Genomic DNA, 72,089 nt, shown 5'->3' with positions numbered 1-72,089 from the left:
TATCACAGGAATTATACGACAGTATTCCGAGAATTATACAATGTCAGAGAAATTATATGCCAGTATTCCGAGAATTATACAGCAATATCACAGGAATTATATGACAGTATTCCGAGAATTATACAGCAATATCACAGGAATTATACGACAGTATTCTGAGAATTATACAATGTCAGAGGAATTATATGCTAGTATTCCGAGAATTATACGGCAATATCACAGGAATTATACGCCAGTATTCCGAGAATTATACGGCAATGTCACAGGAATTATATGACAGTATTCCGAGAATTATACAGCAATATCACAGGAATTATACGACAATATCATAGGAATTATACGCCAGTATTCCGAGAATTATGTGGCAATATCATAGGAATTATACGCCAGTTTTCCGAGAATTATATGGCAATATCACAGGAATTATGTGCCAGTATTCCAAGAATTATTTGGCAATGTCACAGGAATTATACGCCAGTATTCCGAGAATTATACGGCAATGTCACAGGAATTATATGGCAATATTCTGAGAATTATATGGCAATATCACAAGAATTATACGTCAGTATTCCGAGAATTATACGGCAATGTCACAGGAATTATACGCCAGTACTCCGAGAATTATACGGCAATATCATAGGAATTATACGCCAGTTTTCCGAGAATTATATGGCAATATCACAGGAATTATATGCCAGTATTCCAGGAATTATATGGCAATGTCACAGGAATTATATGACAGTATTCCGAGAATTATACAGCAATATCACAGGAATTATACGGCAATATCATAGGAATTATACGCCAGTATTCTGAGAATTATGTGGCAATATCATAGGAATTATACGCCAGTTTTCCGAGAATTATATGACAATATCACAGGAATTATATGCCAGTATTCCGAGAATTATATGGCAATGTCACAGGAATTATACACCAGTAGTCCGAGAATTATCATGGCAATATCACAGGAATTATGTGCCAGTATTCCAAGAATTATTTGGCAATGTCACAGGAATTATACGCCAGTATTCCGAGAATTATATGGCAATATCACAGGAATTATGTGCCAGTATTCCAAGAATTATTTGGCAGTCACAGGAATTATACGCCAGTATTCCGAGAATTATACGGCAATGTCACAGGAATTATACGGCAATATTCTGAGAATTATATGGCAATATCACAAGAATTATACGCCAGTATTCCGAGAATTATATGGCAATATCACAGGAATTATACGTCAGTATTCCGAGAATTATACGGCAATGTCACAGGAATTATGCGCCAGTACTCCGAGAATTATACGGCAATATCATAGGAATTATACGACAGTTTTCCGAGAATTATATGGCAATATCACAGGAATTATATGCCAGTATTCCGGGAATTATATGGCAATGTCACAGGAATTATATGACAGTATTCCGAGAATTATACAGCAATATCACAGGAATTATACGGCAATATCATAGGAATTATACGTCAGTATTCTGAGAATTATACGGCAATATCACAGGAATTATACGCCAGTATTCCGAGAATTATACGGCAATGTCACAGGAATTATATGACAGTATTCCGAGAATTATACAGCAATATCACAGGAATTATACGACAATATTATAGGAATTATACACCAGTATTCCGAGAATTATGTGGCAATATCATAGGAATTATACGCCAGTTTTCCGAGAATTATATGGCAATATCACAGGAATTATACGCCAGTATTCCGAGAATTATACGGCAATATCAGAGGAATTATACGCCAGTATTCTGAGAATTATACTGTAATATCGCAGGAATTATACGCCAGTATTCCGAGAATTATACGGCAATGTTACAGGAATTATACGTCAGTATTCCGAGAATTATACGGCACTATTACAGGAATTATATGGCAGTATTCCGAGAATTATACGGCAATATCACAGGAATTACATGGCAATATTATAGGAATTATATGTCAGTATTCCGAGAATTATACGGCAATATCACAGGAATTATACGCCAGTATTCCAAGAATTATACGGCAATATCACAGGAATTATACGGCAATATCAAAGGAATTATACGCTAGAATTTCGAGAATTATATGGCAATCTCACAGGAATTATACACCAGTATTCCGAGAATTATACGGCAATGTCAAAGGAATTATACGCCAATATTCCGAGAATTATACGGCAATATCTCAGGAATCATACGCCAGTATTCAGAGAATTATACAGCAATGGGGGTAATTCCAAGTTGATCGCAGCAGGAAATTTTTTAGCAGTTGGGCAAAACCATGTGCAGTGCAGGGGAGGCAGATATAACATGTGCAGAGAGAGAGAGATTTGGGTGTGGTGAGTTAAATCTGCAGTGTAAAAGTAAAGCAGTGTAAAAGTAAAGCAGCCAGTATTTACGGGTGGTATTCATGTGACTGGCGGTCTGCTGACCGACAGTCACATGACCTCCTCCACCATCCCGCCGGCTCAGTATCCCGATGATCGGCATGCCGACCAACAGGGACTATTTCCACTCGTGGGTGTCCACGACACCCATAGAGTGGGAATAGAACCCGTGGCGACCGCAGTTCGCCACCGAGCCCGCAAGGGGCTTGCTGCACTCTCCCCTCCCCGCCGGGATCCCGGCGTCGGTAAACTGACCGGCGGTCAGGAGACCGCCGGTCAGCCATACTACACCCAGTATTTACCCTGCACAGAAACAAAATAACCCACCCAAATCTAACTCTCTCTGCAAATGTTATATCTGCCACACCTGCAGCGCACATGGTTTTGCCCAACTGCTAAAAAATTTCCTGCTGCGATCAACTTGGAACCCCAATGTCACAGGAATTATATGACAGTATTCCGACAATTATACGGCAATGTCACAGGAATTATACGCCAATATTCTGAGAATTATACGGCAATATCACAGGAATTATACGGCAATATCACAGGAATTATACGCCAATATCACAGGAATTATATGGCAATATCATAGGAATTATACGCCAGTATTCCGAGAATTATACGGCAATATCACAGGAATTATACGCCAGTATCACGGGAATTATATGGCAATATCACAGGAATTATATGCCAGCATCCAGAGAATTATATAACAATATCACTGTAATTATACGCCAGTATCACGGGTATTATACGGCAATATCACTAGTATAATACACCAGTAACACTGGATATATGGCAGCAGAGGACACCACCACTGTGTGGTCACTGGACTGATGCTGCACAAGAGAGACACTACCGCTGGTCTGATGCAAGACAACACAGCAAAACTGCAAGGGACTTATACAGCAGCACTGGGGACATATAGCAGCAGAGGACACCACCACTGTGACTGGTCACTGGACTGATGCTGCACAAGAGAGACACTACCCCTGGTCTGATGCAAGACAACACAGCAAAACTGCAAGGGACTTATACAGCAGCCAGCAGCACTGGGGACATATAGCAGCAGAGGACACCAACACTGTGACTGGCTGGACTGATGCAGCATAAGACACAGACTACACTGGACTGGGCCGCACAGGACAGCACTAGAATCGCCACTCCACTTTCCCGCCCCCACACAGACACTGAGGATGGAGACACGTCCTCTCACTACACTCTCTGAGACTGGAGTGAAAAAGGCTGCGACGCGCGGCTCCTTATATGGAATCCAAATCCCGCGAGAATCCAACCGCGGGATGATGACGTTTTGCCTCATTCTGGTTTCAGAGTCAGGCGGGATAACCCGAGCCTGACTCGGAACCGGACTCGAATGGTAAAGTCCGGTAGGGTTCGGTTCTCAGAGAACGGAACCCGCTCATCCCTACTAGAAACATCATATCGGTGTACAGCAAGTAAAAATTGTCAAACTGTTGGTAGCTTAGCTAGATAGCATAACGGAATAAACAATAACATTATATAGGACATTTAACCTATGCCATTACAAAATGAGGGATATCAATAAAAAATAAAAAAAATAGACAAAGTCGGGATAAACAAAAGTTGGGATGAACCGGATAAGTGAAATACGTTACGTGTGTAGGATTGTAGAAACTGAGGCAAGGGGAGTACGTCCAAAAGTGAGATAGTTTCATGCTGTGGAAAATTCCATAGCGGGAACTAATGGCCTGCTCTGGGTTACAATTGCTTCTTTTTGGAGGAGTTTACATAGTTCATTAATAATCTCAAACATTTGAAGCAGTTCGTATCCTTGGCGTGGTGATATGAGATACTCCATCTTTGGTGACAACAAGTTGGATCGGAAAGCTCCATCTGCATTTAATGGAGTGATTTCTGTTCTTTAGTAACGTTTACCAGATCCCGTCTCTTTTAAGTGTTGACTGAGATAAGTCTTGAAATAACTGTAGCTGGGTCCCCTCATAGATGACTGCAGATACATCTCTAACAGCCGACATGATATGCTCTTTAGAGCGGAAGTAATGGAAGCATAGAATTACGTCACTAGGAGGTTGCAAGGGAGAAGGTTTAGATCGGAGAGCTCTGTGTGCTCAATCTAAAAGGAGGGAGGCTTTAGGAATATTTGGGGCCAGATGTAGGAAGAGACCCTCCAAATATGCAGGAAATGCTTCCGCCGTCACTGTTTTGGGGATGTTCCGAATGCAGAGATTGTGCCTCCTTTTGCGATATTCCAGGATCTTCAGGTGATCTTTATAAGACTCCATCTCCACTTTAATGTCGGCTAGTTCTTGTTCCACCACATTTTGATACCGACACACCTCATACAATTTGTTCAAGAGCGTCAGTACGAGATCCCAATTCATCCAACTCAGATTTAAAGTCGGCTAGAACGGATCTAATTTCTGATTGTATGGTTTTGGTCACTATAGCAAGTATGTCTTTGGTGGATAGACTTGTGTCAAAAGCATTAGCGTCCTCTGAGTCAGAGATACGAACTGATGAGGGTGAGTGATTGGAGAAGGAGCCTGTTTTTTTGCCCCGAAGCCTTGCAGTTTTTCTGCAACATTGAGAACTTGTATTATAGGGCTCTAAGTGAGAGTCTATAGATGCGCCACTATCTGGCAGAATTAAAGGGGTACTTTGTGGTAGTGAGGAGCTGTGGGGTTACCCAGCCAAAGTTATGACATCAGTAACAGTGTATCATCATAAGGTGAAGGCGTATCTTCTCACTCCTGGGTACTAGATTGATTCAGGACATGGGGTGCATTTGTGATTACAATAGAGAGAAGGTTAAGTGAGCATCTTAGGGCCTTATTCAGTATGGGCGATGCGATCGCATACTAACCTAGTCATGCCTAGTGCGCACTTATGCGAACGCGCAGAGGCTTTCACAGGGCGTTCCATGGCATTCCGGGGGTGTCAACTCGGTGTTGCGGGGCATGCCGTTAGAAAGGGGGGGAGGAGTTTGGGGCGGCCGCTGCGACCCGAAAAATGCCCACTTTGCGCTTACCTTTGGAGCCAAGCTGCGGAGTCAGGGGGACAGCCACAATTCGGGATTCAATCCCTGTTGAATTGCAATTGCATCGCTACCAGGCATTTGCATGCTGGACGGCCTTGCCCTGTATACTTTTCTGCAAAGTCTCTCTCGATATAATTACAGAGCTATGGGGAGCTAGGATGCCAGTCAGGAAAGCTCTGTTTGCTGGTAAAAAGTGACTGGTTGGTAGGATTCCTAAACCTAGAGAGAGCAGGTGACTTTGCCATGGGTCTTAAGCAGATGTCAGATGTGCAGCTCAGATGGACAGAGACCCTTAGCTAGGATGGGTACTCTCTGAGGGGTAAGCGGAGCTTCATAGTGACAGCAGAGAGAAGCTACGGAAGCAGGCAGAAATCGATTGCTGGAGGGCTGGTATTCCGAAACTGGTGACAGCTTTGGTGAAGGCACCGTGTTAACCTGGGGGGGAAGGGGTCACTGGGCCGAGCCAGAGTAACTCTACTTCACAGAAGCCACCGTTCAATGGAGCTGTTGCTGCAGATCAGGGCTGTGCTGTAAGCTGCAAGATGGCGACCCCCTCCGATTCATTGCATAGAGTCCAGGAGGTATAAGGGTGAGTCTGGGAGCAGGGTCAACTTGGTTTGCTTCAGCAGTACCTCATAGAGGCAACAGTAGTTTCCGGTGGAGGCCATGGCGGTAATATCGCGAGCCATGCTGTTGGAGCTCCAAACTTCAGTTCTTGGAGTAGGCCGCAGCCGAATCGGACGTTCCGCACTACGGAGCCCAGACAGGGGGACAGGTATGGTGCAGTAGTGTACAGGGTCCCAGTTGAGCAGTGAGTGTAGGTGAGTTTATTATGCCCCAAAACAGCGTTCAGGGCAGGATCTGCAGGGAATCACGTGTGCTCATGAAAAATTATAGACATGCGTATGTCAGATACATTTTCAAAACTGAGTAATGCCACATTGAAGGTCTATTTGTAGACGCTCAAATTAGACTAGACAGTATACAATTCAAATTATGTCTGAATATTGCGCATGTGAGCAACCAGCACAAATTAACATAACGTTCACATAATATTCACCAGACAATACATACAACAGAAAAAATATGAGATCATCCTATAGGTGCTCAGAAATGAAAATAATATATGTCTCTATTATGTCAGTGATGAAAAAGTCTGAGTTTAATCCTCAGACTTTCAGTCATAATATTCCACAAGTTTACAGTGTATCCGGAAGGTATTCACAGCGCTTCACTTTTTACACATTTTGTTATGTTACGGTCTTATTCCAAAATGGAATAAATTAATTTTTTCCCTCAAAATTCTACACACAATACCTCATAATGACAACATGAAAAAAGTTTTTTTGAGATTTTTGCAAATTTATTAAAAATAAAAAACTAAGAAATCACATGTATGTAAGTATTCACAGCCTTTTCCATGAAGCTCAAAATTGAGCTCAGGTGCATCCTGTTTCTACTGACCATCCTTCGGGCTTTCCTATGGCTTAATTGGCGTCCACCTGTGGTAAATTCAGTTGATTGGACATGATTTGGAAAGGTACACACTTGTCTATATAAGGTCCCACCCTTCACAATGCATGTCTGAGCACATACCAAGCATGAAGACAAAGGAATTGTCTGTAGACCTCAAAGACAGGTTTGTCTCAAGGCACAAATCTGGGGAAGGGTACAGAAAAATATCTGCTGCTTTGAAGGTCCCAATGAGCACAGTGGCCTCCATTATCCGTAAATGGAAGTTCGGAACCACCAGGACTCTTCCTAGAGCTAGCCGGCCGTCTAAACTGAGCGATCGGGGGAGAAGGGCCCTAGTAAGGTAGGTGACTAAGAACCCGATGGTCACTCTGTCAGAGCTACAGCATTGCCCTGTGGAGAGAGGAGAACTTTCCAGAAGGACAACCACATCTGCAGCAATCCACCTATCAGTCCTGTATGGTAAAGTGGCCAGATGGAAGCCACTACTTAGTAGTAAAATTTGGATCTTTCTCTGAGTCCATCTGGGGGACGCTGTGCACTTACACTTGGGTTAGAGTGTGTGAGTATGGAGTTTGGCACAAGCTATGAAAAGAACTAACTCCTCCCCCTCTAACCCCTCCCATCAACCCCCTGTTCACAGGAAGTACTCCTTAGTTAAAGTTTAACAAAGCCAAGAGAGAGAAAACAAAACCAACAATCAATAACAAGACAAAAGGGAAGGGATCGCAGCATCCCCCAGATGGAGTCAGAGAAAGAGATTTTACGGTAAGTAAAAAATCCAAATTTCTCTATCATCCATCTGGGGGACGCTTTGCACTTACACTTGGGTGATATACCAAAGCAATCCAAAGGGGAAGGGGGGAGGAAACAGGTGGGAAACCTGCCACTAAGATCAGACGCCCAACAGAGGCATCCACCCATACCAAAAGTATGGAAACAATAGAATCCTGTGAAGGTTGCCGCTCTACACAGCTGCACAATAGAGGCACCTCCACGAACATCCCTGAAGACCCCAACAGCCTGAGTTGCACAATTCCGCAGAGGGTCAGGAACAGTAGAGGACACATAAGGCTGACGGGTAGCTGATGTGACCCAACGAGCCTTAGAGACCGGTCAACCTTACTGGGACGCACCACTAAGAACGAACAATGTGTCCGTACGGCGAACTTCAAATGTTTCGGTTGAAGATTTGTCTTGAACCCAGTTCTCAATATACACTGGTCTTTAGCATTAGTGTGCTGAGCCACAGCTCCTGTGTTGAAAAAAGGAGTTTTGTATGTAAAACCACTCTATCATAAAAGAAAAACCAACAAAGATGGACTGCAGCAAAGGGCTGCCAACTCAGAAACATGCCGAGCTGAGGCAATGGGCAAAAGAAAACAAAACCACCGTAAGAGGAAGGAACCGGCACCCAACAGAGTCCAGAGGCTGGAAAGGAGACACAGGAGCAACACAGCAAAACTGTATATGCAAAAAGCTGTGAAGGAAACACAGATTATCCGTAAGAATGTTGGTAACCATCTCTGGAAAAGAAAATCTAGAGCAAAACCCTGTGTCTGAAGATAAGAAGACAAAGTCGTTCTGACAACTGTTCTACAGAAAGGACAAGAGGCGAAAAAGACTAAGAACTTCAGCTGAGAGGCCTTTATATTCGCACCAAAAAATGAAAAGTTTTACTGGGCACTATGATTGGTTTGCGCGCCTGAAACATAGTCAGGGATACTGACTGAGGTAAACGTATTACTCTGATGATACTGTTCTCCACAATCACGCCGTCACAGGCATACGAGACAAATCCCGGTGATGACACTAAGTTTGAAAGTGAAGATCTGGCCGAAGAGATACTCTGTAAGGAGCCTTGGCCACCCTGGTCTGAAGCATTGCAGAGCAGTGTCGACAGGCAAATCCAGACCGATTTCATTAGACCAAAAGAGCCACTGGTCAAATGCGTTGAAGCACAAACTCGATCTTGCCAGAGGCAGAAACAAATATGCCAGATGAAAGTGACAAGGAGCTAATACGGCGCCGTGGATTGCCTGGAGATGGAAGTGACATCTCCACTGCGGAACTCAATGTTTTTTGAAAACCAGAGTTGAAACCAAAAACAGTAACGTCTGAGACTAGTGACTGTGATTATGACCTTCTATGTCAAGACAGAAAATGGAGTCTGTGACGACACAGCCGGTGCATCGTGTCGCACAGTCGTAAAATACATGCGGTTACTTTCCTAGCCCTGGTCCCACCCATGGACTCCACTAATTGGCGATATGCTATTAGTTATATGCTAGGCAATATTGTATTGCATTGTGTTTTTATTATATTGTACAGTTATGTTTTATCTGTTATATTAGGAATATGCAGTTTATTTGGTTATACTGTGTTCAATGTGTGTGATTGTTTGCCAGAGTGCTAGTAACATAGTTAAATCAGTTCATTGTAATGTAAGTCCCCTAGCTGTACAATCAGATGTGATTAGGATGAATAGGTTAAGTAGTAAACAGGTTATGTATGAGCCTGCAGGTACTCTGGTCCTATACACCCCATTGTGTACAGGAGCCCAGACACCTCGTCTCCACTACTCTTTGACCTCCTCACTGACCAGCTTGTGTGTTGAAAAGACAGGGGAGGGTATATCAAGAGCAGTGAGAGATCTGCACAGAAGGTCAGAGAGTGGATGTACCTCTTAAGTGCAGACACTGATTAGGCATTGCGGTGCCGTCAGTGGTGAGAATCCGTGGCACAGGACGCTGTGTGAGCTGGTATCCAGGCCAGGAGACACAGAACCATGACCAGTGTGCAACAGCAGGAGTAAGCAGGCATCTGTAATTCCAAACTGCTGTGGGGACTTAGTAAGTAAGATACCATCCTGGCTTGCAATTGTTAATGTTATTGTGTACTGTGTGTGTATATTTAAAATAAAGGGCAGTTGCCACTTTACTAAACTGTTTACCTGAGTGATCAGAGAATCGTATCTTCACAGAGTCCTATCGGTCAGATTCAGATTGTGTAGACACCAACGAAGATATTGTCATATTTGAAGTGACAGACTGAACTGTTGTTTATGTAAACTCAATTCTGCCTGGGATTAATAACACAGAATTTGAGATTGAAGAAGCCATGCATGAGACTGGGAGAATGGAGCCACCTGTAAAGTCGCCTCTATCTTGCAGAGGAAGTGTATGCCATGGATCACTGACCCCTGAGGAAACTGCAGAAAAGAGTGTATTTTGGTCTGGAAATCCTGCACTCAGCCAAAAGACTGAGATATCTGGGGTCAAAAAGAAGACCCCTGAACACCATCCTTCGCGAAGTAAGAAATCCGGAACCAAGGTCCACTGTAGAGGTGTATGACAAAAGGTGTATGAGACGGAGCTCTTTTTGCAACAATCGACCAAATATGGAAGTGATGGGAAAGTAACAGTAAAAACTCCAAGACCCTGTTGATGGGAAAGGGATTGGAGTGAATACTCCTGCATTGGATAGCGAACAGACTGCAAGAAATAGAGTCTGTCTCTTGGATGAAACGCAAATAAGAGGGGTAACAAAGAATCCTGCTTAGTACGTGTTCCCCAAGATTCAGAATATATGCTCATGATATAATTCGGTATATATAACGGACCAGTGGAATCTGAGAAAGTTGGTTTCCCCCCCCTGAGAACCAGACCACCCGACTCCATGAGCCCTGCAGAGGACATATCGGAAATCCGAGTTCTAGGTGGACAAATGCCTTCTAAAAGAATACATATTTAATTGATATTTATTTTAAATAACACATTTCTTAGCAGTCATACTCAGAATGAGAACCCATGACCTGTTATACTGAAGGCAGACACCTTACTGCTAGAGCTATTTGCTCCTGCCTGCAAGGCACGCTTTGATTTGGAAGAATTCCACAAATCGCAATCAAAATGGTCGTCATAGACAGCGCAGAGATGCAGGATTGAATAGAAATAGAATCCAAGAAACATTGACAGAGGATAGAGCTTCAGAGACTCAGTCTGTCAATGGATAATTTGAAAAGGATCATCTTATACAATAATGGACAACTTGCATTATGCAATCTGCAACCACTCTAAAGGTGGGTACACACTAACAGATATATCTGCAGATCAATTGGTCCCGCGATATATCGGCCGTTCAGGAGAACGGCCGATATATCGACCAGTGTGTACGGGCCTTAAGATCCATGCATTAGCCAGGATAGGGCATATGAATATTCCTGTCAGAATGAATACCAAATTAATAACCGCCTCACTGTTGTCAATCCATGGTGATTTAAGGTCACTGTACTTTATGAAAGACAGTCGTCTTAGGCCACCACATGATGGATGCGTCCACTAATTATTAGTGGAACCTCCATCAGGTCAGTGTCTTCATCAGTGAAAGTATAAAGAAACACTGTAAATGTGAGGCATCGGATCTGAAGCAACAATATTGTGTACTAGAGACAGACGCATTTCCCTGGAAACATGAACCGCTACATCGTCCCAACGTGAGGGAAGAGGTGGAAACCAATTAACTCAGTAGTCTATTTCTTATTCCTATCCTGAAGCATCTTCCCTGACAGGATTTATATTACTAATTTCCTGAGATAAAGCCTCAAAATGTGGATCAGAACCAGGGACGAAATAAATGGAGGCGCAGTACTCCGCCAATTGGCGGTACAGCCTGAGGACGCAATCATCCTGCTTAAGGTAGCCATCTCAGGCAGACACCAGGAAGTATAAAACTAAGACCTGCGACCATAACCATTAGGACGAATGATTGTCCTTCGAAGTAACTGAGCTATAGTCTCTGTCAAGGACCTGGCTCACTGCACAGTATAAGGAGTGTTTAGGTTGTGCATCCATTTTGGCAATTTATAGGTACATAGCACACAAAAAATAAATAAAAATAAAATAGTCTGTCTTGTGTCTTGACATAGAAATAACAAAAGGAAAACAGACTACCAACAATCACTGCTTTAGGTGAAAGTATTGACCACAGAGTATTTTACATTAACTCAGCCATTAACATTTTACCAAGGTTTGTGGGCTAAGTAGTAAACAGAGTGCCAGTCCCTTGTCATAATGCAAGCAAAGTCAGACTCTGACAATAGCGGTATTTGTGTACTGGTCCTGGACGCATTGCAATACCAGGTTAATGTATAGAGTGGACAGAGCAAGCTCCTCTTCTATCTTACTAAAATTCATGTGATATATGGTCCCTAAATAGGGAGCGTATCAGATATTAAATTGATAAAAACAGATATTACACCTGAACTTTGCTAAAAGGCTGAGATAATCAAATATCACTTGCATATTGGTTGCAGTTGGTGGGCTACGTAATAGAGGCAGTAAAAGTCCCACTGTACCAGCTATTGAATAAAGCTATACCACCAATTTGGTGGACTAAATGCTGAACACAGTAATAGCCACTATATTTACTGTAGTGCCCGTAATTTGTGAGGAGAAGGCATTGTTTGTGCATGACAACACAGGTAGGATATTCTAACAAGCAAATAACATGTGTATATTTGGCATAGTTGCTGGGCTAAGTACAGAAACCTGCAATAGTCCCAGAATACTTGCTATTGTGTATATTATACTATAGGCAGATCACTTGTAAAGTTACCACCCTGTGGGCTTGTTACTGATCATCACAGCAATAGTCCCACTATCTCAGTGCAAAGAATGACAGTGCTCCCCCCTCCCCGTCATGCTGACCTGCTGACATGTGATCAGAAGATTCCTGCAGTGCTGCTGGAGGCAGGGCCTAAAGGGGTGAGGCAGTTTAGACTGGTTTTGAGGCCGCCAAAACACCCAGCAACGCCATACAATAAAGATAATAACAACGTTTCTCTCCAGAGTTGGGCTAGAACTTAGGTCTCTACATATATTGGACTCTTGCACTAGTGTGCTGAGCAACAGCCTCATGGCTGAAGAAATACAGAGAGAGGGACTTAGTATGCAGCAAGAAGCTGCACAAAATGGCTCCTTCCCGGGACCTGAGACACTTTATAATACTGTCCTCAGTGTCCCCTGGCCACCGCTGGTCCCAGGAGTCAGCGCAGCCACCCCTCAGCCACATACAGTTCTTCATACAGCCCTTACAGTGACCCAGCCAGGGCACAGGAGACATACAGCCAGCAGACACACAGCATGGGAGACTCTCACTCTGAGGGACTGTCATATGCTAGTATGGGAAGGGTCACAGCCCAGCACTACCACAGTAGGCTGTTGCTGTTCCTACCTGACCCAGTGCCTCCTCGAATTCTGTGAGCCGGAAGGGAGAGACCCAGGGACCTCAGCGGTGTAGTGACTCCCCAAAGGCTGCAGAGTGAGAAATAGAGCTCACAGAAGCTCCTCTAACGTAACTATTCTCACTCTGGATGTGTTTGTCGCCAACATTAGGGACTAAACACCAAAGAAAACAATTAGAAATAAAACCTAACGAAAAGCTAGGAGCAAAAGAAAAGTGTGCCTTCACTCCAAGGCACAAAACTAAAAACTGAGGAGTACTTCCTGTGAACAGGGGGTTGATGGGAGGGGTTAGAGGGGGAGGAGTTAGTTCTTTTCATAGCTTGTGCCAAACTCCATACTCTAATCCAAGTGTAAGTGCGCAGCATCCCCCAGATGGATGATAGAGAAAAGCAAATGGCAGTCCGCCTGGAGTTTGCCAAAATGCACCTAAAGGACTCTCAGACCATGAGAAACAAAATTCTCTGGTCTAATGAGACAAAGATTGAACTCTTTGGTGTGAATGGCAGGCGTCATGTTTGGAGGAAACCAGGCACCGCTCATCACCAGGCCAATGCCATCTCTACAGTGAAGCATGGTGGTGGCAGCATCATGTTACGGGGATGTTTTGCAGTGGGAGGAACTGGGAGACTTGTCAAGATTGAGGGAAAGATGAATGAAGCAATGTACAGATACATCCTGGATGAAAACCTGCTCCAGAGCGCTCTTGGCCTCAGACTGGGGAGACGGTTCATCTTTCAGCAGGACAACGACCCTAAGCACACAGCCAAGATATCAAATGAGTGGCTTCAGGACAACTCTGTGAATGTCCTTGAGTGGCCCAGCCATGAATCCGATTGAACATCTCTGGAGAAATCTGAAAATGGCTGTGCACCAATGCTTCCCATCCAACCTGATGGAGCTTTAGAGGTGCTGCAAAGAGGAATGGGTGTAACTGCCCAAAGATAGGTATGCCAAGCTTGTGGCATCATATTCAAAAATACTTTAGGCTGTAATTGCTGCCAAAGGTGCATCAACAAAGTATTTATCAAAGTCTGTAAATACTTACAGTGGGGATCGAAAGTTTGGGCACCCCAGGCAAAAATTCATTTTAATGTGCAAAAAGAAGCCAAGGAAAGATGGAAAAATCTCCAAAAGGCATCAAATTACAGATTAGACATTCTTATAACATGTCAAAAAAAGTTTGATTTTATTTTCATCATTTACACTATCAAAAGAACAGAAAACAAAAAATGGCGTCTGCAAAAGTTTGGGCACCCTGCAGAGTTAATACCTTGTACTGCCCCCTTTGGACAGCTGAGACCTGGCAGTGTCATGGATTGTTCTCAATCATCGTCTGGAAAGACCAGGTGATGTCAATCTCAAAGGTTTTAAAAGCCCAGACTCATCTGACCTTGCTCCAACAATCAGCACCATGGGTTCCTCTAAGCAGTTGTGTAGAACACTGAAACTGAGAATAGTTGATGCTCACAAAGCAGGAGAAGGCTATAAGAAGATAGCAAAGCGTTATCAGATGCCCATATCCTCTGTTCGGAGTGTAATTAAGAAATGGCAGTCATCAGGAACAGTGGAAGTTAAAGCAAGATCTGGAAGACCAAGAAAAATATCAGACAGAACAGCTCGCAGGATTGTGAGAAAAGCAAGTCAAAATCCACGTTTGACTGCACGATCCCTCCAGGAAGATCTGGCAGACACTGGAGTTGTGGTAAACTATTCCACTATAAAGAGATACTTGTACAAATATGGTCTTCATGGAAGAGTCATCAGAAGGAAACCTCTTCTCAGTCCTCACCACAAAAATCAGCGTTTGAAGTTTGCAAATGAACATATAGACAAGCCTGATACATTTTGGAATAAAGTTCTGTGGACCGATGAGGTTAAAATAGAACTTTTTGGCCGGAATGAGCAAAGGTACGTTTGGAGAAGGAAGGGCACAGAATTTAATGAAAAGAACCTCGATCCAGCTGTTAAGCACGGGGGTGGATCAATCATGCTTTGGGGTTGTATTGCAGCCAGTGGCACAGGGAACATTTCATGAGTAGAAGGATAAATGGATTCAATAAGATTCCAGCAAATTTTGGACACTAACTTGATGCCATCTGTGAAAATGCTGAAGTTAAAGAGAGGCTGGCTTCTACAAATGGATAATGATCCTAAACACACCTCAAAATCCACGGTGGATTACATCAAGAGGCATAAACTGAAGGTTTTGCCATGGCCTTCACAATCTCCTGACCTCAACAAAATTGAAAATCTATGGATAGACCTTAAAAGAGCAGTGCGTCACAGACAGCCCAGGAATCTCAAAGACTGGAAGACTTTTGTAAGGAAGACTGGGCGAAGATACCTCAAACAAGAATTGAAAGACTCTTGGCTGGCTACAAAAAGCGTTTACAAGCTGTGATACTTGCCAAAGGGGGCAGTACAAGGTATTAACTCTGCAGGGTGCCCAAACTTTTGCAGATGCCATTTTTTGTTTTCTGTTCTTTTGAAAGTGTAAATGATGGAAATAAAATCAAACTTTTTTTGACATGTTATAAGAATGTCTAATCTGTAACTTGATGCCTTTTGGAGATTTTTCCATCTTTCCTTGGCTTCTTTTTGCACATTAAAATGAATTTTTGCCTGGGGTGCCCAAACTTTCAATCTTCACTGTATGTGCACGTGATTTCTTAGTTTTTTTTATTTTTAATAAATTTGCAAAAATCGCAATTTTTTTGTCATGTTGTCATTATGGGGTATTGTGTGTAGAATTTTGAGGGAAAAATAAGATTTTACTTACCGGTAAATCTATTTCTCGTAGTCCGTAGTGGATGCTGGGGACTCCGTAAGGACCATGGGGAATAGGCGGGCTCCGCAGGAGACAGGGCACTTTAAGAAAGAATTAGGAATACTGGTGTGCACTGGCTCCTCCCTCTGTGTCCCTCCTCCAGACCTCAGTTAAGGAAACTGTGCCTGGAAGAGCTGACAGTACAAGGAAAGAATTTTGGAATCCAGGGTAAGACTCATACCAGCCACAACAATCACACCGTATAACTCGTGATAAACTTATCCAGTTAACAGTATGAACAACAACAGAGCATCAGATAAACCTGATGCAACCATAACATAACCCTTATTTAAGCAATAACTATATACAAGTATTGCAGAAGAAGTCCGCACTTGGGACGGGCGCCCAGCATCCACTACGGACTACGAGAAATAGATTTACCGGTAAGTAAAATCTTATTTTCTCTAACGTCCTAGTGGATGTTGGGGACTCCGTAAGGACCATAGGGATTATACCAAAGCTCCCAAACGGGCGGGAGAGCGCGGATGACTCTGCAGCACCGAATGAGCAAACACAAGGTCCTCCTCAGCCAGGGTATCAAACTTGTAGAACTTTGCAAAAGTGTTTGAACCCGACCAAGTAGCTGCTCGGCAAAGCTGTTTTGCCGAGACCCCTCGGGCAGCCGCCCAAGAAGAGCCCACCTTCCTTGTGGAATGGGCTTTTACTGATTTTAGAGGCGGCAATCCAGCCGCAGAATGAGCCTGCTGAATCGTGTTACAGATCCAGCGAGCAATAGTTTGCTTTGAAGCAGGAGCACCCAGCTTGTTGGATGCATACAGGATAAACAGCGACTCAGTTTTCCTGACTCCAGCCGTTCTGGCTACATAAACCTTCAAAGCCCTGACTACATCTAGTAACTTGAGATCCTCCAAGTCACGAGTAGCCGCAGGCACCACAATAGCTTGGTTCAAATGAAAAGATGACACCACTTTTGGCAGAAATTGCGGACGAGTCCGTAATTCTGCCCTGTCCATATGGAAAACCAGATAGGGGCTTTTAGGTGACAAAGCCGCCAATTCTGACACACGCCTAGCCGAAGCTAAGGCCAATAGCATGACCACCTTCCACGTGAGATATTTTAACTCCACGGTCTTAAGTGGCTCAAACCAGTGTGATTTCAGGAAACTCAACACCACGTTAAGATCCCAAGGTGCCACTGGTGGCACAAAAGGGGGCTGAATATGCAGCACTCCCTTTACAAACGTCTGAACTTCAGGAAGAGAAGCCAGTTCCTTTTGAAAGAAAATGGATAGGGCTGAAATCTGGACCTTAATGGACCCCAATTTTAAGCCCATAGTCACTCCCGACTGTAGGAAGTGAAGGAAACGGCCCAGCTGGAATTCCTCTGTAGGGGCATTCCTGGCCTCACACCAAGCAACATATTTTCGCCATATACGGTGATAATGTTTAGCCGTTACGTCCTTCCTAGCCTTTATTAGCATAGGAATAACCTCATCCGGAATGCCTTTTTCTGCTAGGATCCGGCGTTCAACCGCCATGCCGTCAAACGCAGCCGCGGTAAGTCTTGGAACAGACAGGGCCCCTGTTGCAACAGATCCTGTCTGAGAGGCAGAGGCCACGGGTCCTCTGTGAGTTTTCTTGCAGTTCCGGATACCAAGTCCTTCTTGGCCAATCCGGAACAATGAGTATTGTTCTCACTCCTCTTTTTCTTACGATTCTCAGCACTTTGGGTATGAGAGGAAGAGGAGGAAACACATAAACCGTCTGGAACACCCACGGTGTCACTAGTGCGTCCACAGCTATCGCCTGAGGGTCTCTTGACCTGGCGCAATACATTTGTAGCTTTTTGTTGAGGCGGGATGCCATCATGTCCACCTGTGGCAGTTCCCAACGACTTGTAATCTGTGTGAAGACTTCTTGATGAAGTCCCCACTCTCCCGGGTGGAGGTCGTGCCTGCTGAGGAAGTCTGCTTCCCAGTTGTCCACTCCCGGAATGAACACTGCTGACAGTGCTTGTACGTGATCCTCCGCCCAGCGAAGAATTCTGGTGGCTTCCGCCATCGCCACCCTACTCCTTGTGCCGCCTTGGCGGTTTACATGAGCCACTGCGGTGATGTTGTCTGACTGAATCAGCAGCGGTTGGTTGCGAAGCAGAGGCTCCGCTTGACTTAGGGCGTTGTATATGGCCCTTAGTTCCAGGATATTGATGTGCAGACAAGTCTCCTGACTTGACCACAGACCCTGGAAATTTCTTCCCTGTGTGACTGCCCCCCACCCTCGGAGGCTTGCATCCGTGGTTACCAGGACCCAGTCATGGATGCCGAACCTGCGACCCTCGAGAAGGTGAGCACTCTGCAGCCACCACAGAAGAGACACCCTAGCCCTGGGGGATAGGGTGATCAGCCGCTGCATCTGAAGATGCGATCCAGACCACTTGTCCAACAGATCCCACTGAAAGGTCCTCGCATGGAACCTGCCGAAGGGAATGGCTTCGTATGACGCCACCATCTTTCCCAGGACTCGCGTGCATTGATGCACCGACACCTGTTTTGGTTTTAAGAGGTCTCTGACCAGAGTCACGAGCTCCTGAGCCTTCTCCGCCGGGAGAAAAACCTTCTTCTGGTCTGTGTCCAGAATCATGCCCAGGAAGGGCAGACGCGTCGTAGGAATCAGCTGCGACTTTGGAATATTCAGAATCCAGCCGTGCTGTTGCAACACTTCCCGAGAGTGTGCTACGCTGATCAGCAACTTCTCTCTGGACCTCGCCTTTATGAGGAGATCGTCCAAGTATGGGATAATTGTAACTCCTTGCTTTCGCAGAAGCACCATCATTTCTGCCATTACCTTGGTAAATATTCTCGGTGCCGTGGACAGACCAAACGGCAACGTCTGGAATTGGTAATGACAGTCCTGTACCACAAATCTGAGGTACTCCTGATGAGGTGGATAAATGGGGACATGCAGGTAAGCATCCTTTATGTCCAGAGACACCATAAAATCCCCCTCTTCCAGGCTTGCAATGACCGCTCTGAGCGATTCCATCTTGAACTTGAACCTTTTCAGGTAAATGTTCAGGGATTTTAAATTCAATATGGGTCTGACCGAACCGTCCGGTTTCGGTACCACAAACATTGTGGAATAGTAACCCCTTCCCTGTTGAAGGAGGGGAACCTTTACCACCACCTGCTGGAGATATAATTTGTGAATTGCCGCTAACACTATTTCCCTCTCTATGGGGGAAGCTGGCAGGGCCGATTTGAGGTAACGGTGAGGGGGCATCACTTCGAATTCCAGCTTGTATCCCTGAGATACAATCTGTATAGCCCAGGGATCCACCCGTGAGCGAACCCACTGGTGGCTGAAATTTCGGAGACGCGCCCCCACCGATCCTGGCTCCACCTGTGGAGCCCCAGCGTCATGCGGTGGATTTAGTGGAAGCCGGGGAGGACTTCTGTTCTTGGGAACTAGCTGTATTGTGCAGCTTCTTTCCTCTACCCCTGCCTCTGGCAAGAAAGGACGCACCTCGGACTTTCTTGCCTCTTTGTGATCGAAAGGACTGCATTTGGTAATATGGTGCTTTCTTAGGTTGTGAGGGAATATATGGCAAAAAATTTGACTTCCCAGCCGTAGCTGTGGAAACTAGGTCCGAGAGACCGTCCCCAAACAATTCCTCACCCTTATAAGGTAAAACCTCCATGTGCCTTTTTGAGTCGGCATCACCTGTCCATTGCCGAGTCCACAGGACCCTTCTGGCAGAAATCGACATTGTATTTATTATAGAGCCCAGTAGGCTAATGTCTCTCTGGGCATCTCTCATATATAGGACAGCGTCTTTTATATGCCCCAGGGTCAGTAATATAGTATCCTTGTCCAAGGTATCAAGTTCCTTCAGATAAGGTATCTGTCCATGCTGCTACAGCACTACACATCCAGGCCGACGCAATTGCCGGCCTCAGTAGGGTACCTGAGTGTGTATAAACGGACTTCAGGATACCTTCCTGCTTTCTATCCGCAGGATCTTTTAAGGTGGCCATATCCTGTGATGGCAGGGCTACCTTCTTAGATAAGCATGTCAAAGCTTTGTCTACCCTAGGGGAGGATTCCCAGCGTAACCTGTCCGCTTGAGGGAAAGGATACGCCATAAGCAACCCTTTGGAAATCTGCATTTTTCTATCTGGAGATTCCCAAGCTTTTTCACATAACTCATTCAACTCATGTGAAGGGGGAAAGGTTACCTCATGCCTTTTTTCCCCAAACATATAAACCCTCTTGTCAGGGACTGGGTTTTCCTCTGAGATGTGCAATACATCCTTCATTGCTATAATCATGTAGCGGATGGCTTTAGCCATTTTAGGCTGCAACTTTGCATCATCGCCATCGACACTGGAGTCAGAATCCGTGTCGATATCTGTGTCAACAATTTGGGATAGTGGGCGTTTCTGAGACCCTGACGGCCTCTGCGCTGTAGGATCAGGCATGGGTTGAGACCCTGACTGTCCCAAGGCTTCAGCTTTATCCAACCTTTTATGCAAGGAAGTAACATTATCATTTAAAACCTTCCACATATCCATCCAATCGGGCGCCGGCGCCGTCGATCCCACATTCATTTGCACCTGCTCTGCTTCCACATAGCCTTCCTCTTCAAACATGCTGACACAAGCGTACCGACACACCACACACACAGGGGATGCTCTATTTGAGGACAGAACCCCCACAAGGCCTTTTGGAGAGACAGAGAGAGAGTATGCCAGCACACACCCCAGCGCTATATGACCCAGGAATTACACAGTAACTTAGTGTTTACCCAGTAGCTGCTGTATATACTGATTTTGCGCTAAATTTATGTGCCCCCCCCCTCTCTTTTTACCCTCTCTCTACCGTGAATCTGCAGGGGAGAGTCTGGGGAGCTTCCTCTCAGCGGAGCTGTGGAGAGAAAATGGCGCTGGTGAGTGCTGAGGAAGAAGCCCCGCCCCCTCAGCGGCGGGCTTCTGTCCCGCGAGTCTGTGTAAAATAATGGCGGGGGCTCATGCATATATACAGTGCCCAGCTGTATATATGCCACTTTGCCAAGAGGTCTCTAATTGCTGCCCAGGGCGCCCCCCCCTGCGCCCTGCAGTGACCGGAGTGTGTGGGTATAATGTGGGAGCAATGGCGCACAGCTGCAGTGCTGTGCGCTACCTCATATGAAGACTGGAGTCTTCTGCCGCCGCTTTTGAAGTCTTATTGCTTCTCACGCCGGCTTCTGGCTCTGCGAGGGGGACGGCGGCGCGGCTCCGGGATCGGACGACCAAGGGTGCATTCCTGTGTTCGATCCCTCTGGAGCTAATGGTGTCCAGTAGCCTAAGAAGCATGACCTATCCACAGTGAGTAGGGCTGCTTCTCTCCCCTCAGTCCCACGTAGCAGAGTCTGTTGCCAGCAGATCTCTCTGAAAATAAAAAAAAATCCTAACAAAATACTTTCTATTTAGCAAGCTTAGGAGAGCTCACTAAGGTGCACCCAGCTCGTCCGGGCACAGATTCAAACTGAGGTCTGGAGGAGGGACATAGAGGGAGGAGCCAGTGCACACCAGTATTCCTAATTCTTTCTTAAAGTGCCCTGTCTCCTGCGGAGCCCGCCTATTCCCCATGGTCCTTACGGAGTCCCCAGCATCCACTAGGACGTTAGAGAAATTAATTTATTCCATTTTGGAATAAGGCTGTAACATAGCAAGATGTGGAAAAAATTAAGCGCTGTGAATACTTTCCTGATGCACTGTATATTTATTATTACCAGTTATTTATATAGTGCACACATATTCCGCAATGCTTTACAGAGAATATTTGGCCATTCACATCAGTCCATGCCCTAGTGGAGCTTACAGTCAATATTCCCTACCAGATGCACACACTTACACACTAGGGTTAATTTTTGTGGGGAGCCAATTAACTTACTAATGTATTTTTGGATTGTGGGAGGAATCCAGAGTACCCAGAGGAAACAGGGATTTACCTACAACTGAAGTACTGACAACTACTTCACTGGCACTGTTATACCAGCCTGTTGTAAATTCATATGGTCAATATCCCGATACATACATACTACCGGCTGTTGAAATACCTATGGGGTGAGGGGTGCAGTCAGCGCCGATCTACTGGGCACATGTGAAAATAAGATTTTACTTACCGGTAAATCTATTTCTCGTAGTCCGTAGTGGATGCTGGGGACTCCGTAAGGACCATGGGGAATAGACGGGCTCCGCAGGAGACAGGGCACTTTAAGAAAGAATTAGGAATACTGGTGTGCACTGGCTCCTCCCTCTATGTCTCTCCTCCAGACCTCAGTTAAGGAAACTGTGCCCGGAAGAGCTGACAGTACAAGGAAAGGATTTTGGAATCCAGGGTAAGACTCATACCAGTCACACCAATCACACCATATAACTCGTGATAAACTTACCCAGTTAACAGTATGAACAACAACAGAGCATCAGACAAACCTGAAGCAACCATAACATAACCCTTATTTAAGCAATAACTATATACAAGTATTGCAGAAGAAGTCCGCACTTGGGACGGGCGCCCAGCATCCACTACGGACTACGAGAAATGGATTTACCGGTAAGTAAAATCTTATTTTCTCTAACGTCCTAGTGGATGCTGGGGACTCCGTAAGGACCATGGGGATTATACCAAAGCTCCCAAACGGGCGGGAGAGTGCGGATGACTCTGCAGCACCGAATGAGCAAACACAAGGTCCTCCTCAGCCAGGGTATCAAACTTGTAGAATTTTGCAAAAGTGTTTGAACCCGACCAAGTAGCTGCTCGACAAAGCTGTAATGCCGAGACTCCTCGGGCAGCCGCCCAAGAAGAACCCACCTTCCTTGTGGAATGGGCTTTTACCGATTTTGGAGGCGGCAATCCAGCCGCCGAATGAGCCTGCTGAATCGTGTTACAGATCCAGCGAGCAATAGTTTGCTTTGAAGCAGGAGCACCCAGCTTGTTGGATGCATACAGGATAAACAGCGACTCAGTTTTCCTGACTCCAGCCGTTCTGGCTACATAAATCTTCAAAGCCCTGACTACATCTAGTAACTTGGAATCCTCCAAGTCACGAGTAGCCGCAGGCACCACAATAGGTTGGTTCAAATGAAAAGATGACACCACCTTCGGCAGAAATTGCGGACGAGTCCGAAATTCTGCCCTGTCCATATGGAAAACCAGATAGGGGCTTTTACATGACAAAGCCGCCAATTCTGACACACGCCTAGCCGAAGCTAAGGCCAATAGCATGACCACCTTCCACGTGAGATATTTTAACTCCACGGTCTTAAGTGGCTCAAACCAGTGAGATTTCAGGAAACTCAACACCACGTTAAGATCCCAAGGTGCCACTGGTGGCACAAAAGGGGGCTGAATATGCAGCACTCCCTTTACAAACGTCTGAACTTCAGGAAGAGAAGCCAGTTCCTTTTGAAAGAAAATGGATAGGGCTGAAATCTGGACCTTAATGGACCCTAATTTTAAGCCCATAGTCACTCCCGACTGTAGGAAGTGAAGGAAACGGCCCAGCTGGAATTCCTCTGTAGGGGCCTTCCTGGCCTCACACCAAGCAACATATTTTCGCCATATACGGTGATAATGTTTTGCTGTCACGTCCTTCCTATCCTTTATCAGCGTAGGAATAACCTCCTCCGGAATGCCTTTCTCCACTAGGATCCGGCGTTCAACCGCCATGCCGTCAAACGCAGCCGCGGTAAGTCTTGGAACAGACAGGGCCCCTGTTGCAACAGATCCTGTCTGAGAGGCAGAGGCCATGGGTCCTCTGTGAGCATTTCTTGCAGTTCCGGATACCAAGTCCTTCTTGGCCAATCCGGAACAATGAGTATTGTTCTCACTCCTCTTTTTCTTACGATTCTCAGCACCTTGGGAATGAGAGGCAGAGGAGGAAACACATAAACCGACTGGAACACCCACGGTGTCACTAGTGCGTCCACAGCTATCGCCTGAGGGTCTCTTGACCTAGCGCAATACCTTTGCAGCTTTTTGTTGAGGCGGGATGCCATCATGTCCACCTGTGGCAGTTCCCATCGATTTGTAATCTGTGTGAAGACTTCTTGATGAAGTCCCCATTCTCCCGGGTGGAGGTCGTGCCTGCTGAGGAAGTCTGCTTCCCAGTTGTCCACTCCTGGAATGAACACTGCTGACAGTGCTTGTACGTGATTCTCCGCCCAGCGAAGAATCCTGGTGGCTTCTGCCATCGCCACCCTGCTTCTTGTGCCGCCCTGGCGGTTTACATGAGCCACTGCGGTGTTGTCTGACTGAATCAGCACAGGTTGGTTGCGAAGCAGAGGCTCCGCTTGACTCAGGGCGTTGTATATGGCCCTTAGTTCCAGGATATTGATGTGCAGACACACAACTTGACCACAGCCCCTGGAAATTTCTTCCCTGAGTGACTGCCCCCCACCCTCGGAGGCTTGCATCCGTGGTCACCAGGACCCAGTCCTGTATGCCGAACCTGCGGCCCTCCAGAAGGTGAGCACTCTGCAGCCACCACAGAAGAGACACCCTGGCCCTGGGGGATAGGGTGATCAGCCGATGCATCTGAAGATGCGATCCGGACCACTTGCCACTTGTCCAACAGATCCCACTGAAAGGTCCTCGCATGGAACCTGCCGAAGGGAATGGCTTCGTATGACGCCACCATCTTTCCCAGGACTCGCGTGCATTGATGCACCGACACCTGTTTTGGTTTTAAGAGGTCTCTGACCAGAGTCACGAGCTCCTGGGCCTTCTCCGCCGGGAGAAACACCTTCTTCTGGTCTGTGTCCAGAATCATGCCCAGGAAGGGCAGACGCGTCGTAGGAATCAGCTGCGACTTTGGAATATTCAGAATCCAGCCGTGCTGTTGCAACACCTCCCGAGAGTGTGCTACGCTGATCAGCAACTGCTCTCTGGACCTCGCCTTTATGAGGAGATCGTCCAAGTATGGGATAATTGTAACTCCTTGCTTTCGCAGAAGCACCATCATTTCTGCCTTTACCTTGGTAAATATTCTCGGTGCCGTGGACAGACCAAACGGCAACGTCTGGAATTGGTAATGACAGTCCTGTACCACAAATCTGAGGTACTCCTGATGAGGTGGATAAATGGGGACATGCAGGTAAGCATCCTTTATGTCCAGAGACACCATAAAATCCCCCTCTTCCAGGCTTGCAATGACCGCCCTGAGCGATTCCATCTTGAACTTGAACCTTTTCAGGTAACTGTTCAGGGATTTTAAATTCAATATGGGTCTGACCGAACCGTCCGGTTTCGGAACCACAAACATTGTGGAATAGTAACCCCTTCCCTGTTGAGGGAGGGGAACCTTTACCACCACCTGCTGGAGATATAATTTGTGAATTGTCGCTAACACTACTTCCCTCTCTATGGGGGAAGCTGGCAGGGCCGATTTGAGGTAACGGTGAGGGGGCATCACTTCGAATTCCAGCTTGTATCCCTGAGACACAATCTGTATAGCCCAGGGATCCACCCGTGAGCGAACCCACTGGTGGCTGAAATTTCGGAGACGCGCCCCCACCGCTCCTGGCTCCACCTGTGGAGCCCCAGCGTCATGCGGTGGATTTAGTGGAAGCCGGGGAGGACTTCTGTTCCTGGGAACTAGCTGTATTGTGCAGCTTCTTTCCTCTACCCCTGCCTCTGGCAAGAAAAGACGCACCTCGGACTTTCTTGCCTCTTTGTGATCGAAAGGACTGCATTTGGTAATACGGTGCTTTCTTAGGTTGTGAGGGAATATATGGCAAAAATTTTTACTTCCCAGCCGTAGCTGTGGAAACTAGGTCCGATAGACCGTCCCCAAACAATTCCTCACCCTTATAAGGTAAAACCTCCATGTGCTTTTTTGAGTCGGCATCACCTGTCCATTGCCGAGTCCACAGGACCCTTCTGGCAGAAATTGACATTGCGTTTATTCTAGAGCCCAGTAGGCAAATGTCTCTCTGGGCATCCCTCATATATAGGACAGCGTCTTTTATATGCCCCAGGGTCAGTAATATAGTATCCTTGTCCAAGGTATCAAGCTCCTCAGACAGAGTATCTGTCCATGCTGCTACAGCACTACACATCCAGGCCGACGCAATTGCCGGCCTCAGTAGGGTACCTGAATGTGTATAAACGGACTTAAGGATACCTTCCTGCTTTCTATCCGCAGGATCTTTTAGGGTGGCCGTATCCTGTGACGGCAGGGCTACCTTCTTAGACAAGCGTGTCAAAGCTTTGTCCACCCTAGGGGATGATTCCCAGCGTAACCTGTCCGTTGGTGGGAAAGGATACGCCATAAGTAACCGTTTGGAAATCTGCATTTTCCTATCAGGAGAATCCCAAGCTTTTTCACATAACTCATGTGAAGGGGGAAAAGTCACCTCTTGCCTTTTTTCCCCAAACATATAAACCCTCTTGTCAGGGACAGGGTTTTCCTCTGAGATGTGCAATACATCCTTCATTGCTATAATCATGTAGCGGATGGCTTTAGCCATTTTAGGCTGCAACTTTGCATCATCGCCATCGACACTGGAGTCAGAATCCGTGTCGATATCTGTGTCAACAATTTGGGATAGTGGGCGCTTCTGAGACCCTGACGGCCTCTGCGCTGTAGGATCAGGCATGGGTTGAGACCCTGACTGTCCCAAGGCTTCAGCTTTATCCAACCTTTTATGCAAGGAGTTTACATTATCATTTAACACCTTCCACATATCCATCCAATCAGGTGTCGGCGCCGACACCACATTCATCTGCACCTGCTCTGCTTCCACATAGCCTTCCTCGTCAAACATGTCGACACAAGCGTACCGACACACCACACACAGGGGATGCTCTATTTGAGGACAGAACCCCCACAAGGCCCTTTGGAGAGACAGAGAGAGAGTATGCCAGCACACACCCCAGCGCTATATGACCCAGGAATTACACAGTAACTTAGTGTTTACCCACTAGCTGCTGTATACACTGATTTTGCGCTAAATTTATGTGCCCCCCCCCCTCTCTTTTTACCCTCCTTCTACCGTGATTCTGCAGGGGACAGTCCGGGGAGCTTCCTCTCAGCGGAGCTGTGGAGAGAAAATGGCGCTGGTGAGTGCTGAGGAAGAAGCCCCGCCCCCTCAGCGGCGGGCTTCTGTCCCGCGATTTTGTGTAAAATAATGGCGGGGGCTCATGCATATATACAGTGCCCAACTGTATATATGCTCCTTTATGCCAAGAGGTACCTAATTGCTGCCCAGGGCGCCCCCCCCCCCCCCCTGCGCCCTACAGTGACCGGAGTGTGCGGGTTTAATGTGGGAGCAATGGCGCACAGCTGCAGTGCTGTGCGCTACCTCATATGAAGACTGGAGTCTTCTGCCGCTGCTTTCGACGTCTTCTTGCTTCTCACGCCGGCTTCTGGCTCTGCGAGGGGGACGGCGGCGCGGCTCCGGGATCGGACGACCAAGGGTGCGTTCCTGTGTTCGATCCCTCTGGAGCTAATGGTGTCCAGTAGCCTAAGAAGCACGACCTATCCGCAGTTAGTAGGTCTGCTTCTCTCCCCTCAGTCCCACGTAGCAGAGTCTGTTGCCAGCAGATCTCTCTGAAAATAAAAAATCCTAACAAAATACTTTCTTATTAGCAAGCTCAGGAGAGCTCACTAAAGTGCACCCAGCTCGTCCGGGCACAGATTCTAACTGAGGTCTGGAGAAGGGACATAGAGGGAGGAGCCAGTGCACACCAGTATTCCTAATTCTTTCTTAAAGTGCCCTGTCTCCTGCAGAGCCCGTCTATTCCCCATGGTCCTTACGGAGTCCACAGCATCCACTAAGACGTTAGAGAAATGGGGAGTAACAGGGCAGTGCTGCAGGATAGCTGGGTGAGGGGAATGAGAAATGATCGCGGAGCAGCAGTGTGACTATGAGGTGAGGGTGCAGTCTGCGCTGATTGGGAACATCGGCATGCTGAAATCATATTTAGATCATGTGTAAGGGGGCCTGTCGGGATTAATGATAATCTGTAATTTGACTGCTGGCATTTTCACCGTCGGTGCTGTATATATATCGGTATATTGTCATTCATTATTTGGTTGTGGGGATTCGGTCAATAGGTATTTCTTCTGTCAGGAACTTAAACTACTTACCCTTAATACTACAAAAAGTTTTCATGTTGCTGGAGATACATTTATTACATTTGCACCTGGACTTCTTTCCAGACAATTTGGGAGTTGTGAGTAGCAGATAGAACGATTGATTCATCAAGTAGTTTACATAATGGAGCAACAGTATCAAGAGAGACGGGATCATAAGCACAAGAAATAACTAAGTAGTGAAAAAGAGCTAAACAGAGCCTGAAAACACGTTGGCAAACCTGATTACCATTGGAGATGCCCAGTTTTTGCTCTGGAGCCCAGCAGTGTGTAAGATTCCAGATAACACCCTGCTATACTACCAGTGGCTTCACATCCACAAGTTGGGTAAGGAAACGCCAATATATCTGAACACTACTTGAACTAGGGTGATCACATTATCCCTTGTACCTGGGACGCTCATGGATTACACAGGTTCTGCGGCTGGCCAACTTCAAGCCTACATTTCAGCTGGTATTAATCAGCCACAGAACCTGTATAATCCATGAGTGTCGTCCCAGGTAAAAGGGATAATATGGTCACCCTACTTAAACACGATCTGGACTTGTTATCAATGACTTTTGTCTGCTACCAGGGAACACATGCCATCTTTTCTGGGTACATTTATCTGTACCACACATGACCTACCATACAATAGCATTTATGTAAGTATCAATTTTTTAAGCAAACACATGCCATTCTTTCACGCTAAATTTTAATAGCACACATACACACCCCATATTCACTGGATAAATAAAAATAGCAAATGCAGCATGGCCGCCGTTCACCCCACCGTCAGGCAATGATCGGCTAGTGTGTACTAGCCTTTAGTGTTTTACCACACTCAGTTATCCTCAATACACATTCAGGTCGCAGGGAAGACCTAAGGTATCATAGGGGTCATTCTGACTCAATCGCACGCCGCAGTTTATCGCAGTGGTGCGATCGGGTCAGAACTGCACATGCGTCGGTCTGCTACGATCGCCTCTGCCTGATTGACAGGCAGAGGCGGTCCCTGGGCAGGGGGGGATGGGGGGGGGGCACATTTTCCCGCCGTTTCGTGAGCACGGACCAAACGGGGGGTGGGCCGCAGCGGTAGCGTGACATCAAACGCAGCCGCTGCGGGCCAGGGAGCGATGAGTAGCTCCCGGCCAGCACTCGAAAGCTGCGCTGGTCGGGAGCTACTCTTGAAGTGCAAAGGCATCGCCACTGTGCGATGCCTTTCACTTCTGAGGGGGGGCGCCGGCACTGACAGTGTGAATGATCGTAGCTGTGCTAAAGTTAGCACAGCTATGATCATCTCGGAATGACCCCCCCATATGTCTAAGGGCTTAATTCAGATCGCAGTAGCAAATTTGTTAGCAAATGGACAAAACCATGGGGGTAATTCCAAGTTGATCGCAGCGAGAATTTTGTTAGCAGTTGGGCAAAACTATGTGCACTGCAGGGGAGGCAGATTTAACATGTGCAGAGAGTTAGATTTGGGTGGGGTGTGTTCAATCTGCAATCTAATTTGCAGTGGAAAAATAAAGCAGCCAGTATTTACCCTGCACAGAAACAAAATAACCCACCCAAACCTAACTCTTTCTGCACGTTATATCTGCCTCCCCTGCAGTGCACATGGTTTTGCCCAACTGCTAACAAAATTCCTGCTGCGATCAACTTGGAATTACCCCCCATGTGCACTGCAGGGGAGGGCAGATATAACGTGTGCAGTTAGATTTAGGTGTAGCGTATTGAAACTGAAATCTTAATTGTAGTGTAAAAATAAAGCAGCCAGTATTTACCCTGCACAGAAACAATATAACCCACCCAAATCTAACTGTCTCTGCACATGTTATATCCCCCCACCACCACTGCAGTGCACATGGTTATGCCCATTTGCTAACAAATTTGCTGCTGCGATCAGATCTGAATTAGGTCCTAAGTGCGCAGTTGAACCATATCAATAACCTATTCACAACTAAGTAGTGTTGTTTCTGAATTTATCCCACCTTTATGGGTATTTCTTTATATATAGATGTCTGAGTTTGTGCCTTAAACCTTGGTTTTGTTAACAAATTTGACTGTTTTGTAGTATTAGCTTACCCAACACCACAAGCTTACAAAATAGTAATGCGACACAGGGCCGGATCTAAGGAGGGGCAACAGGTGCAGTTGTCCAAACCCCCACACACTGTCCCCCATATCAAACCCCGGCACTATTAAAATCGTAGCATAGCATTTAGCTGTGTCTCAGTTACCCCTTATTCGGCCGCCAAGGAGCTACAGTGCAGTGATGCAGTCTTGCGGCGATACTGCTCATATGAGGAAGATCAGTGGTACCTGGACCCCTATACCCTGGAGCTTGCTGTTTTGCTGATTGCAACCGCTCAGTGCTGCTGAGGTAGGTCACTAACTGTCCTCCCCTTGAAGACAGAGAGCCTGCTAAGACTCACTAGTGAGTAGCAGTAGTGGGGAGACTGTGTGGCATAATAAGTAGACACTGTCCATCATACTATTGGGGGCACAATAAGGCACAACTACTTTTTTTTTTTTTTTTGGTAGGAGCACCCCCCCACCCCCACAATCCTTCATTCATTCCTGATGTAACGTGTTACAAACTTTTTACTGTCAAATTTGTGCTCAGCAAGTACAATGTAGTCAAAACGATCATGTTGTCGAAAACAAGTGTGAAGTGATTGACTGATCTGTAACATTGTCTCCAAATTCCAGTCATCAATGACCCCTAACAGTGCATGATTTCTAGATCTCATAATTGGTGCACAGGTGTACTCATTACTTGCGGACACATTTTAATAGAAACACAGGTGGAGTTAATTATTTCAATAGTGATCCATAGCATACATTACACAAGTGTAATGATCTATTTATATATTGATAGAAGCCAAAGCACAGGGGGGGGGGGGAAGGGAGCAGCCTCAGGGTAAGAGTTTAATGTAGAAAAACAAAAATTAGATGAGACATTAAACAATTGATTACAAGGTGAAGTGCTTTAAAGGCCAAGAGGTTCATGGAGGGAAGAAAACACATTACCCCCACCCGACCCTTATACAGTGGATGTGTTCCCATTAGACATCTTGATTGAAGACCCTTCAGCAGCTCTCCTGTAAATCCAAGTAACGGATACAAGAACACACATGCTGTCTGTTTCCTCGGCCTGCTCTTCTTTTGCCTTTGGAGTTGAGGCTTGGAAAATAGATCCCAAACAGTTGCTCAAATGAATTGTCCTAAAGAGAGTCTGGATGCTTCACTCAAGCACAACCTTTCCCCCAGCAGCTTCCAGTAAGGCCTTTATCTTCTCAGCTTCTTCCTTGGCAACATTCACCTTGATCTCTTGGGGAAGCGACTCTACCATCTTCTTGGCCTGTTCAAAATATTAGGAGAGAGAAATATTGGTCAAGATGGATTACTCTGTAGAAGGTGTCCCTGAACAATACACAACATAATCACTCTGCTGCTTGTATGCAAGAAATGGGGCATTCCTTTCTCAAAGGCTGTAGCTACAGACAGTGAGGTTATGCTCCTAATTTTACTGGCAGAGCATGGAAGAAACACTTCATGTCTGAGTTACAGTACTAATCCTTTTGTAGAGCAAACTTTGTATGAATGCGCACTGACCTAGTTGTACTGTCCATATCATATTCCTTAAAGCCAAAATGGTTGTAGCAATGCATTGCAGGATTCCCGATATAGTCTGATGTATTGACAGCACTCACCATCCCATTTCCCTTTGCGTACAAATAACGGAAACGTTACAGCATTCCCTCCCGCTAACTTGGCCATGCTCTGACGCTCTGCTTTCCAAATCTGAAATGGGCTTTGTTATTGTTGGCTAACAAGGTTACCTCTGCAGGGATTCTCACTAAAAGCCTTGCATGAGGGAGGACATTGATAAGTTAAATCATGACAATGTATAATTGTGCAGGATTTACTTTTGTTTTAAGCAAAAGGATCAGTAACGCACAGAAGATGATCAGAGGGAAGAAACCGTGTCGAGTTGTTGGAACAGGACTATGGTGCCAGGCAGGAGGCTGCAAAACCTAACACGATCGAGGAATACTTAAAAAGGAGATATATGCAGGTGACACAAATGTAGTTTACTACTGTTCAAGTTACTAGTTACCAACTTTTGGCACAAGTCTACTAATAGGTCACAGGAGCACTTAAGAGGGTCTAGGTCCTATTAATCCAGCAGAGAAGTTGAAAGAGTAGACAAACAATATTTTATAGTGTAAATAAAAATCACCAATAAAGCGAACTTAATTGGTTCAGGCCTGGACAAATGTCTCTAAAAGCTAGAGCACAGCAACTTTAGTTAGATACATAAGAAAGATTATATCATACCGAGCAGTGACCAGAAAAAATAAGATTTTACTTACCGATAAATCTATTTCTCATAGTCCGTAGTGGATGCTGGGGACTCCGTCAGGACCATGGGGAATAGCGGCTCCGCAGGAGACAGGGCACAAAAGCAAGCTTTTAGGATCACATGGTGTGTACTGGCTCCTCCCCCTATGACCCTCCTCCAAGCCTCAGTTATGGACTGTGCCCGGACGAGCGTACACAATAAGGAAGGATCTTGAATCCCGGGTAAGACTCATACCAGCCACACCAATCACACCGTACAACTTGTGATTTGAACCCAGTTAACAGTATGATAACAATGAAGTAGCCTCTAAAAAAGATGGCTCACAACAATAATAACCCGATTTTTTTGTAACAATAACTATGTACAAGTAATGCAGACAATCCGCACTTGGGATGGGCGCCCAGCATCCACTACGGACTATGAGAAATAGATTTATCGGTAAGTAAAATCTTATTTTCTCTAACGTCCTAGTGGATGCTGGGGACTCCGTCAGGACCATGGGGATTATACCAAAGCTCCCAAACGGGCGGGAGAGTGCGGATGACTCTGCAGCACCGAATGAGAGAACTCCAGGTCCTCCTCAGCCAGGGTATCAAATTTGTAGAATTTAGCAAACGTGTTTGCCCCTGACCAAGTAGCTGCTCGGCAAAGTTGTAAAGCCGAGACCCCTCGGGCAGCCGCCCAAGATGAGCCCACCTTCCTTGTGGAATGGGCATTTACAGATTTTGGCTGTGGCAGGCCTGCCACAGAATGTGCAAGCTGAATTGTACTACAAATCCAACGAGCAATAGTCTGCTTAGAAGCAGGAGCACCCAGCTTTTTGGGTGCCTACAATATAAACAGCAAGTCAGACTTTCTGACTCCAGCCGTCCTGGAATTATATATATATATATATATATATTTTCAGGGCCCTGACAACGTCTAGCAACTTGGAGTCCTCCAAGTCCCTAGTAGCCGCAGGCACCACAATAGGTTGTTTCAGGTGAAACGCTGACACCACCTTAGGAAGAAACTGGGGACGAGTCCGCAGTTCTGCCCTGTCCCGAATGGAAAATCAAATATGGGCTTTTGTAAGACAAAGCCGCCAATTTTGACAATCGCCTGGCCGAGGCCAGGGCCAACAGCATGGTCACTTTCCATGTGAGATATTTCCAATCCACAGATTTGAGTGGTTCAAACCAATATGATTTGAGGAATCCCAACACTACGTTGAGATCCCACGGTGCCACTGGAGGCACACAAGGGCTGTATATGCAATACTCCCTTGACAAACGTCTGGACTTCAGGAACTGAAGCCAATTCTTTCTGGAAGAAAATCTATAGGGCCGAAACTTGAACCTTAATGGACCCCAATTTGAGGCTCATAGACACTCCTGTTTGCAGGAAGTGCAGAAATCGACCTAGTTGAAATTTTTTCGTGGGGCCTTCCTGGCCTCACCCACGCAACATATTTTTACCACATGTGGTGATAACGTTGTGCGGTCACCTCCTTCCTGGCTTTGACCAGGGTAGGTATGACCTCTTCCGGAATGCCTTTTCCCTTAGGATCCGGCGTTCAAACCGCCATGCCGTCAAACGCAGTCGCGGTAAGTCTTGGAACAGACAAGGTCCCTGCTGGAGCAGGTCCTTTCTTAAAGGCCGATGCCACGGTTCCTCTTGGAACAGACATGGTACTTGCTGAAAGCAAATCCCTTCTTAGCTCCCGAGGCCATTAGTCCTCTGTGAGCATCTCTTGAAGTTCCGGTTACCAAGTCCCTCTTGGCCAATCCGGAGCCACGAGTATAGTTCTTACTCCTCTATTCTTATAATTCTCAATACCTTGGTTATGAGAAGCAGAGGAGGGAACACATACACCGACTGTTACACCCACGGTGTTACCAGGACGTCCACAGCTATCGCCTGAAGGTCTCGTGACCTGGCGCAATACCTGTCCCATTTTTTGTTCGGGCGGGACGCCATCATGTCCACCTTTGGTCTTTCCCAACGGTTCACAATCATGCGGAAAACTTCCCGATGAAGTTCCCACTCTCCCGGGTGGAGGTCGTGCCTGCTGAGGAAGTCTGCTTCCCAGTCGTCCACTCCCGGAATGAACACTGCTGACAGTGCTATCACATGATTTTCCGCCTAGCGAAAAATCCTTGCAGTTTTGCCACTGCCCTCCTGCTTCTTGTGCCGCCCTTTCTGTTTACGTGGGCGACTGCCGTGATGTTATCCCACTGGATCAATACCGGCTGACCTTGAAGCAGAGGTCTTGCTAAGCTTAGAGCATTATAAATTTGCTCTTAGCTCCAGTATATTTATGTGGAGAGAATTCTCCAGACTTGATCACACTCCTTGTGTGACTGCTCCCCAGCCTCTCAGGCTGGCCTCCGTGGTCACGAGCATCCAATCCTGAATGCCGAATCTGCGGCCCTCTAGAAGATGAGCACTCTGTAATCACCACAGGAGAGACACCCTTGTCCTTGGATATAGGGTTATCCGCTGATGCATCTGAAGATGCGATCCGGACCATTTGTCCAGCAGATCCCACTGAAGAGTTCTTGCGTGAAATCTGCCGAATGGAAGCGCTTCGTAATAAGCCACCATTTTTACCAGGACTCTTGTGCAATGATGCACTGACACTTTTCCTGGTTTTAGGAGGATCCCGATTAGCTCGGATAACTCCCTGGCTTTCTCCTCTGGGAGAAACACCTTTTCCTGGACTGTGTCCAGAATCATCCCTAGGACCAGCAGACGTGTCGTCGGAACAACTGCGGTTTTGGAATATTTAGAATCCACCCGTGCTGTCGTAGAACTACTTGAGATAGTGCTACTCCGACCTCCAACTGTTCTCTGGACCTTGTTCTTATCAGGAGGTCGTCCATTTTCTTTGAAGACGAATCCTCCTTTCGGTCATTACCTTGGTAAGGACCCGGGGTGCCTTGGACAATCCAACGGCATCGTCTTGAAACTGATAGTGACAGTTCTGTACCACGAACCTGAGGTACCCTTGGTGAGAAAAGGCAAATTTTGGGACATGGAGGTAAGCATCCCTGATGTCCCGGGACACCATATAGTCCCCTTGTTCTTTGCTATCACTGCTCTGAGTGACTCCATCTGGATTTGAACCCTTGTAAGTGTTCAAATTTTTCAGATTTAGAATAGGTCTCACCTAGCCTTCAGTACCACCATATAGTGTGGAGTAATACCCCTTTTCCTTGTTGTCGGAGGGGTAATTTTATTATCACCTGCTGGGAATACAGCTTGTGAATTGTTTTCAATACTGCCTCCCTGTCGGAGGGAGACATTGGTACAGCAGACTACAGGAACCTGCGAGGGGGGAAACCTCTCGACATTCCAATCTGTACCCCTTGGATACTACTTGTAGGATCCAGGGGTCCTGTACGGTCCCAGCGTCATGCTGAGAACTTGGTAGAAGCGGTGGAGGGCTTCTGTTCCTGGGAATGGGCTGCCTGCTGCAGTCTTCTTCCCTTTCCTCTATCCCTGGGCAGATAAGACTCTTATAGGGACGAAAGGACTGAGGCTGAAAAGACGGTGTCTTTTTCTGCAGAGATGTGACTTAGGGTAAAAAACGGTGGATTTTCCAGCAGTTGCCCTGGCCACCAGGTCCCATGGACCGACCCCAAATAACTCCTCCCCTTTATACGGCAATACATCTTTGTGCCGTTTGGAATCTGCATCACCTGACCACTGTCGTGTCCATAAACATCTTCTTGCAGATATGGACATCGCATTTACTCTTGATGCCAGAGTGCAAATATCCCTCTGCGCATCTCGCATATATAGAAATGCATCCTTTAAATGCTCTATAGTCAATAAAATACTGTCCCTGTCAAAGGTATCAATATTTTTAGTCAGGGAATCCGACCAAGCCACCTCAGCTCTGCACATCCAGGCTGAGGCGATCGCTGGTCGCAGTATAACACCAGCATGTGTGTGTATACTTTTTAGGATATTTTTCAGCCTCCTATCAGCTGGCTCCTTAAGTACGGCCCTATCCGTAGATGGTACCGCCACTTGTTCTGATAAGCGTGTGAGCGCCTTATCCACCCTGAGGGGTGTTTCCCACCGCGCCTTAACTTCTGGCGGGAAAAGGTATACCGCCAATAATTTTCTATCGGGGGAAACCCACGCATCATCACACACTTCATTTAATTTATCTGATTCAGGAAAAACTACAGGTAGTTTTTTCACCTCACACATAATACCCTTTTTTGTGGTACTTGGAGTATCAGAAATATGTAACACCTCCTTCATTGCCCTTAACGTGTGGCCCTAAAAGAAAATACGTTTGTTTCTTCACCGTCGACACTGAAATCAGTGTCCGTGTCTGGGTCTGTGTCGACCGACTGAGGTAAATGGGCATTTTACAGCCCCTGACGGTGTTTGAGACGCCTGGACAGATACTAATTTGTTCGCCGGCCCTCTCATGTCGTCAACCGGCTTGCAGCGTGTTGACATTGTCACGTAATTTCCATAAATAAGCCATCCATTCCGGTGTCGACTCCCTAGAGAGTGACATCACCATTACAGGCAATTTGCTCCGCCTCCTCACCAATATTTTCCTCATACATGTCGACACACACGTACCGACATACAGCACACACATAGGGAATGCTCTGATAGAGGACAGGACCCACTAGCCCTTTGGGGAGACAGAGGGAGAGTTTGCCAGCACACACCAAAACGCTATAATTATCCAGGCACAACCTTTATATAAGTGTTCCTCCCTTATAGCATTTTAATATATATACATATCGCCAAATCAGTGCCCCCCCTCTCTGTTTTAACCCTGTTTCTGTAGTGCAGTGCAGGGGAGAGCATGGGAGCCTTCCCACCAGCCTTTCTGTGAGGGAAAATGGCGCTGTGTGCTGAGGAGAATAGGCCCCGCCCCCTTTTCGGCGGGCTTCTTCTCCGGAGTTTTAGATATCTGGCAGGGGTTAAATACATCCATATAGCCTCAAGGGCTATATGTGATGTATTTTTCGCCATACAGGTATTATACATTGCTGCCCAGGGCGCCCCCCCCCAGCGCCCTGCACCCTCCGTGACCGCTGTGTGAAGTGTGCTGACAACAATGGCGCACAGCTGCAGTGCTGTGCGCTACCTGATGAAGACTGAGAGTCTTCTGCCGCCTGGTTCCGGACCTCTTCATCTTCAGCGTCTGCAAGGGGGGTCGGCGGCGCGGCTCCGGGACGAACCCCAGGGCGAGCCCTGTGTTCCGACTCCCTCTGGAGCTATGTCCAGTAGCCTAAGAATCCAATCCATCCTGCACGCAGGTGAGTTGAAAATCTCTCCCCTAAGTCCCTCGATGCAGTGAGCCTGTTGCCAGCAGGACTCACTGAAAATAAAGAACCTAAAAACTTTTTCTAAGTAACTCTTTAAGAGAGCCACCTAGATTGCACCCTTCTCGGCCGGGCACAAAAACCTAACTGAGGCTTGGAGGAGGGTCATAGGGGGAGGAGCCAGTACACACCATGTGATCCTAAAAGCTTGCTTTTGTGCCCTGTCTCCTGCGGAGCCGCTATTCCCCATGGTCCTGACGGAGTCCCCAGCATCCACTAGGACGTTAGAGAAATAAGATTTTACTTACCGGTAAATCTATTTCTCGTAGTCCGTAGAGGATGCTGGGGACTCCGTAAGGACCATGGGGATAGACGGGCTCCGCAGGAGACATGGGCACTTTAATAAAGAATTTAGTTCCTGGTGTGCACTGGCTCCTCCCTCTATGCCCCTCCTCCAGACCTCAGTTAGAGAAACTGTGCCCAGAGGAGATGGACAATACGAGGAAAGGATTTTGTTAATCCAAGGGCAAGATTCATACCAGCCACACCGTATAACTTGTGATAACTACCCAGTTAACAGTATGAAAACAACATATCATCAGTTCAAGACCGATGCAACTATAACATAACCCTTATTGAAGCAATAACTATATACAAGTATTGCAGAAGAAGTCCGCACTTGGGACGGGCGCCCAGCATCCTCTACAGACTACGAGAAATAGATTTACCGGTAAGTAAAATCTTATTTTCTCCAACGTCCTAGAGGATGCTGGGGACTCCGTAAGGACCATGGGGATTATACTAAAGCTCCCAAACGGGTGGGAGAGTGCGGATGACTCTGCAGCACCGATTGAGCAAACATGAGGTCCTCCTCAGCCAGGGTATCAAACTTGTAGAACTTTGCAAAAGTGTTTGAACCTGACCAAGTAGCAGCTCGGCAAAGCTGTAGTGCCGAGCCGCCCAAGAAGAGCCCACCTTCCTAGTGGAATGGGCCTTGACCGATTTTGGTAACGGCAAACCAGCCGTAGAATGCGCTTGCTGAATCGTGTTACAAATCCAGCGAGCAATAGTTTGTTTTGAAGCAGGGGCACCAATCTTGTTGGATGCATACAGGACAAACAGCGCTTCAGTTTTCCTGACTCTAGTCGTTCTGGCTACGTAAATTTTCAAAGCCCTGACCACATCAAGTAACTCGGAATCCTCCAAGTCACGTGTAGCCACAGGCACCACAATAGGTTGGTTCATATGAAAAGATGAACCACTTTTGTCAGAAATTGCAAACGGGTCCGCAATTCTGCTCTATCCAAATGGAAAACCAAATAGGGGCTCTTATGTGACAAAGCCGCTAATTCAGACACTCGCCTAGCCGAAGCCAAGGCTAATAACATGACCACCTTCCACGTGAGATATTTCAACTCCACCGTTTTAAGTGGTTCAAACCAGTGTGACTTTAGGAAACTTAACACCACGTTAAGATCCCAAGGTGCCACCGGAGGCACAAAAGGAGGCTGAATATGCAGCACTCCCTTTACAAAAGTCTGAACTTCTGGGAGAGAAGCCAATTCTTTTTGAAAGAAAATGGATAGGGCCGAAATCTGGACCTTAATGGAACCTAATTTAAGGCCCAAATTCACTCCAGTTTGTAGGAAGTGAAGGAAACGGCCCAGATGGAATTCTTCCGTAGGAGCATTCTTGGTCTCACACCAAGAAACATATTTTCGCCATATACGGTGATAATGTTTTGCTGTTACTTCCTTCCTAGCCTTTATCAGCGTAGGAATAACCTCAACCGGAATGCCTTTTTCTGCTAGGATCCGGCGTTCGACCGCCATGCCATCAAACGCAGCCGCGGTAAGTCTTGGAACAGACAGGGTCCCTGTTGCAACAGGTCCTGTCTTAGAGGAAGAGGCCACGGATCTTCTCTGAGCAGTTCCTGCAGATCTGGATACCAGGTCCGTCTTGGCCAATCTGGAACAATGAGGACTGTTCTCACTCCTTTTCTTCTTCTTATCCTCAACACCTTTGGTATGAGAGGAAGAGGAGGAAATACATAGACTGACCGGAACACCCACGGTGTCACTAGGGCGTCTACCGCTACTGCCTAAGGGACTCCTGACCTGGTGCAATACCTCTGTAGCTTTTTGTTGAGGCGGGACGCCATCATGTCTATCTGTGGCAGTTCCCACCGACTCACAATCTGTGCGAAGACTACTGGATGAAGTCCCCACTCTCCCGGGTGTAGGTCGTGTCTGCTGAGGAAGTCTGCTTCCCAGTTGTCCACTCCCGGAATGAACACTGCTGACAGTGTGCTTACATGATTCGCCGCCCAGCGAAGAATTCTGGTGGCTTCCGCCATTGCCACTCTGCTCCTTGTGCCGCCTTGGCGGTTTACACGAGCCACTGCAGTGATGTTGTCTGACTGGATCAGAACTGGTCGGTCGCGAAGTAAGGTCTCCGCTTGACGTAGGGCGTTGTATATGGCCCTTAGCTCCAGGATGTTGATGTGAAGACAAGTCTCTTGACTTGACCAAAGACCCTGGAAATTTCTTCCCTGTGTGACTGCTCCCCAACCTCGGAGGCTTGCGTCCGTGGTCACCAGGATCCAGTCCTGAATGCCGAATCTGCGGCCCTCGAGAAGGTGAGCACTCTGCAGCCACCACAGTAGTAACACCCTGGCCCTGGGGGACAGGGTGATCAACCGATGCATCTGAAGATGTGACCCGGACCACTTGTCCAGTAGGTCCCATTGGAAAGTCCTCGCATGGAACCTGCCGAAGGGAATGGCCTCGTATGACGCCACCATCTTTCCCAGGACTCGTGTGCAATGATTCACTGACACCTGTTTTGGTTTCAATAGGTTCTTGACCAGAGTCATGAGTTCCTGGGCCATCTCTATCGGGAGATAAACCCTCTTCTGGTCCGTGTCCAGAATCATGCCCAAGAAGGGCAGACGAGTCGTAGGAACCAACTGCGACTTTGGAATATTGAGAATCCAGCCGTGTTGCTGTAACACTTTCAGTGAAAGAGATACGCTGTTTAGCAACTGCTCTCTTGATCTCGCTTTTATGAGGAGATCGTCCAAGTACGGGATAATTGTGACACCTTGCTTCCGCAGGAGCACCATCATTTCCGCCATTACCTTGGTGAAAATCCTCGGGGCCGTTGAGAGACCAACCGGCAACGTCTGAAATTGGTAATGACAATCCTGTACCGCAAATCTTAGGTACGCCTGATGAGGTGGATAAATGGGGACATGAAGGTACACATCCTTTATGTCCAGTGACACCATAAAGTCCCCCCCTTCCAGGCTTGCGATGACCGCTCTTAGCGATTCCATCTTGAACTTGAACCTTTTCAAGTATAGGTTCAGAGATTTTAAATTTAATATGGGTCTGACCGAACCGTCCGGTTTCGGGACTACAAACATGGTCGAATAATAACCCCTTCCCTGTTGAAGAAGGGGAACCTTGACCACCACCTGCTGAAGATACAATTTTTGTATTGCGTTTAACACTATTTCCCTCTCTTGGGGGGAAGATGGTAGGGCCGATTTGAAATACCAGCGAGGAGGCACCTCTTGGAATTCCAGCTTGTAACCCTGAGACACAATTTCTATTGCCCAAGGATCCACCTGGGAGTGAACCCACATGTGGCTGAAATTCCGAAGACGTGCCCCCACCGGGCCTGACTCCGCCAGTGGAGCCCCAGCGTCATGCAGTGGATTTTGCAGAGGCCGGTGAGGACTTCTGTTCCTGGGAACTAGCTGTGTTGTGCAGCTTCTTTCCTCTGCCCCTACCTCTGGCAAGAAAGGACGCACCTCGGACTTTCTTGTTTCTTTGTGAACGAAAGGACTGCATTTGATAATGCGGTGCTCTCTTAGGCTGTGAGGGAACATAAGGCAAAAAATTTGACTTTCCAGCTGTAGCTGTGGAGACCAGGTCCGAGAGACCTTCCCCGAACAATTCCTCACCCCTGTAAGGTAAAACCTCCATATGCCTTTTTGAGTCGGCATCACCTGTCCATTGCCGAGTCCACAGGACCCTTCTGGCAGAAATCGACATAGCGTTTATTCTAGAACCCAGTAGACTAATGTCTCTTTGAGCATCTCTCATATATAGGACAGCGTCTTTTATATGCCCCAGGGTCAATAATACAGTATCCTTATCTGGGGTATCCAATTCCTCAGATAAGGTATCCGTCCATGCCGCTACAGCACTACACACCCAGGCCGACGCAATTGCCGGTCTTAGTAAGGTACCTGAATGTGTATAAATGGACTTCAGGGTAACCTCCTGTTTGCGGTCAGCAGCATCTTTGAAGGTAGCCGTATCCTGGGACGGCAGGGCTACCTTTTTGGATAAGCGTGTTAAAGCTTTGTCCACCCTAGGGGAGGATTCCCATCTTAACCTATCCGTTGGCGGGAAAGGATACGCCATAAGAATCCGTTTGGAAATCTGCATTTTCTTATCTGGAGATTCCCAAGCTTTTTCACATAACTCATTCAGTTCGTTTGAGGGGGGAAAAGTTACCCCAGGCTTCTTTCCCTTATACATATACACCCTCGTGTCAGGGACAGGGGTTTCCTCTGTGATGTGCAAAACATCCTTTATTGCTATAATCATATATCGAAGGGATTTAGCCAATTTTGGCTGTAACTTTGCATCATCGTAATCGACACTGGAGTCAGAATCCATGTCGGTATCTGTGTCAACAATTTGGGATAGTGGGCGCTTATGAGACCCTGACGGTCCCTGCGACAGAGGGTCAGGCACGGGTTGAGACCCTGACTGTCCCAATGCATCAGCCTTGTCAAATCTTCTATGCAAGGAACATTATCATTAAAACCTTCCACATATCCATCCAATCAGGTGTCGGCGCCGTCGGCGGAGACACCACATTCATTTGCTCTCGCTCCTCTCCCACATAGCCTTCCTCATCAGACATGTCGACACAAGTGTACCGACACACCACACATACACCGGGAATGTCCTTTCTGAAGACAGTTCCCCCACAAGGCCCTTTGGAGAGACAGAGAGCGAGTATGCCAGCACACACCCCAGCGCTATAATATCCCAGGAATAACACAGTAACTTAATGTTAACCCAGTAGCTGCTGTATGTATAGTTTTTGCATCTAATTATGTGCCCCCCCTCTTCTACCGTGTATCAGCAGGGGAGAGTCCGGGGAGCTTCTTCTCAGCGGTGCTGTGGAGAAAAAATGGCGCTGGTGAGTGCTGAGGGAGAAGCCCCGCCCCCTCGACGGCGGGCTTCTGTCAGTAATTTTGGCAGGGGCTCATACATATATACAGTGCCCAGCTGTATATATGTGTACTTTTGCCAACATGAGGTCCCAAATGCTGCCCAGGGCGCCCCCCCTGCGCCCAGCACCCTTACAGTGACCAGAGTATGTGAGGTGTGTGGAGCAATGGCGCACAACTGCAGTGCTGTGCGTTACCTCTAGTGTAGTCTTCTTTTCTTCTCATACTCACCCGGCTCCTATCTTCCGGCTCTGCAAGGGGGACGGCGGCGCGGCTCTGGGACGGACGGCGAGGGTGAGATCCTGCGTACCAATCCCTCTAGAGCTAATGTTGTCCAGTAGCCTAAGAAGCAGGACCTAGCTTCAGAGAGTAGGGCTGCTACTCTCCCCTCAGTCCCTCGATGCAGGGAGTCTGTTGCCAGCAGTGCTCCCTGAAAATAAAAAACCTAACAAAGTACTTTCTATCAGCAAACTCAGGAGAGCTCACTGAAAAGCACCCAGCTCCTCTGGGCACAGTATCAAACTGAGGTCTGGAGGAGGGGCATAGAGGGAGGAGCCAGTGCACACCAGGAACTAAATTCTTTCTTAAAGTGCCCGTGTCTCCTGCGGAGCCAGTCTATCCCCATGGTCCTTACGGAGTCCCCAACATCGAAACATTGAAACATAATATAGGAGCAGAGAGCAAATGACCTGCACATTATACCAGCAGAACCAAATATATTATGTATATTATATTGTTAATAGTGCTAAAGCCAAATCAGCAGAGGCTACCACATTATACCAGTAGAGTCAATCTAGGTTCATGTACAAGCCCTTAGCCGACACCTACAGGAAGAACATCAGTACCGAGGAAGATGCAAGGAGGAAAGAACAGACAAAGTGCCAGGCTTGTGAGCATGTATCTTTTAGGGCAACTTTGTACTCATGGGTAGAATATTAGGCAGTAGGGATGTAGGGTGCCCATTTCATATTTCCCAATGTAATTATGGGTCTGTTGGACATGCAAAATCACCCAGCATGTCCGATGGATCCGATGATTGGTTGGCCGCTTGCGCTGCTGACAACCTGAGAAATGGGACAAGGTCTCCTCCCCAGGGAAGGAATTTAGATATTGTGGCCACACACTGAAATCTCTCACAGTGTATGGCCGTGATATCGGTTGTGTTTCAGCTTGTCAAATAAAATGGCAGACTGATATTTTATCTCCATGTATAAACTTATTATAAAAATATCTCAGTGATTCACTTTTAATTCCCTTACACCCACCACACCTTAACTGCTAAACATTATGCTCTCATGTTTGACCCTTCTCATAATAGATGTTACCTCAGTCTATACCATTTGTCTTGTGCCACCGTAAGGTGACACTCCACCTCCATCCCTTCTTTTAATCAAGGTTAGCAAAAGTTGTCAAAACACAATGTTGCTAATGTTCTTTTTTTTAAAATTTTATTACCGTTAAACTACTTTCAGACAGAAAAATATTAAAATGCCGGGTAGTTTTGCCGGTCCCTGCCTGACCCCCCTTTCACAGACAAGCAAATTACAGGGTGGAGAATTTGCAGATCAACACGGGTATTTTGTCTGTGTGAAACGGTCAACCCGGGTTTCACTTACCTATTTATACTAGTGTTCACTCTTTGCCCGTTTCTAAGCAGGCAAAACCCGCCCTGCCCCTTTTGCGGCGCCCTGCTAGAACAGCCGCCCGCTTCCTGCCCTCCCGGCGTGTATAGATGCCGTGCGCATGCGCACGGCATCCATTCACGCATTGGGAGAGGGCTGGGGGAAGCCCAGCACCGACGGAGGTGCTGGGCACGCCCCCAACAGTGACGTCACCGGCCACAGACGCTCTCTATAGTAGCGTCTGTGGGCCGCACCGCGCCCCTAAAATGACGTAGGCGTGGCCACACCCCCTAATTTGCTTGCCTGCGCCCCCATTTCGGACACGCGCGCACATGTGCCCCCGGAGTCCGGCGCCTTGAACCTTTTCACTCCTAGAGTGAACACTATATACTGTTTGTTCACATGGTCACGTCAAAATAAAATCTGGATATAATGGTTATAACGTCCTGCACTCTTGTAAATATAAATCGAGCTGCTCGACTAATTGATAGCTAAATAGTAAATAAAAGCACCAATTTAATGTGGAATCAGTTAAAAGACAGAACGGTGCATTTTCAAAAAAATAAAAATAATGGAACATAACATAACAGTAGTGTGTGCGCGCCCGAACAGGGGAACACTTGCACCGATGGGCACCACCTAGGGGCCGCCAGGGCGCAAAATACATGAATTCCCCCCATAGAAGCGAGGAGAAGCGTTAGCCTTTTATTATGTAGGACTGGCATGTACACCTTATTTATCTACGTTTATCCAAAGATGTTATGCAGCGCTTGTATATTTAGTATGTAGCACTAATTGAGATATCAAAAAATAAGAATTTACTTACCGATAATTCTATTTCTCGTAGTCCGTAGTGGATGCTGGGGACTCCGTCAGGACCATGGGGAATAGCGGCTCCGCAGGAGACAGGGCACAAAAATAAAGCTTTAGGATTAGGTGGTGTGTACTGGCTCCTCCCCCTATGACCCTCCTCCAAGCCTCAGTTAGGATACTGTGCCCGGACGAGCGTACACAATAAGGAAGGATATTGAACCCCGGGTAAGACTCATACCAGCCACACCAATCACACCGTATAACTTGTGATCTGAACCCAGTTAACAGTATGACAAACGTAGGAGCCTCTGAACAGACGGCTCACAACAAATAACAACCCGATTTTTTTGTAACAATAACTATGTACAAGTATTGCAGACAATCAGCACTTGGGATGGGCGCCCAGCATCCACTACGGACTACGAGAAATAGAATTATCGGTAAGTAAATTCTTATTTTCTCTAACGTCCTAAGTGGATGCTGGGGACTCCGTCAGGACCATGGGGATTATACCAAAGCTCCCAAACGGGCGGGAGAGTGCGGATGACTCTGCAGCACCGAATGAGAGAACTCAAGGTCCTCCTCAGCCAGGGTATCAAATTTGTAGAATTTTGCAAACGTGTTTGCCCCTGACCAAGTAGCAGCTCGGCAGAGTTGTAATGCCGAGACTCCCCGGGCAGCCGCCCAGGATGAGCCCACTTTCCTTGTGGAATGGGCCTCGACAGATTTAGGTTGTGGCAAGCCTGCCACAGAATGTGCAAGTTGAATTGTGCTACAAATCCAACGAGCAATCGTCTGCTTAGAAGCAGGAGCACCCATCTTGTTGGGTGCATACAATATAAGCAGTGAGTCAGACTTTCTGACTCCCGCCGTTCTTGAAATATATATTTTCAATGCCCGGACCACGTCCAACAACTTGGAATCCTCCAACTCGTTAGTAGCCGCAGGCACCACAATAGGCTGGTTCAGATGAAACGCTGACACCACCTTAGGCAGAAAATGAGGACGCGTCCGCAGTTCTGCCCTGTCCGTATGGAAAATCAGATATGGGCTCTTATATGATAAAGCCGCCAATTCTGATACTCTCCTGGCTGAAGCCAGGGCCAGTAGCATGGTTACTTTCCATGTAAGATACTTCAGCTCCACCGATTTGAGCGGCTCAAACCAATGGGATTTGAGAAAATCCAAGACTACATTAAGATCCCACGGTGCCACTGGGGGCACAACCGGGGGCTGTATATGTAGTACTCCTTTTACAAAAGTCTGGACTTCAGGAACTGAAGCCAATTCTTTCTGGAAGAAAATCGACAGGGCCGAAATTTGAACCTTAATGGACCCCAATTTGAGGCCCATAGACAATCCTGTTTGCAGGAAATGTAGGAATCGACCCAGTTGAAATTCCTCCGTGGGGGCCTTCCTGGCCTGACACCACGCAACATATTTTCTCCAATTGCGGTGATAATGTTGTGCAGTCACCTCCTTCCTGGCTTTTACCAGTGTAGGAATGACCTCTTCCGGAATGCCTTTTTCCTTTAGAATTCGGCGTTCAACCGCCATGCCGTCAAACGCAGCCGCGGTAAGTCTTGGAATAGACACGGTCCCTGCTGAAGCAGGTCCCGTCTTAGAGGTAGAGGCCACGGATCCTCCGTGAGCATCTCTTGAAGTTCCGGGTACCAAGTTCTTCTTGGCCAATCCGGAGCCACTAGTATCGTTCTTACTCCCTTTTGCCGTATAATTCTCAGTACTTTTGGTATGAGAGGCAGAGGAGGGAACACATACACTGACTGGAACACCCACGGTGTTACCAGAGCGTCCACAGCTATTGCCTGAGGATCCCTTGACCTGGCGCAATACCTGTCCAGTTTTTTGTTGAGGCGGGACGCCATCATATCCACCATTGGTTTTTCCCAACGGTTCACAATCATGTGGAAGACTTCTGGATGAAGTCCCCACTCTCCCGGGTGTAGATCGTGTCTGCTGAGGAAGTCTGCTTCCCAGTTGTCCACTCCCGGAATGAATACTGCTGACAGTGCTATCACATGCTCTTCCGCCCAGCGAAGAATCCTTGCAGCTTCTGCCATTGCTGTCCTGCTTCTTGTGCCGCCCTGTCTGTTTACGTGGGCGACTGCCGTGATGTTGTCCGACTGGATCAACACCGGCTGACCCTGAAGCAGGGGTTTTGCCAGACTTAGAGCATTGTAAATCGCTCTTAGCTCCAGTATATTTATGTGAAGAGACATCTCCAGGCTTGACCATACTCCCTGGAAATTTCTTCCTTGTGTGACCGCTCCCCAGCCTCTCAGACTGGCATCCGTGGTCACCAGGACCCAGTCCTGTATGCCGAATCTGCGGCCCTCTAACAGATGAGCACTCTGCAACCACCACAGAAGAGACACCCTTGTCCGTGGCGATAAGGTTATCCGCTGATGCATCTGCAGATGCGATCCGGACCATTTGTCCAGCAGATCCCACTGAAAAGTTCGTGCGTGGAATCTGCCGAATGGAATCGCTTCGTAAGAAGCCACCATCTTTCCCAGGACTCTTGTGCATTGATGCACAGACACTGTCCCTGGTTTTAGGAGGTTCCTGACAAGTTCGGATAACTCCCTGGCTTTCTCCTCCGGAAGAAACACCTTTTTCTGAACCGTGTCCAGAATCATTCCCAGGAACAGCAGACGTGTCGTCGGGGTCAACTGAGATTTTGGAAAATTCAGAATCCACCCGTGTTGTTGCAGCACTAGTTGGGTCAGTGCTACTCCGTCTTCCAGCTGTTCTCTGGACCTTGCCCTTATCAGGAGATCGTCCAAGTAAGGGATAATTAATACGCCTCTTCTTCGTAGAAGGATCATCATTTCGGCCATTACCTTGGTAAAGACCCGAGGTGCCGTGGACAATCCAAACGGCAGCGTCTGAAACTGATAATGACAGTTTTGCACCACGAACCTGAGGTACCCTTGATGTGAAGGGCAAATTGGGACATGCAGGTAAAGCATCCTTTATGTCCAGGGACACCATAAAGTCCCCTTCTTCCAGATTCGCTATCACTGCTCTGAGTGACTCCATCTTGAACTTGAATTTTTGTATGTACAGGTTCAAAGACTTCAGATTTAGAATAGGTCTTACCGATCCGTCCGGCTTCGGTACCACAAATAGCGTGGAGTAATACCCCTTTCCCTGTTGTAGGAGGGGTACCTTGACTATCACCTGCTGAGAAAACAGCTTGTGAATGGCTTCCAATACCGTCGCCCTGTCTGAGGGAGACGTTGGCAAAGCAGACTTTAGGAACCGGCGAGGGGGAGACTTCTCGAATTCCAACCTGTAACCCTGAGATACTACCTGCAGAATCCAGGGGTCCACCTGTGAGCAAGCCCACTGTGCGCTGAAATTCTTGAGTCGACCCCCCACCGCTCCCGAGTCCGCTTGTAAGGCCCCAGCGTCATGCCGAGGGCTTTGCAGAACCCTGGGAGGGCTTCTGTTCCTGGGCAGGGGCTGCTTGCTGCCCTCTCTTACCCCTTCCTCTGCCCCGAGGCAGATATGACTGTCCTTTTGTCCGCTTGTTCTTATAGGACCGAAAGGACTGCGGCTGAAAAGACGGTGTCTTTTTCTGTTGGGAGGGGGTCTGAGGTAAAAAAGTGGATTTTCCGGCAGTTGCCGTGGCCACCAGATCCGATAGACCGACGCCAAATAATTCCTCCCCTTTATACGGCAATACTTCCATATGTCGTTTGGAATCCGCATCACCTGACCACTGTCGCGTCCATAAACTCCTTCTGGCAGATATGGACATCGCATTTACTCTCGATGCCAGAGTGCAAATATCTCTCTGCGCATCTCGCATATAAAGGAAAGCATCCTTTAATTGCTCTATAGTCAATAAAATACTGTCCCTATCCAGGGTATCAATATTTTCAGTCAGGGAATCCAACCAGACGACCCCAGCACTGCACATCCAGGCTGAGGCGATGGCTGGTCGCAGTATAACACCAGTATGTGTGTATATACTTTTTAGGGTAGTTTCCAGTCTCCTATCCGCTGGATCCTTTAGGGCGGCCGTATCAGGAGACGGTAACGCCACTTGTTTTGATAAGCGTGTGAGCGCCTTATCCACCCTAGGGGGTGTTTCCCAGCGCGCCCTAACCTCTGGCGGGAAAGGGTATAATGCTAATATCTTTTTTGAAATTAGCATTTTTCTATCTGGGTTAACCCACGCTTCATCACATACATCATTTAATTCCTCTGATTCAGGAAAAACTACAGGTAGTTTTTTCACCCCCCACATAATACCCCTTTTTGTGGTACTTGTAGTGTCAGAGATATGCAAAGCCTCCTTCATTGCCGTGATCATATAACGTGTGGCCCTACTTGAAAATACGTTTGTTTCATCACCGTCGACACTAGATTCAGTGTCTGTGTCTGTGTCGACCGACTGAGGTAAAGGGCGTTTTACAGCCCCTGACGGTGTCTGAGACGCCTGGGCAGGTACTAATTGGTTTGCCGGCCGTCTCATGTCGTCAACTGATTTTTGTAATGTGCTGACATTATCACGTAATTCCATAAACAAAGCCATCCATTCCGGTGTCGACTCCCTGGGGGGTGACATCACCATTATCGGCAATTGCTCTGCCTCCACGCCAACATCGTCCTCATACATGTCGACACACACGTACCGACACACAGCAGACACACAGGGAATGCTCTTATCGAAGACAGGACCCCACTAGCCCTTTGGGGAGACAGAGGGAGAGTTTGCCAGCACACACCCAAGCGCTATAATATATATGGGAACAACCTTATATAAGTGTTGTTCCTTATAGCAGCTTAAATATATCCAATATATCGCCAAAAAATGCCCCCCCTCTCTGTTTTACCCTGTTTCTGTAGTGCAGTGCAGGGGAGAGTCCTGGGAGCCTTCCTCACAGCGGAGCTGAGCAGGAAAATGGCGCTGTGTGCTGAGGAGAATAAGCCCCGCCCCCTATTTCGGCGGGCTTTCCTCCCGTAGATTTAGATGACTGGCATGGGTTAAATACATACATATAGCCTTAATGGCTATATGTGATGTATTCTTTTGCCATAAGGTATTAAAATATTGCTGCCCAGGGCGCCCCCAGCAGCGCCCTGCACCCTCCGTGACCGCTTGGTGTGAAGTGTGTGACAACAATGGCGCACAGCTGCAGTGCTGTGCGCTACCTTCATGAAGACTGAAGAGCCTTCTGCCGCCTGTTTCCGGACCTTCAATCTTCAGCATCTGTAAGGGGGGTCGGCGGCGCGGCTCCGGGACGAACCCCAGGGTGAGACCTGTGTTCCGACTCCCTCTGGAGCTAATGGTGTCCAGTAGCCTAAGAATCCAATCCATCCTGCACGCAGGTGAGTTGAAATTCTCTCCCCTAAGTCCCTCGATGCAGTGAGCCTGTTGCCAGCAGGACTCACTGAAAATAAAAAAACCTAAAAAACTTTTCTAAGCAGCTCTTTAAGAGAGCCACCTAGATTGCACCCTGCTCGGACGGGCACAAAAACCTAACTGAGGCTTGGAGGAGGGTCATAGGGGGAGGAGCCAGTACACACCACCTAATCCTAAAGCTTTATTTTTGTGCCCTGTCTCCTGCGGAGCCGCTATTCCCCATGGTCCTGACGGAGTCCCCAGCATCCACTTAGGACGTTAGAGAAAATAAACTATTCTGAAAACCTTCCTATCAATGGACATGGAAGTCATACAGTTTGCCGCCAGCAGTATCCGAGCCATTGAATTTATAAATTTAGCCAATGGAATTCTCTAGAAGGGAAGTAATGAGATCCAGTTCATAAAGGGGATTGGATTCATTTCATTACACAAGGTGTTATGATTTATGATTAGCGCATTATCGCAGTGATTCCCCCATGGAAGAAATCTGACATAAATCAGGAAGGATTTCACCAACCATGAAGATACATTGGCACTATTTTAGCTCTCTCTGAATTAACAGAACTGAAGTTGAATTTGCTGGCGGCATCTTGTAGGGCGGCAGGATTAAATTGAGGGCCTAATTCAGGGTTGATTGCAAATTCAAAATCTTTCTCTAATGGACAAAACCATGTGCATTGGAGGGGGCAGATGTAACATGTGCAGAGAGTTAGATTTGGGTGGGTTATACTGTCTCTGTGCAGGGTAAATACTGGCTGCTTTATTTTTACACTGCAATTTAGATTTCACTTTGAACACACCCCACCCAAATCTAACTCTCTCTGCACATGTTATATCTGCCCCCCCTGCAGTGCACATGGTTTTGCCCATTAGGGAAAGATTTTGCTTTTGCGATCAACCCTGAATTAGGCCCTCAGTGCGATGGGCAACTGCTCACATTACCATATATTACAATATCCAAACACTGCTAGTTTCCCTGTGCTCCTATACAGGGAACTAGGGAAAATCAGCAATGCTGCAGGTCACAGAGTTCCCTTATAAGACGGTGTACCCCTCTTGATAAGCTGCCTTTCCCTGCATATTTTATCACATAAAATATTAAGGCCACACTTACAGCAAGAATCACAGAGAAAATAAGAATTTACTCACCGGTAATTCTATTTCTCGTAGTCCGTAGTGGATGCTGGGTACTCCGTAAGGACCATGGGGAATAGACGGGCTCCGCAGGAGACTGGGCACTCTAAAGAAAAGATTAGGTACTATCTGGTGTGCACTGGCTCCTCCCTCTATGCCCCTCCTCCAGACCTCAGTTAGGGAAACTGTGCCCGGAAGAGCTGACATTACAAGGAAAGGAAATTTGAATCCAGGGTAAGACTCATACCAGCCACACCAATCACACCGTACAACTTGTGATAATTATACCCAGTTAACAGTATGAACAACAACTGAGCCTCAGTGAACGGATGGCTCATAACAATAACCCTTATTTAAGCAATAACTATATACACGTATTGCAGAAAGTCCGCACTTGGGACGGGCGCCCAGCATCCACTACGGACTACGAGAAATAGAATTACCGGTGAGTAAATTCTTATTTTCTCTGACGTCCTAGTGGATGCTGGGAACTCCGTAAGGACCATGGGGATTATACCAAAGCTCCCAAACGGGCGGGAGAGTGCGGATGACTCTGCAGCACCGAATGAGCAAACACAAGGTCCTTCTCAGCCAGGGTATCAAACTTGTAGAACTTTGCAAATGTGTTTGAACCCGACCAAGTAGCCGCTCGGCAAAGCTGTAAAGCCGAGACCCCTCGGGCAGCCGCCCAAGAAGAGCCCACCTTTCTTGTGGAATGGGCTTTTACTGATTTTGGATGCGGCAATCCAGCCGCAGAATGAGCTAGCTGAATCGTGCTACAGATCCAGCGACCAATAGTTTGCTTTGAAGCAGGAGCACCCAGCTTGTTGGGTGCATGCAGGATAAACAGCGAGTCAGTCTTCCTGACTCCAGCCGTTCTGGAAACATATATTTTCAAAGCCCTGACTACGTCCAGTAACTTGGAGTCCTCCAAGTCCCGAGTAGCCGCAGGCACCACAATAGGTTGGTTCAAATGAAACGATGATACCACCTTTGGGAGAAATTGGGGACGAGTCCTCAATTCTGCACTGTCCATATGGAAGATCAGATATGGGCTTTTACATGACAAAGTCGCCAATTCCGACTCACGCCTAGCCGAAGCTAAGGCCAACAGCATGACCACTTTCCACGTGAGATACTTTAGTTCCACGGTCCTAAGTGGCTCAAACCAGTGGGATTTCATGAAATCCAACACAACGTTAAGATCCCAGGGTGCCACTGGTGGCACAAAAGGGGGCTGAATATGCAGCACTCCCTTAACAAACGTCTGAACCTCAGGCAGTGAAGCCAGTTCTTTTTGAAAGAAAATGGAGAGGGCCGAAATCTGGACCTTTATGGACCCCAATTTTAGGCCCATAGTCACCCCTGACTGTAGGAAGTGCAGGAAACGACCCAGCTGGAATTCCTCTGTAGGGGCCTTCCTGGCCTCACACCAAGCAACATATTTTCGCCATATACAGTGATAATGCTTTGCTGTCACGTCTTTCCTAGCCTTTATCAGCATAGGAATAACTTCATCCGGAATGCCTTTTTCCGCTAGGATCCGGCGTTCAACCGCCATGCCGTCAAACGCAGCCGCGGTAAGTCTTGGAACAGACAGGGCCCTTGTTGCAGCAGGTCCTGTCTGAGAGGCAGAGGCCATGGGTCCTCTGTGCGCATTTCTTGCAGTTCCGGGTACCATTGTTCTTATTCCTCTCTTTCTTACTATTCTCAGTACCTTGGGTATGAGAGGAAGAGGAGGAAACACATATACCGATTGGTACACCCACGGTGTCACTAGGGCGTCCACAGCTATCGCCTGAGGGTCCCTTGACCTGGCGCAATATCTTTTTAGCTTTTTGTTGAGGCGGGACGCCATCATGTCCACATGTGGCAGTTCCCATCGCTTTGCAATCTGTGTGAAGACTTCTTGATGAAGTCCCCACTCTCCCGGGTGGAGGTCGTGTCTGCTGAGGAAGTCTGCTTCCCAGTTGTCCACTCCCGGAATGAACACTGCTGACAGTGCTTGCACGTGATTCTCCGCCCACCGAAGAATCTTTGTGGCTTCCGCCATTGCCATCCTGCTTCTTGTGCCGCCCTGGCGGTTTACATGGGCGACCGCCGTGATGTTGTCTGACTGAATCAGCACTGGCCGGTTTCGAAGCAGGGGCTCTGCTTGACTCAGGGCGTTGTAAATGGCCCTTAGTTCCAGTATATTTATGTGTAGAGAAGTCTCCAGACTTGACCACAGCCCTTGGAAGTTTCTTCCCTGAGTGACTGCCCCCCGTCCTCGGAGGCTTGCATCCGTGGTCACCAGGACCCAGTCCTGTATGCCGAACCTGCGGCCCTCGAGAAGGTGAGCACTCTGCAGCCACCACAGAAGAGACACCCTGGCCCTTGGGGACAGGGTGATCAGCCGATGCATCTGAAGATGCGATCCGGACCACTTGTCCAACAGATCCCACTGAAAGATCCTCGCATGGAACCTGCCGAAGGGAATGGTTTCGTATGAAGCCACCATCTTTCCCAGGACTCGCGTGCAGTGATGCACAGATACCTGTTTTGGTTTCAGGAGGTTCCTGACCAGAGATGCTAATTCCTGGGCCTTCTCCACCGGGAGAAACACCTTCTTCTGTTCTGTGTCCAGAATCATGCCCAGGAAAAGCAGACGCGTCGTAGGAATCAGCTGCGACTTTGGAACATTCAGAATCCAGCCGTGCTGTTGCAACACTTCCTGAGAGAGTGCTACGCTGATCAACAACTGCTCCCTGGACCTCGCCTTTATGAGGAGATCGTCCAAGTACGGGATAATTATAACTCCCTTCTGCCAAAGGAGTATCATCATTTCGGCCATTACCTTGGTAAATATTCTCGGTGCCGTGGACAGGTCAAACGGCAACGTCTGGAACTGGTAATGACAGTCCTGTACCACAAACCTGAGGTACTCCTGGTGAGGTGGGTAAATGGGGACATGCAAGTAAGCATCTTTGATGTCCAGCGACACCATAAAATCCCCCTCTTCCAGGCTTGCAATAACCGCTCTGAGCGATTCCATTTTGAACTTGAATTTCTTTATATAAGTGTTCAAGGATTTTAAATTCAGAATGGGTCTCACCGAACTGTCCGGTTTCGGTACCACAAACATTGTGGAATAGTAACCCCTTCCCTGTTGAAGGAGGCGGACCCTGATAATCACTTGCTGGAGGTACAGCTTGTGAATTGCCGCCAGTACTACCTCCCTTTCCATGGGGGAAGCTGGCAAGGCTGATTTGAGGCAACGGCGGGGGGGAGTCGCTTCGAATTCCAGCTTGTATCCCCGAGATACAATTTGTATAGCCCAGAGATCCACCTGTGAGCGAACCCACTGGTTGCTGAATATTCGGAGACGCGCCCCCACCACACCTGGCTCCGCCTGTGGAGCCCCAACGTCATGCGGTGGACTTAGTGGAAGCAGGGGAGGACTTTTGTTCCTGGGAACTGGCTGCATGGTGCAGCTTCTTACCTCTACCCCTGCCTCTGGCAAGAAAGGATGCGCCCCTGACTCTCTTGCCTTTCTGGGAACGAAAGGACTGCATTTGATAATACGGTGCTTTCTTAGGCTGTGAGGAAACCTGAGGCAAGAAAGTCGACTTTCCAGCTGTCGCTGTAAACACGAGGTCCGACAGACCGTCCCCAAACAATTCCTCATCCTTATAAGGCAAAACCTCCATGTGTTTTTTAGAATCAGCATCTCCTGTCCATTGCCGAGTCCATAAGACCCTCCTGGCAGAAATGGACATAGCATTAATTCTAGAGCCCAGCAGGCAAATGTCCCTCTGAGCATCCCGCATATATAAGACGACGTCTTTGATATGGCCCAGGGTTAGCAAAACAGTATCTCTGTCGAGGGAATCTATGTCGTCTAACAGAGTATCTGTCCACGCTGCTACAGCACTACACATCCAGGCTGAAGAAATAGCAGGTCTCAGTAGAGTACCAGAGTGTGTATACACTGACTTCGGGATAGCTTCCTGCTTTCTATCCGCAGGCTCCTTTAGGGCGGCCGTATCCTGAGACGGCAGGGCCACCTTTTTAGATAAGCGTGTCAGCGCCTTGTCCACCCTAGGGGATGTTTCCCAACGTAACCTGTCCGTTGGCGGGAAAGGGTACGCCATCAGTAACCTCTTAGAAATCACTAATTTCTTATCAGGGGAACTCCACGCTTCTTCACACAATTCATTTAATTCATCAGATGGGGGAAAAGTCACTGGCTGCTTTTTCTCCCCAAACATATAAACCCTCTTGGTATTAACAGGGTTAATCTCAGAAATGTGCAATACATCTTTCATTGCAACAATCATGTATCGGATGGCCTTGGTCATTTTAGACTGTAAATGTGCCTCATCATCGTCGACACTGGAGTCGGACTCCGTGTCGACATCTGTGTCAACCATCTGAGATAGAGGGCGTTTATGAGCCCCTGACGGTTTCTGAGTCGCCTGGGCAGGTGCGGGCTGAGACCCCGGCTGTCCCAAGGCTGCAGCGTCATCAAACCTTTTATGTAAGGAGTTTACATTGTCATTTAAGACCTTCCACATATCCATCCAATCAGGTGTCGGCCCCGACGGGGGCGACACCACACTTATCTGCCCTTGCTTCGCCTCCACGTAACCTTCCTCATCAAACATGTCGACACAGCCGTACCGACACACCGCACACACACACAGGGAATGCTCAGACTGAGGACAGGACCCCACAAAGTCCTTTGGGGAGACAGAGAGAGGGTATGCCAGCACACACCACAGCGCTATATAACACAGGGATTTTCACTGACAATAAGTGATTTACCCAATAGCTGCTTTATAAGTCTTATTTGCGCCTAAATTTATGTGCCCCCCCTCTCTTTTTAACCCGTCTTGTACCTGGATACTGCAGGGGAGAGCCTGGGGAGCTGCTTCCAGCGGAGCTGTGAAGAAAAAATGGAGCTGGTGTGCTGAGGAAGAAGGCCCCGCCCCCTCAGTGGCGGGCTTCTGTCCCGCTTTCTGTGTAAAAAAATGGCGGGGGTTTTTACATATATACAGTGCCAGACTGTATATATGTATTTTTATGCCAAAAGGTACTACAATTGCAGCCCAGCCCCCCCCCCCCCCCCCCCCCAGCACCCTACAGTGACCGGAGTGTGTAAGTGTGCTGGGAGCAATGGCGCACAGCTGCGGTGCTGTGCGCTACCTTAATGAAGACAGAAGTCTTCAGCCGCCGATTTCATCGTCTTCAAGCTTCTGTTCTTCTGGATCTGCGAGGGGGACGGCGGCGCTGCTCCGGGAACGGACGATTGAGGACAGGTGCCTGTGTTCGAACCCTCTGGAGCGAATGGTGTCCAGTAGCCTAAGAAGCACAAGCTAGCTGCAAGCAGGTAGGTTTGCTTCTCTCCCCTTAGTCCCACGTAGCAGTGAGTCTGTTGCCAGCAGAAGTTCACTGAAAATAAAAAACCTAACAAATACTTTCTTTACTAGCAAGCTCAGGAGAGCCAACTAGGAGCACCCAGCTCTGGCCGGGCACAGATTCTAACTGAGGTCTGGAGGAGGGGCATAGAGGGAGGAGCCAGTGCACACCAGATAGTACCTAATCTTTTCTTTAGAGTGCCCAGTCTCCTGCGGAGCCCGTCTATTCCCCATGATCCTTACGGAGTTCCCAGCATCCACTAGGACGTCGGAGAAAGGAGATATTACAAATAATTACAGATTAATAACTATTTGGTGTCATGTGACTGGAATGGGAAGACCAATGAAAGTTACCAGTTACAATAAAGCAAAACTAAAAGGGGCACCAAAAGCCCAGACACATGAACCACCATATATGCCCTACGCAATGTAGGCCTCTTACCTGCACCAGGTTCAGCCCCTGGATGCAGTTCTTCACTTCTTTGATGAGCTTCACTTTGTCTTCAGAGGTAAATTCTGTCAGTTTTACAGTGAAGTGCGATTTCTCTTTCTTCACCGGCACTTCCTCCTCTTCTACGGCCTATGTTATACCAAGAGAATAGTCAGTGTCAAGCAATTATTTTCAATCATAATCTTTGTCCTTAGGACAATATTTTTGTTTACCTGTGCAGATACAGCAGAGCCAACCGCTCCTGGCATCGCGGCGCCCATTGGCATCATACCAACATCCTGAATGTTCAGGGTTTTCTACAAAGCACAAAAGAAAAGGCCTACAATAAGTTGGTATTTGTGATTAGTAAGAAAACGGGGAAATGCCACTATCATTTATCATTAGTGACCAAGTGTCTTTTTCATCACTGTGACCAGAAAACGTACCCAATATTCACATACTAACGCAAGTGTACATTAGTGAGACAGATGAAAGGCGCTCTGTGTGTGGTCTCCATGGCAATAAAGCAGCTTAATAGATCATCGGTGAAGGGGAAAATGTAGTTTTGGATCAGACTGTCAATACAATAAAGAAGCTGGGGCTTCTGAAGCTACATGGAATTATACAGAGGAGCAGTGAGAATATAATTGGGGGAGGGGGGGGAATACACTTTTTGCAATGTACAGCTGCGCACATTACAATCTGTTACGGCAGGCGGTCCTCTCTGATTATCCTGCACTCCTCTACGGGGTGCAGAGAAAAATGAGCAAACAGAAGCATATTGCAGACATCCCGTAGAACTGAATTCCCCCTCAGATTTTAGTTCCATAATTCAAGAACTGTGAGTCAAACTGCAAAGATAGTGAGCACTTTCTAGTCAGCTTGTCCACTTGTTTCTATTTTTGGGTTTAGTCAATCTTTAGGGCTCATTCTTGCATATGCTAAAATGCATGAAAACCAATGCGAGTTTCAGCTATACAGTTAACGCACCTTTGATGAAAAATAGACTTGCTGGTATCTTATGCAATGGCATCTTTTACACTCTCCATTACTGAATTCCCCTTCAGAATCCATTTCAAGCTTCTCACACTCGCTTACAAAGCCCTCACCCAATTACATCTCTGACCTTATCTCCCTTTACACTCCCGCCCATCCTCTTCGCTCTGCTAATGCACGCCGCCTCTCCTGCCTTCTGATCATCTCCTCCCACTCCTACCTCCAAGATTTTGCATGTGCTGCTCCCTTTTTCTGGAATTCTCTACCTCTCCCCCTCAGACTCTCCACAAAACTTCAAACGGGCTCTCAAGACACTTCTTCACCAAACCCAGCCGTCTCATCCTAAGCCTTCTGTGGCCCACACACTTTTTCTACGCCATCTGCGTCACCCCTGTTTGTGTGCCCCTCCCCTTTAGAATGTAAGCTCTCACGAGCAGGGTCCTCTTCCCTCATGTGCTTTTACGTCTCTTACTTGACCTATGTTCTTTTCAATACTCCCTTTGATGTCACCAAATCCTGAGTTTTTTTTGCCACCCTGATAAGTGCTGTTTACTGAAGCGCTGTGTTTATATACCCTCTACTTGTCCTATATCGTACTGATAAAAGCAAAAAATATAAGTGAAGGCGCACAAAAAAATATATAATAACAGACTGCTGTTTTGATACAAATTAATGATTTATTACCAATTAATAGAGTTAAAATCTTAAAATGCACACAGTAAAACAAGAGTAATTACCGTAAGACCAAAAAACATTAATTTTGTTAATTACTCCACATATATTAATGTTAGCTCCACACAGACTAATGTTTTGGTTAGTATAGCGCCCCTTCAAGAAAAAAAAGACTTAAATGCATGCACCTATCTAGATTAAACAATTATGTGATAGTTCTCCTTCAGCTGAGATGGTCAAATTTCATGCACATATGTAAACAGGATTAGATTAGTTTTAGTTCCAAGCAAGCTGGCTGTTAATTGTGCAGAAAATAAATAACAAGGAAGAAGGCTTAATTGCATGCACCTGTATAGATCAGAGAAATTGCAGGATAGTTCTCCTTCAGCTGAATTAAATTTAATTTCATGCACACATGTGAATATAATATTGGCTCCAAACTGGCTGACTATTGTGTGGAGAATATTCACAGATGATGTAAAAACAAGCCACTTAGGAGAAAGGTATTGTTTGTTGTAAAGGTGTTGTTAATATTTCACCCATCCATAACTATCAGGAGCGCTCCTGGAGTGTGCAAAACCCGTATGTCCTCCTAGTAATTCCTCCTGCCTGGTCCACAATAGCTGTAGTCCTGGTATCAGATGCAGGGGATGGGGGACTCGTAGCTGTGTCCACGGGTTTGTGCACAGCCGCAGCAGCTGTGGAAGAGTGGAGACGCCCGCGTATGTCGCGTGCCGCGACTTCCGGTTTCGGGCTTCCGGACTTTGCGTTCCACTTGAGAATGAGTCACCTGACGATTTTCTCCGCCCACAAAGATGGTGGTTTCATCACAAACAAGGAATCCGTTTTTCTGATTCAAGCTGTACGCTTGACATAGATCTTCAAGGCACGCACAGCATCCAATGCCTCCGGAGGAGCAGCGTCAGAACCACGATAGGTTGATTCAGATGAAACGCAGAGACAACCTTCGGCAGGAACTGCTGTCTAGTCTGGAGCTCCGCTCTGTCCTCGTAAAAGACAGAGTATGGACTTTCACACGATAAGGTACCTAATTCTGAAACACGTCGAGCAGGGCCAGTAACATCACAGTCTTCCACGTGAGGTACTTGTCCTCTAGCGTCATCAGAGGTTCAAACCAGGAGTACTGCAGAAATTTCAACACTACACCCAAATACCAGGATGCCCAGGATGACGTTATGGCAACACTGCCAATTTCTGAAAATCTGAGCTGAAATCTGGACCTAAGCCATTATCCACACCAGCCTGCAGAAAACGAAGGAAATGTCCCAAGTGAAACTCTGCAGGTGGATACAAGCATTCCTCGCAACAAGAGACAAATCTCCTCCAGATATGATAGAGTTTTGATGTCACAGGTTTCCTGGCCTGAACCATGGTTGCAATAATCTTCTTGGAAAGGCCCTTGTGAGGTAGGATGTTCCGCTCAACCTCAAATGAAGACACTGTAGGTCCAGGTAGACGAACGGTCCTTGTTGGAGAAGATCTCTTCTGAGTGGTAGAGGCCAAGGGTCTTCAACGGACATGTCCAGAAGATACGTGTACCACGCCCTCCGAGGCCAATCCGGGGCAATTAGAATTGCCTGGACATCTTGATTCCTGACCCGCTTTAGTACCCTTGGGAGCAATGGGATCGGAGGAACAGATATACTAGCCGCTACAGCCAAGGTGACGCCAGTGTGTCCACTGTCCTCGCCTGAGAGTCCCTTGTACGTGAGCAATACCAGGGAAGTTTCTTGTTGAGACGAGAAGCCATCATGTCTATTTGTGGGCAACCCACAGGTTGATCTGCTGGAACACCAGATGGTGAAGCCCCCACTCCCCCGGGTGGAGATAGTGACGACTCAGGAAGTCCGCCTCCCAGTTGTTCACACCCGGAATGAAGATTGCGGACATGCCTCTTGCATTTCTTTCCGCCCAGAGGAGTATCTTTGACACCTCTCGCATGCAGGCTCTGTTTTCTGTTCCTCCTTGTCGATTGATATACGCCACCGCCGTGGTGTTGCCCGACTGTACCTGGATCGCTTGATCCTTGAGCAGAGGAGATGCCTGAAGTAGAGCAGTGTAGATTGCCCGAAGTTCCAGAATGTTGATTGGAAGGAGGCTTTCGTGGGATGACCACCTGCCCTGGAACTGCGCCCCTTGGATGACAGCTCCCCATCCTCGCATCCATCATGAGGATGGTCCAATCATGAATCCCGAAACTCCTGCTCTCCAGGAGATTGGAGGACTGAAGCCACCACAGAAGGGAAATCCTGGCCTGAGGTGACAGCTGAATCATCTGGTGCATCTGGAGATGTGATCCAGACCACTTGCTCAGGAGATCCAACTGAAACGTTCTGGCATGAAACCTCCCATACGGGATTGCCTCATAGGAGGAAACCATCTTCCGCAACAACTTTTTGCAGAGATGTACGGACATCCGAATAGGGCGGAGCACCATGCTGACCATCTCCTGAAGAGTTTTTGCCTTGCCCTCTGGTAGAAACGCCTTCTGTGCCACAGTATCCAGCAGCAACAGGAGCCTTTGAGTTTGCTCCAGGTGGAACTTCTGTAAGTTGAGGATCCACCTATGGTCGGACAGAAGACAGCTGGTGCGGTCTATACGGAACAACAAAAGTTCCCTGGACCTTGCCTTTATCAGAAGATCGTCTAGATGAGGCACCACATTGATCTCTTGGATCCGGAGCTGAAGCATCATCTTCGTCATCACCTTCGTGAATACCCTCGAGGCTGTTGACAGGCCGAAGGGTAATGCCAGGAATTGGAGGTAATCGTCCAGCAGGGCAAACCGCATGTACGCCTGATGAGGCCAAATCGTAACATGGAGATAGGCCTCCTTGATATCCAAGGAGACCATAAATTCCTGTTCTTCCAGGCCCGCAATCACTGCACGCAGGGACTCCATCGTGAACTTGAACACCTTTAAATAAGGATTCAAGGATTTCAGATTTAGAATGGGTCTGACCGAATAGTCTGGCTTCGGCACCACAAACAGGTTTGAGTAAAACCCCTTGCCACGTTGCAATAGAGGTACTGGAACAATGACGTGGGACTGGACCAATTTCCGGATAGCCTGTTGTAACGTAACTTGCATATCCTCCAAAGGGGTGTGGCATTGAAAGTCGACAGTAACTAGGTCGACAATGTCTAGGTCGACAGTAACTAGGTCGACAGGGTCTTTAGGTCGACATGTTCTAGGTCAAAAGGTCGACATGAGTTTTTAATGTTATTTTGGTGTCGTTTTCTTCGTAGAGTGACCGGGAACCCCAATTAGTGCACCGCTTCGCTTGCCATGCTTCGGGCATGGTGCCTTCGCTCCGCTACCGCTTCGCTCGGCACAGATTACCGTTCCAATCGTAGTCAACGTGGATCGTTAAGTATGAAAAGGTTCAAAAAAAAAAGGAAAAAAATTGTGAAAAACTCATGTCGACCTTTTGACCTGTCGACCTAAAGACCCTGTCGACCTAGACACCCTGTCGACCTAGTTACTGTCGACCAATAGTGGTCGACCTAGACATTGTCGAGCTCCCACCTCGAGATCCCCTCGTGGTGGGTGGGCACAGTCATGCTGAGGCTTTAGTGGAAGCAGAACTGGTGGACTGTTCCTGAGGACTGGAACTGGCAGGATTTACCTCTGGTACCTCTAGCCGCATTGGAGGCATCTCTGGCCTTTGATCGAAATGTGCGAGACCGAACGGACTGGACAAGACGATCCCGGATAGGAAGGTCTTGCCGGCGGGGCCCCAGAGGGGAGGAACGTCTCGCCGGCGTGGCCACAGAGGGGACGAACGTGGATTTCCCGGCAGTAACCTTGGAAATAGTAGAATCAGGATCCCCACTAATGGGGTCCGGGTCATCCCCATCATCCTGGACATCATCATTTGTATCAGAAAGCAGAGCAGGTAACCCACGCTTCTCGGGACCTGTATGAGAGAGGGGAGGGGGGCTGTGCATCAGCGCTAGCAGCTAAATCTGCAACAGCTTGTTGCAGTAGTTGAGTCTTCTGCACATTAGCAGTGAGCTGGGATGACATATCCGACATAATAGTTTTAAGAGACCCAAACCAGTGGGGCTCTGTACCTTCTCCACCAGCTTCTTCACTAATTTGTGAAGATTGACTACGTTGCTCACAGGAAACAGAGGCATTAGACAATGGAGAGAATCTGGTCAGTACTGCACAGCTTGTGCTTACCCATATTTAACAGTAAGTACAAACACATACCTTACATACAGACAATTATAATGCAACCCTGCTTTTCCTACTGTATGTAAGAGGAGACACACAGAGGGAGAAATACCAGCACACCCGGAGCTGCACAGCACCAGTGAGACTGTCAGCTCTGTAATCACAATAACACCAATAAATGTAGTCTTAAATAGGCTCAGAATAGTGTACACAAGCGACTCTCCACTTTAGCTGCACTCTGTACCAGTTTCCAGCGTGTCTGTGAGGCAGGAAGCGCTGAGTGTGTGCTGCTGATAGCTGCTCTAAGCAGAGGAAGGCGCCAAAACGCTGCTGGTCCAGCTGGTTTCCCCCAATATCCCTTATGGATGCTAGAGAAAAGCAAGTACAGTAACTGTGCACCTGGGCAAAACCATGTTGCACTGTAGGTGCGGCAGATGTAAAATGTGCAGAGAGCTGTACATTTGAGGGGGTGTCCACACTGAAATCTAAATTGCAGTGTACAAATAAAGCGGTCTAACATTTGTGGTCTATATGCAAAAGCAGCCAGTATTTACCCTTCACAGAATACATATATGTGCTACCCTTGCATTGCAACATGTTTTTCCAGATACATAGTTAATTGCCTTTTTTTGCTTTACTTCAAATCAGAATCAGACCCTAAGCACACAACACACCAATCATCCTATTTTAATGCATTACGAGCACAATAGTAGGAGACACATTAGAATGTTAAATATTGCATTGCGTGTTTGCCAATAAAGTCATGTCGTCAACTAGTTAGACTCAAAAAATGAGATTTATGGTAGACCTACCATATTTAAATATTTCTGCGAGGTACACTGGGTTCCACAGGGAAAACATCAGGGTGTCGAGTTAGATCTTGTACCAGAGGCACCAACAGGCTAAAGCTTTGACTGTTCCCAGGATGCATTGCATGGCCGCCTCTATAACCCCACCTCCGGACACTGGAGCTCAGTTTCGTTAACAAGTCCAATGCAGTAGCATGTAAAGAGAAGGCAGATGTTAGTCACATAGAACCACATTCTCATGACAGGAGAAGGGACCAGCGGCTAATGCCATACAAACCCAAAGAAGCTAAGTGCGTCAGGGTGGGCGCCCTGTGGAACCCAGTGTACCTCGCAGAAAGATTTAACTATGGTAAGTCTACCATAAATCTCCTTTTCTGCAGCGGGTACACTGTGTTCCACAGGGAATACATCGGGGATGTCCTAAAGCAGTTCCTCATGTGAGGGGATGCACCGTAGCAGGCAAAAGAACCCAGCGTCCAAAGGAAGCATCCTGGGGGGGGGCGGAAGTATCAAAGGCATAAAACCTAACGAACGTGTTCACTGAGGACCACGTAGCCGCCTTACACAATTGTTCAGCGGACGCGCCTCGGCGGGCCGCCCAAGAAGGTCCAACAGACCGAGTAGAATGGGCTTTGATAGCAGCAGGAGCTGGAAGACCAGCCTGTGCAATTACCGTTCTAATCCATCTGGCCAAGGTTTGCTTATTCGCAGGCCAGCCACGTTTGTGAAAACCAAAAAGTACAAAAAGGGTATCGGACCTCCTGGGAGAGGCTATCCGCTCCACGTAAATACGGAGAGCCCGTACCACATACAAAGACCACTCTTTGGAGGACAAACCAGAAGAGTTAAAAACCGGAACAACTATCTCCTGGTTAAGATGAAAAAAAGACACCACCATGGGCAAATAACCAGGGTGAGTTCGGAAAACTACCCGGTCACGGTGAAAAATCAGAAAGGGCGGACAACAGGAAAAAGCTCCTAAGTCCGACACCCTCCTAGCAGAGGCAATAGCCAGCAGAAACACAACCTTAAGCCTAAGATATTTAAGGTCCACAGATTCAAGAGGTTCAATAGAGACTCTTGTAGGGCATTCAAGACAACAGACAGATCCCATGGAGCCACAGGAGGGACATAGGGAGGCTGGGTCCATAAAACGCCTTGAGTGAAAGTATGAACGTCAGGAATAGACGCAATCTTCCTCTGAAAACCACACCGACAAGGCACAAATATGAACCTTGAGGGAGGCCAGACGAAGGCCTAAATCCAGGCCTTGTTGCAGAAAAGCCAAGTCTGGAAGTTCTGAAATTGTAAGCGTCGTAATCCTTAGCAGCACACCAGGTGAAGTAAGAATTCCAGACCCTGTAATAAATCCGTGCAGAAGTCGGTTTGCGGACCTTCAGCATAGTTTGGATAACCGCCTCGGAGAATCCTTTGGCCCTCAAAAGTGAAGCTTCAAGAGCCACGCCATCAAAGCCAGCCTGGCCAGGTCTGGATAGACACAAGGGCACTGAACGAGGAGGTCTGGGCGTTGAGGAAGTAGCAGAGGACGCTCGATCGATCGACCCTTCAGGTCTGAGAACCGATGCTGTCTGGGCCACGCTGGAGTGACTTGAAGTAGTATTCCTCCTTCTTGCTTGAACTTCCGTAGTTCAAGCAACAGGACAGGAGTGACACTGGAGGGAACACAAATTGCAGCCGAAAGTTCCATGGAATTGCCAGTGCATCCACGAACGCTGCTTGAGGATCCCTTGTCCTTGATCCGAAGACCAGAACCTTGTGATTGTGTCGAGACGCCATCAGGTCTACATCTGGTAAGCCCCACTTGTCCACTAGGAGTTGAAAGACTTCCGGATGAAGTCTCCACTCTCCGGCATGCACGTCCTGACGACTGAGGAAATCCGCTTCCCAGTTGAGGACTCCGGGAATGAACACTGCCGATATTGCTGGCAAATGGCGTTCCGCCCAACGAAGGATTTTTGACACTTCCATCATTGCCATGCGTCTTCGAGTGGCGCCTTGATGATTTATGTATGCCACTGTGGTGGCGTTGTCTGATTGTACTTGAACTGGCCTGTTCTCTACCAGAGGCAGGGCAAGATTCAAAGCATTGAACACGGCCCGCAATTTCAGAATGTTTATCGGGAGGAGAGATTCCTCCTTGGAGAGAATGTTGCTCCACCACCGCACCCCAACCCCACAGACTGGCGTCAGTAGGACCCAGTTGGGAATCCAGAAGTGACGGCCCCTGCTCAACTGTTGGTCCTGTAGCCACCAGCTCAATGACAAGCGAACCTCGGAAGTCAAGGAGATCATTTGAGACCTGATCCGATGAGGCAGGCCGTCCCATTTGGAGAGGATTAACCTCTGCAGAGGGCGGGAATGAAATTGAGCGTACTCTACCATGTCGAGAGCAGACACCATGAGGCCTAGTACTTGCATCGCCGAGTGTATCTACACTCTGGGGCGAGAAAGGAAGCATCTGATCCTATCCTGATGTTTCAAGACTTTCTCTGGAGTTTGGCTGTGTGTCTAGCAGTGTCCCTAGGTGCACCATGCTCTGAGCAGGGACCAGTGAGGACTTTTTCCAGTTTAAGAGCCACCAGTGGGCTTGTAGGAATTGGACCATCAGTTCCAGATGACTGTGGAGAACATCTTGGGAGTTCACCAGGATCAACAAGCTGTCCAGATACGGCAGGATCCTGATTCCCTGACGGCGGCAAAGGGCCGTCATCACAGCCATGACCTTAGTGAAGAGCCGAGGGGTGGCTAGTCCAAAATGGTAGAGCCTGGAATTGATAATGTAGGTTGCCAATAGCAAACTGCAGATATTGCTAATGCAATACGACTATAGGTATATGCAGATAAGCATCCTGTATGTCCAGGGATACCATAAAGTATTTGGGTTCCATGGCCAGTACAATAGAGCGCAGAGTTTCCATACGGAATTTGGACACACTCACAAATTTGTTCAATGATTTGAGGTTGAGTATAGGCCGAAAGGACCCATTGGGTTTCGGAACCAGAAACAGGGTTGAATAGTATCCCTTTCCTCTCTGGGACAGAGGTACCGGCACTACCACTCCTGTGTCCAGGAGGGATCGCACAACCAAGTGTAGAGCTTGCGGTTTCCACGGATTCGAAGGGATAACCGGCGAGCAGAACTGGCGAGTGGGACATCTCTTGAAAGATTGCGTACCCGTGAGAGACTACTTAAAAGGGAGCACCTCCAAGGTCTTTTTGGAGTCTAGGTCCACCTTCCAGGACCTCAACCACAGACTTCGGCGAGCCAGTATAGACGTAGTAGATGCCTTGGCAGCCATTACACCTGCCTCAGAGGACGCCTCCTCAATATAGTGGGAGGCGGTGGTAATATTAGACAGATATTGTCTGGCAGTGTCAGAAATATCCTAAGGCAGCTCATCCTCTAATGCCTGAACCCATGCTTCAATTCCTTTTGCGGCCCAGGAGGCTGCTATAGTGGGTCTATGTACAGCACCAGTAAGGGAGTAAATAGACTTCAGGCATCCCTCCACACACTTATCCGTCGGTTCCTTCAGGGAGGTGACAGTGGTGGCAGGCAGAGTAAATGACACCACAAGATGGGCGACATGACAGTCCACCGGCGGTGGTTTCCCCAACTTGTTACTCAACTCCACAGGGATAGGATAACGAGCTAGCATCTTTTTAGACAGGAAGAATTTCTTTCCTGGAGACGACCAGGATTCCTTACGTATGTCAATTAAATGGTCAGAATGTGGCAAGACTACTTTAGTAACCTTCTGAAGTTTGAAATTATCGGGTTTCTTAGACGCAGTAGTGGGATCTACCTCATCATCAATTTGTAGAATCAGCTTAATAGCCTCCACTAGGTCAGGAACATCAACCTGAGTTGCAGGGTCCTCGTCAGAAGGTCTGTATCAGTGTCTGATGGATCAGTATATTCCCTATCCTCATCAGACGAATTATCTGAAATATTAGTGGATTGTGAGGTGGAAGCGGCCCGCTTAGATGACCCCAGAGGAGCGTGGGGTAGACTTTTGTCTAACCAAAGACTGATTTAATTGCTGTATCTGGGTAGACAGATACAGCAATTATGCAGCACCAACTTACAAACTGAGCTCCGGTGTCCGGAGGCGGGGTTATAGAGGAGGCGGTGCAATACATCCTGGGAATAGCCAAAGCTTTAGCCTGTTGGTGCCTCTGGATCAAGATCTAACTCGACACCCCAATGTATTCCCTGTGGAACACAGTGTACCCCGCTGCAGAAATAGTAATGACAATTTAATACTTTATTTTAAAATATTTCTGTAACAAAACCTGATGGCATGGAATAAGCCTTCATACAACAAAAATACATTTTACCTGCCTGATATTCATGATGCATAAAATGTAATATTCACTGTATAGAAGTGCTATACAAAACAATACATCAGTGGTTCTCAATCTATGGGGTGCCTCAGGACACTTGCAGGGGTGCCTTGGGTTGGTGGTCTAAGACCAATTCAATTTATTTATGGTCAATGTCATAGACAAAACCAGTGGTGGCGGCTGCCAATCATATCATGTGGATAAACAGAAGCAAATCTTGTCCCTCCCACATAACTGAACCCAATGTTGACATATAAACACAATTTACTTAATTTAATAACCGTTTCTAAATTTCTCAATAAGAAACTTTTGGCCTAGGGTTGCAGTGAAAAAAAAATAAAATCTGATACTCTAGGGTGCTGCGATTCAAAAAAGATTGGGAACCACTGCCCTACATAGAACAATGCATATAGTCTAACCAAAATAGTTATGAAGTTTGGTTATTTGACATCAGCCCAAAATGGTTCATATTTTGCTAAACTACACCTCTGACAGAATAAATACAGAGTGCCTTTTATACCCACCTTAAGTAGTTCATTCAGGTCAGACACTTCCAGAAGAGTTAGACTTGCTATTTGGTCTACCAGTTGGTGGATTTTGGGGGGATATTCTTTGTGTCCATTGTCTAAAGCCGGAGTAGCCAAAGGTTCATTTCTAAGTGTGCTGGAGGTCTGTAAATTCCTAACTACAGATACCTCTAACCTGTGTACAAACAGTCATTATTCAACCATCACATTATGAATCAGTGTTTGCACAGCACCCACAATAATATCTAGGTTCTACTCTAATGGGCAGAGCTACTAACACGCAATACTATCTCTAACTAGATAATGAATTATTTGCATACAGCTAGGAGTGGGAAAACTAGACTAGCAGCTTTTAAATCAATACCATGACACTTTGTTGATTACAGTTCTGAGCACACAAAAGTATGTATTCAGTATGGGAGCCCACCAGTCAGGAGAGAGCCAGCTCGTCACGCTTCAGGCCCGGTGTCAAGATTCGCTCGCACACTATTCTATTCCCTCTCAGGTGGTGGCGTGGACCACCACCTGAGGAGGAATACCAGGCTTCTGTCTGGATTCCAGGCGCAGGCATTTACACTTTACACACATTATAAATATATAATATATATATATGAAAGAGACTGAAAAAATTTAGAAGCATTTTTTAGATGTATTGAAAACTGGGGCCATAGAAAAAGTAAATGGAATTGTGGAAAAAAATGTAGAACAAACTAAATCTTGTGTGTCTCTTGTAGGTGACATGGGATGAGAACCTGAGAATGACAGTAATGATACAATGCCCCTATTAAATCAATAAAGGAAAATGGTTGCATAAAGGGAGCCTTTTAACAACACAAAGTTCATAAATCCAGTTTGCCATTTGCTGGCGATAAGGCAAATGGGGAATAAGAGGAAGTATTACACCACAGATAATCTAGCAGCACCAGACTACTACAATGAGATGGATGGCCTACTCTACGTAGAGTTTAAGGCAATGAATGAAAAGGTCATTGCATCCAGCACAGACTGCGTGGGGACATATGATGCCAGCCACCCAGACGCTGAGCCCCAAGAACCCTCGGGTTACAGTGACCACATTCTGAATGGTTTTAGCGCAAATGACCGTTATCATCGCTGCCAGGACAGGAGATGATGGGCTGCTCTGTAGTGTGCTCTCATGGAAGTGTGAGGTCAGTGTGGTGCATCCATCACTGCCCATCTAAACTGATACTGTATGTAACCTCAAACTGAGCTATGTGCTACCGCTGAGCTATAGCTTACAGCAGGTGCAGCACGCAAGGCCCAGGTGTGTGTGTATGTACCAGGCTGTTGTGGCTCTGGGGGAGATAACACCCGAAGTGCCGGCACTGCATCCCTCCCCTCTCCCCCGCACTGCCACGCCGTTACCTGCTCAGGGAGGAGGCGACTTTCCGCACTCTCCAGCAGCAGCGGGCGTGACGAGCAAACATAGCGGCGGAGCGTGCGGGTGTCAGGGCTCCGACGGGTCACTTATCCCTCTCACCGGCGGCAACACATGGAGTCCTGGACACTGTGACCTACCCAGGGAGCACCGCGCGCGCACGCTCTGCACAAGGAAAACTTTATTCATCACACCACTGTAGCCCTTGTATGTCAGAGGGTGGGAAAGTGACGTAGTGACGCGCTGCCAGGAAGTAGTACTAGCGAGCGGACATCTTTACTGAGGGTAGATCCTAGAATCAAGCGGCCTAAAGTACCTAAGACGTCAGGGGGAGGAGCCACGTCACCAGGGGATAAGCTAGGCCAGCGGGATAGTTCTTCTACTATCCATGCCACCAACTACTAACTTTAGTAACCCGGTGGCGACCGAAGGGAGCCACCGAGCCCGAAGCATGGCGAGCCCGCGAGGGTACATTTCGGGTACCCTGTTCGGGCATGGCTCCGCCCCCAGGTAACGTCAGAGGTCTCTTACCCAACTTGGATTTAGAACTAACCCTTTACTGAGAGGAGGTCACTGAGCGATATGAAAGACATATACACTTATGGCTAACAAGGCATGCTGGGACTTGTAGTTTAAATACAACCACAGAGAGCAGTAAGGAACTTGCTTGCCTCACTGACTGCTAGCTACACATGATTCAATGTTTTGGGGGTCCCAGTAATCATGGCGATTTTTTTTTTCAATATCTCCGCTGCAGTACACAAACTGAATTTGCATATATCCACGCAAGGAGTATGAGATATCAGGATAACAATAAGAAATATGGGCAGACAATTGAGAATGCATACACACTGCACAATATCGGGATCCTTTCCCCGATATTTTTGGTCACTGCTCGTCGATTGGATAATCGAAAACGAGCGTCTCTGAGCTTTGTTTTGGACGGTTTTATTGGTGTTTGGTCAAAATACTCATGTCTAAACACTACTCGGTGAAACAGGCTGATAACTCGATTACTGGCAAATCTGCCTAATTATTGTAAAGTGTGTAACAAGCTTGAGAGCTGCTTCTGGTTTCATTATATCATTACTACCACTGATTTTGTCAAGGTTGTATTTGTATTCTTCCTGACCCTAATGTAATGTCAGTACCCCCAACCAACCATATATCATCATTGCAAGATGGACTGATAAGTAAGGTAACAGGCCTGAAATGTTTTGTACATAGAAGCCTATTTATCAAATAATATTTGTGGAAAATGCCCTGAAAACACATTTTTGTTTTAGGGGCGCTGCAGTCCCTCCATTTTCAACAGCAGAAACAGCCCCCAGAGATGTT

The 72,089-nt window shown here is 47.3% G+C and overlaps 1 protein-coding gene and 1 non-coding gene across 2 annotated transcripts; both read right to left on the bottom strand.

Annotated features, from left to right (window-relative positions):
- Positions 1 to 12,019: 12,019 nt before the first annotated feature.
- Positions 12,020 to 12,201, bottom strand: LOC134899776 (U2 spliceosomal RNA). The gene has a single exon (XR_010173380.1). It is a non-coding gene; the product is annotated as a U2 spliceosomal RNA (small nuclear RNA).
- Positions 12,202 to 30,838: 18,637 nt separating this feature from the next.
- On the bottom strand, positions 30,839 to 70,937 carry MRPL12 (mitochondrial ribosomal protein L12). Its single transcript, XM_063961195.1, has 5 exons — positions 70,739 to 70,937; positions 69,350 to 69,527; positions 58,010 to 58,093; positions 57,789 to 57,926; positions 30,839 to 31,433 (listed from the first exon to the last, which is right to left on the bottom strand). The coding sequence occupies exons 1-5, from the start codon at positions 70,798 to 70,800 to the stop codon at positions 31,317 to 31,319; spliced, it is 579 nt and encodes a 192-aa protein (XP_063817265.1). The 5' UTR covers positions 70,801 to 70,937; the 3' UTR covers positions 30,839 to 31,316.
- Between the last annotated feature and the right edge of the window lie 1,152 nt (positions 70,938 to 72,089).

This window comes from Pseudophryne corroboree, chromosome 3 (assembly GCF_028390025.1).
Source record: "Pseudophryne corroboree isolate aPseCor3 chromosome 3, aPseCor3.hap2, whole genome shotgun sequence".
In the NCBI taxonomy this organism is placed as follows: domain Eukaryota; kingdom Metazoa; phylum Chordata; class Amphibia; order Anura; family Myobatrachidae; genus Pseudophryne; species Pseudophryne corroboree.
This window is presented reverse-complemented; position numbering and strand designations above follow the sequence as displayed.

Coding starts and splice junctions, on each gene's coding strand:
- MRPL12 (XM_063961195.1), bottom strand. CDS start 70,800: ATGTTTGCTCGTCACGCCCGCTGCTGCTGGAGAGTGCGGAAAGTCGCC. Junction 69,528..70,738: donor GTCGCCTCCTCCCTGAGCAG/GTAACGGCGTGG, acceptor GTTTGTACACAG/GTTAGAGGTATCTGTAGTTA. Junction 58,094..69,349: donor ACCTGAATGAACTACTTAAG/GTGGGTATAAAA, acceptor TGTGCTTTGTAG/AAAACCCTGAACATTCAGGA.